This window comes from Dermacentor andersoni, chromosome 1, assembly GCF_023375885.2.
Source record: "Dermacentor andersoni chromosome 1, qqDerAnde1_hic_scaffold, whole genome shotgun sequence".
Lineage (NCBI taxonomy): Eukaryota > Metazoa > Arthropoda > Arachnida > Ixodida > Ixodidae > Dermacentor > Dermacentor andersoni.
In genome coordinates, this window is record NC_092814.1 from 75,114,582 (window position 1) to 75,186,670 (window position 72,089).

Consider the following 72,089-nt stretch of genomic DNA (forward strand, 5'->3'; position numbering starts at 1 on the left):
TAAAGAGGGAGTTCCAGGAAAATTTGGAAAGGTGAAACAGCAGCAATAATTAATCTATATGGCCAGTGCATTCATTACAATATGAGCAAAGGTTAAAGATCGAGAAGCCGGACCATTAACAGTAAAAATTGAGAGATGGGATTAGCAGGGCAGATAATCCAAAGCAGTTGGAGCAGCAGTTGAGCAGAAAAAAGCCCAAAGCAGAAACTAACGTTTGTCAGAGACGACAATTATGGTAGAACATACAGAACATGTCCAATCATAGATGACGAGGCAAGACGCTACATGTTCGTAGTAATGGATCTTGCCGTTGAGTGCGGGAGTTGGCCGACGTTGAGGAGGATTTTGAGTTGAAAAGAGGAGGTTTATTTACATTATTTACAGTAAAAACATGAATTAACAGTCATAAAGTCATTGATGGCCGGCAGCAAATCGGACGCTGTGGCCTGCGGCAAGAAGCCCGAAAGAGATGAATGGATGAATGAATGCTTCTTTCTGCTCCCTGTCTCTAGCTTTTAACCCCTTCGGTGTCTCGGGGTCACGTCACTTTTGGCCAATCGTGGAGCCCGCTCAGGTGTCGTCATTTTCGGCCAATTGTAGGTGCCCGTGTAAGTGCAGTCACATTCGGCTCAGGGGGTCGCTCCAAGTGCTCCACTGTTCGAGGGATGACTTGCCACCGGTATTGCCTCCAGGTCTGCAACTGCCGTCACAATCGGCAGATGGTGTGGCTTTGAGGGCTTCACGGTGACTTACAGCCGGCGTTGCCTTGGTGTTGCATCCCCGTCTGAAAGCGCTCAGCTGGAGGAGACGGGTTGTTTTCGAACGAGCTTTCCAAGCTACAAAGCAGCTTTGCTTGGGACCAGGATCAACTACCTGGAACCGTGCAGGCTCCTGTTGCCCTTTCGGGAAGAGTCAAGCAGTGGGACAATAGCTCCACATGCAGCGCACGAGGTGGGAGTTGCCCACTTGTCTGACAGGTCCGGGAACGTGTTAGACACGCTTCTGCGCACCTTAATTGGGTGCGACGGCGATTCGATGTGGTCTGGTGAACTCGAAGGATGCCAGGAAAAGGGTCCGTGTCTAGCAATAGGTACCCACACAAGACAAGCTTGACAATTCTTGGAAATCTCCATTGTTTCTCCTCTGAAAGTATTACTCCTCAAAATTACTATATATAAAGATTTTTCCAATGCCTCCTGTCTCCAACTTTTGACAGACAATTTCAGTTACTATTGTTTTTGAGACCAGCTAGTTAAAACTACCGACTTCTTGGCAAATCCCTGCTGTGGGTGTAGTAACAAGCACTACATTTACACGAACACGACAATGCCATGGCGAGTCGGCTTCGAGCTGAAATGCAATTATTGGGTTCATGTAAATGCTATCTATCCAGGTCAACAAAGTGTTGGGGCAGCTTGCATCGGCCTGGCTCGCTCGGCCCAGTTGTAGAAATGCATGTGAACATGTTCGCATTAACCTGGGTCGTCCTGTCTTGACCCACTGGAGTTCAAGTTCACGTAAATGAAGCCAAGGAAATCAGCCATTTGGTCAGAAGATTCCAGCAGGTGCCACATTTTCTGAGCCCATCATCAGGAAACCTGTTTGAAAAGTGGAGGTGTGCATTCAGGGTGAATAAAAGGGCAACTGCAACAAAATTTTGGACCGCATGAGAAAGCCTATTTTAGGATACTGCAGATATAGATGAGTTTCCATGCAAAAGTTTGGTGAGCGGCAGCTCTAGTGGGCCATAGTAGCACTGCAAATCTGAGCTGTTCTGGCACTATCCTGCAGCTGCGCTATCTACTGCATGCAGCTGTCGCACACAGCAACAGTGGTGCCACTTTTATGGCATGCATGGAAAATTATCCACATGGGTCGCACTTTATTCCTTTCAAAGTCGTAGGTATTGATGAATATCAGCATAAGTCATCGTCTGTTGTTAACTGCAGTGCAGCTATCATGTTGTGGCATGTGCTGTGAAACTTGTACTTGCAGCCGTATACCTGCAAAACAAATTTTTTTGTTCACAAGGGTTTCCCCATGTTCTATAACAGTTCCCTTAGCTAGTGTCCAGTGAAACTTGTGCCACATTGTGCTCTGAATCAAGAAAAAGAGAAAAATAAGAACATGGTAAGAATAGAACTACTGCCAGAAATCAGTATTCAACTATGCAGCTGTAGAAAAGATTTCTGGCTCCTTAACAAGGGCCCCGTATTTGAATGCGAAAATATTTGTGCAAATCGCCATTATCTATATTTAGTATAACTAATGCCATCAGCATGGTATAGTGCGTGACGCCCAATTTATTCTGGGCACAAACTTGCACACATAGAAAACCAAATGTTACAACACAATTCCTCTAATCCTTTCGGTAGACCTGGTCTTAGACATAGTCTGTGACGGTGTTGCCCCACTTTCATATTCATACAATTTGGCTGCTAGCAGTGAAAGCAAGCACCACCACAAATATGGTCTTTAGATTGCCTGTACACAGCCTTCTGCACTTCTTTTGCGTGTACAGCGCTCAGCGACTGAAATGCAATACTCAGAAAGTATGGTGACAAGTGATTTGTTCCGCCACTGGTGATCACTGAGGGGGTCGAATGCAGTTATGATACATCAAAAAGATTATCGCTTTCACGTGACACAAAAATCGCAAATCGCAGCGTCACCAGCGCCAACCAGTGGTGCAAAAAAGTGTCAGCCGCCATGTTGTCCAAGTATCACGTTTCAATCGCTGAGCACTGTACACACATACATTTCATTTAGGCTGCCGAGAGCACATACCAATACATATTCAGAAACTTAAGCCACATATGCACATGCAGTGCATAAGAGCAGTGCAATGAAATTAAATATGGAAATCGGCAGTAGGGGAATAACGCTTTTCGAGCTAAGGGGCATCGTAGTCTTCTTATAGTACAACACCCAAAATTTACAGCAGTTAACCTAAAAAATTGAACTTCAATTTCAAGCTGAATTGCACCTTTGGACCACAAAAACAGTAGTGGCGTGCTAAAAGTAATTTTTTAGACTGAACTGAATATGAATCGAATACCAAATATTTTTTACATAATAAACCGTTGTTTTCACAATGTGTAAAAACAATATTCATATCTTAGGATTCACAACATTAGCAAACTTCTGTCATAACACTGCATGTTATGAAGCATTGTTTATTAAAGGGCCCCCCACCAGGTTTGGCCATTTTAAACTTACAAGCTATGTAGCTTGGTGCTACAATTCAGGTGGATGACACTTCTTCCTTTTCACGTACTTTACTCCACCTTGCAGGCTTCTGCAGAACTGATTTGCCATATTCAATGCCTTGAGTTGTCAATTAATTTGCCCTTGCTCTGCTATCTGCTAGCCTCCTGGTTAGCTCACATGGCAGAATGACCGCCCCAGAAAGGCACTGGTACCAGGTTTGAATCCCGGACCACGATGAATTTTTCTTTAACTGTGAAGCTTCCTTTCTGAGAAACCTGCATGGGTTTCCTATTTTTTATTATTTCAACATGCTGCCAACCCTGTGACAGGGTTATTACAGGAGTGGGTTACAGGGAGAAACAGCAATAATAGTAATTGTCAGGGTAGATATGCTACACAAGTACAAAAAAGAAGGAAAAATATACGTACAACAGTAAGTATGAATACGAGTATTGACAAACATGCCAATAGAAAAAACAAGTAATCATATGGAGAATACAAATAAATGACATCAGGTTGATGAGTACGTATTAAGTGAGTTATGCAACATCTCAAGGAAATCATCAATTCTTTGCTGTTCGACTACAAGTCGGTCAAGAGTATTCCATTCCCGAATGCATCTTGGGAGAAAAGAATAATAGAATGTATTGTTGTTGCATGTATGTTCTTGGAGTGTGAGATCATGTGTATGACGTAGTTGCCTTGTTTGTTTAGTTTCGACGTATCTTATGTGATCCAATTTAAAATAGTTGTGCAGTAGCATACATAAGAACTTCAGGCGGTGAATTTTAGCTCGACTTTGGAGTGAGGGCAAACCTGCACGGCGTAGCAATTCTGTCGGGGAATCAAGACGTCGATAGCGGTTAAAAATAAATCTAATCGCTTTGCGCTGCACGTTTTCAAGCATGCTGATACCGCTACTTGTGAAGGGGAACCAGATTATATTGGCGTATTCTAGAATTGGTCGGACAAGTGTGGTGTACGCTAAAAGCTTAATGTCACGGTCAGCGTGCCGCAACATCCGCTTAAGGAAAAACAATTTTTTTATTGCTTTCACGGTTATAGCTTCCGTGTGAACTGCCCAACTGAGATCAGAAGTTATTAGTACACCAAGATATTTGTAGTGGCTTATATTTCGGAGCGTGACGTTATTCAAACCATAAGGAAATGCTAAGCTTGTTTTCTTTTTTGTTATTGACATTGCAACTGTTTTGTCTGAATTAATCACCATTTGCCAGTTAGAGCACCAACTTACTACTTCATTCAGGGCAATGTTCAGCTCAATTTGGTCACTGTAGCTTTTGACCTCTCTATACAGTACGCAGTCGTCTGCGAATAGCCTAATATTTGCGTTAATGTTGACTGCCAAGTCATTTATAAACAAAAATAATATCTGTGCCAATGCGGATCCCTGGGGCACACCAGATGTGACATTTAATGCGCCAGAAACGTGCTCATTGCATTGCACAAATTGTTGACGGCCGGACAAATAGCTTGATATCCATCGAGTCATTGGCCCATCCCCAAGTTTGCGGACCAGCTGGATAACTATCTTTTCATGAGAAACCCGATCAAACGCCTTCGAGAAATCCATAAGAATTATGTCAATTTGGGAGTGTTCATTAATGCCTTGGGCCAAGTCGTGCATTACCGTATCTCAACGAGTTGCGTTACGGTCGATAGGCCTCTTCGAAATCCGTGCTGGTTGGGGTGTAGCAGATCATTGTCTTCGACAAACTTTGTGATGAATTTGAGGACAATATGCTCGAGTATTTTACAGCTGGTACACGTCAAGGAAATGGGCCTGTAGTTTGATGGGATCGTCTTGTCACCGGATTTATGCACTGGGATTATTCATGCGACTTTCCATTCAGAAGGAATCTGTGAATCCTGGATAGATTTTGTGAATATTAAGCGTAGATACTTGCTAACTGGTTCTGCATACCGTTTGAGAAAAGCATTCAGTATCCCGCCTGGGCCACAGCTCTTTTTTTCATCAAGGTTTAATAGCAGACACAGTATACCACTGTCGGTTATTTCTGGGGTTTCTAGTAATTTATTTTTGGTAGATGGGATAATCGGGGAATGTTGCACTAGTCCATTATTGATTGTAAAAATCGACTGAAAGTAGCGATTGAATTGATCCGCCTTATCTTTTGTTTCTATTGAAGGAGAAGCCTTTTTATCGCTTTGTTTACCACTTACATAACGACAAAATTTTGCTGGTGACGTTTTCATGAACGTGGACCGAGTAGTACCATAGTAGTGCATTTTGGAAACGCATATTTTGCTTTTAAATGCTTTAGATAACGCGAAAATCTGAGTAGTGAAATTAGCGGCTAACCCAGACCTCCTATATTTCCTCAGCCTACTAATTTTACATTTAACGTGAATTATTTCGCTCTAGTGGGACAAAATTTTCAATACAATGCATGACGTGTGCTTTGAATTGCAACCATATATGATCTATCGATGAATTTTTATCCAAGCAAAGATCTGAAAAGTTGAGAAATTCGTGAGTGAGATATGTGATTATTGCATCGTTGTCTGCTCTGGTGAATGCACCCAAACCTATGTAGGTTTAGGTTACAATTTAAGTGGATGACAATTTTTCCCTTTGATGTACTTTCCACCACCTTTCCGGCTTCCACAGAACTGGTTTGCTTTAAGCATACAAGTGCAGTGCGCACTTCACATGCTGACAATCGTGTCTGCAAAGTATTAAGTGCAGTGAGCCCACAAAAATGGCCGACATTTCAAACCAAATGCCATGTGTTCTGCCTCTCGAGCAAGTGCGGCTCCCAGCCAGAAGAAGTTGAGGTAACATGCACAAACACTGCAATGTTAAACGCAGTCCTAGCAACCTCACTCACCATGACCGATTACTTTGGTAAATCGTCCAATGCGGAACACACAGTACTGTCACCGGTAATGCGCCATCCAGCGAAAAAGGAAGAAAAAAGAAAAAGCGGGACTCCTCACGTCAACTCGACGTGGTCCATCGCTTGCAGATGCTACTCAAAGTAGGAGAGAGTGCCTCTGTTGGGCAGCTGCACTCGCCTCCTGGCGGTATGAGGGCATTCAATTTCTTCTATCTCCTCCAATAATAGACCGCCTAGAAAAATTATATCGGTGAAACAATCAGTTTTAGCACTTCCAGTGCATAACTAACATTTGCAATGGTACCTGGTGAGGGGCCCTATAAAAGGCCAAATGGAGCTTTCGGAAGAAATACAGAGTTTATTCGCGCACCCGGAATTTTCTGGAGAGTGAACGATAGCGATTTAGAAAGGATAAGTGTGGCTCCTTGAGCAATGTATAGCATGTTCCACTGCATAACTTCTTGTGTTTTATGTCTACTATGTCTGCCGGGATGGCCAAATTAATTCTAAGGCCGAATTGAATAAGGCGTTATTCAACTAACTATTCATAATTTCGCAATATTTACACATCCCTAAAGAACAGCGTTACAAGTTGGCAAAAAATTATTTCAAAATTTGGAGAAAAGTGCCTTACATTTATGCAAAAGCTATGGCATAAGACTATAACGCGAACTGCAATGGAGACTTTAGATCATTGGCTCCCTGACGTCTATAATGCATACTGATATCTGGGTATGTAGCCATTTTTATGCTTCACTCCCAATGTAATGTGGTTGCCACGGCCAGGTGTTGAAACTACAACAGCAAGAAGACTTAACTGGAAAGCCAGAGCAGTGGGCAAGCCAACTGCCATGACCTTCTGTATTTGCAAACATAAAATTACCGTTTGCAATCACAGACTATGCCGACAAGAGAGTAAACAGGAGATAGTACACAGAAATGGGGCCACAGATAGGACAGCATATAATGCTCACAAAATGACAAGTTAAGGAGTTGTAGGTTAAGCCTGCAGACTTACCCCCGTATTCTTAAACGATCCTTAACTTTGTCAACCTCCACTCCACAGAGTCGAGCACAGTGCCACCCGTCTCAAGAATTGCTGTGAAGTGTCAATGAAGTGCAGCGACCACTTTTATCAAGTGGAGGCATTGTCATCTACTTTCTTGAGTTGAGGTGGAGTGTTTGTAGAGTTCTAGGACATTCTAGAATATGGGGGTTAGAATGGAATGTACACTGCTCTTGCCAGTCTTACTGGGGAAGTGCCGTACTTCAGCTTAACATGGTTAGTTATGGTGGTTATAATGGTAAGAATACCTCCTAAAACCTGTAGAACTAGCCCCCCCCCCCGAGCTATTTGCAGTAAGAGTACTGCATAAAAGTAATTCAAACTATTACAAATCTAAACCGTATGCATAGCAAACTAAAGCACAGGCAAGAAGCCATCTGGTGCCTCAGCTGCCCTCAGCTGTTACAATGAATGCATGTAATATGTGAATGATATAGATCTTGCCAACTAAACTTAATCATTTGAATTACTTCATTCTAAACTATAGCATTTGCAGAGCTCAATTTTTGCACTGAAAAAATATGCCAACTAACAGTTCTTTCTGGAACATGGATGTAGAAACTGCCGGTTTATTGCATCCAGATATAATAATTTTATTTTCCATCTCTAAACATTGTTGGAGGAGACAGTGAAAAAATATGGTTAACACTTGACAAAGTTCCTACCCCATGTATAGCAGGCAGTGGCAAGAGACTTGAATGTGAATTGAAGGTGGATCACATCCTGCCCCTCTGTGTGCAGCCTACAGAACGCTTTAGATTCCTGTCTGTGCACCCAGGCTATGAGAAAACAGCTTTTTTTTTATGGCAGTTTCTAGTCTGGTAAACATATGGGCACACGACCATTTAGCATTTTCATTGCATCGAGTGCATTTCCTTGCTTGGCCCCAAGTAATATATTTTTCTATGCAAAGCTCGACAATGAATGATGTCAGAAAACAGATGTTAGCATGTGGACATTTTTGCTCACAGCTTTTTTATTACTCAATAAAAAAATTCGGCATGAAAACATTGTTTTTTTGTTCCCAACATCACAGGCACCAGGATCCCATTCTTGGTTCGCAACAACCAGGTATATTGTAGATAGTAAAAATAATGCCCTCCCTTTTAACAAGTAAAACAAGAAAAAAAAAAAACAGGAATGCAAAAAAAAAAAAACAAAGGAATCCCCACACTCGCTTGCCCAATAAATTGACACCAGTATAGTGGGTGCCCATTTCTCCAAATACTATGAAAAAACTGTTTGTTTACAAAAATGACTGTGCCCTTGAAAGGCATGTGAACTGCACCATCTCTTTAGTCTTAAAGGAATGTCCTCCCGAGGATCCATATAGATAGATCACATTCTGGTAGGCACAACATCCGAAAAGGTCCTAAGCAGAAGGGTTCTTCTTCATCAAGACAATGTCAGAATCCACCATTTCCTTGACTAGCTCCTGCAACATATATAAATAATATAGCAATGATTTGTAAGCATATTAATTGCATTGCTCCTTTTCACACTGGACTCTGCAATTTCACAGCTATGCAGCACATTCACACAAATGAGTTAATTTGGTCAACTGCTGAAAGCAATCCAATAACCACTTTAGTCACGGCATACACATTTGTGGATGCGACTTGTTTTTGCCATTTCTGTGCAGTGGTTACAAGGAATAGACAATGAACGTTAAGCTTTAAGCAAACTGAACATTCTGCTTTTCTAAAGTGCACCCATTTCACTTCCGAGTGAAATTTTATTGCTTTAGACTACCACTTTGGTGAAAGCACTACAGTGTTTGACGAAGGCACTACGGTGTGACAGGACATTTGAAGTAGGGCGTTTAGGTAGTAATTGTGAAAGATTTTTTTTCCCTTGTTGCAATGCTTGCACCTAGTAATTAACCTGTGCATGTAATTAGCGTGGGTGATTCAATATTTTTAATGAAGACATGTTGCACGACTGACTGTAGAATAAATGAATACTTAATTACTATGTAATTATTTAGGGTCACTAAAATGCACAGAGTCATTCTCATCCCACCTTGACTTGCTTTCTATGGTGTCTCCAGCACCTTGGCATAAAATTATGTAAATTTCACACATTGATTGACTGTCAAATGTAATTCATGGCTGAAGGGGATAACGTATGCTTTACCAAGAAGAGTGGTATGCTTACCACTCTTGTGGTTTATTACACAAAGCAGAGATAGCCACATGTGGAGCACCTACTCTGCAGTAGAAATTCTAGAAAGTAAAGTTTACTCAAATGTTCTTGTAATGTTCAAGCATAAAAGCTTTAAGCCATGTAAAATAATAGAAGCTGAAGCAGAGAAAGAAAGAATGAAGCATAAATGCTTGTATTTCCAGAGCAATCAAAGGCTGTTTTCTTAGAATAAGCCGCAGATCGGAAACACCCAAGTATGGACATGCATTTACTCATTTATTAGTCCAACATAATTAGTTGCAAACTTTTGAAGTTGTCCTTAGATAAATACTTCAAACCAACACAGATGCTGCATTTGCAAAGTAGGGAAGGGAAAGTGACAAATTAAACAAAACAGAAAAAATTTACCTCTCAATGTATTTTTTCTTTCTGGCAGTACTCAAGTTTGTCGGGAATCAAAGTGAATGAAGAAGTTGGACAGTTTAAAGTGGAGAAAAAAGAAGCAGCATTGTCTATGCTGTAAATTTACATTAAAAGCAACAAAAACAACAACAACAACAACAATCCATTATGCTTAACACCAACCATGTTAAAACAAATGTACTCAGAGCTGGAATTCACTCACATTACAAAACACCAACACTTGACTTGCTCATTGAATAAAGCAAATTTCTTGTTCCATGTGACAATGTGGTCGCACATCAGTGTTACGCTTGCACATCAGCAGTTTATAAAGAATCGAGCTAGCAGAGCTTTTAGCGGAAGTGTAAATTCTGAAGGCCAATAGATATGTATATTGAAATATTATTTGGTTGGAACTTTAATTTGAGCAAATAAAGTTGGTGGGAATATAAATTTAAATACACTGGCATATATGTAGCAGTGGTCCGAGATTCAAGAGCGAGATGAAATGGCTAATGGTCTGTACAAGAGCAGTAACCTATGCCTTCCCTGTATATTTCTGTACAATTTTTTCGTAAATGTAGTACAGGCACTGACGTCAAACCGTAATGCATGAGCAAAATGGAGAGGATATATTTTTTTCTTTCTCTTTTGCCAGTACACTTGTCAGCAACAACTCCAGTGGAAAATCTGACACTGTCAAGTCTGTCTCTAGCAAAGAATGTCTGTGCAGCTGGTATCTTCACAACCACAAAAACTGGACCATGCTTCGTTTAGGATCAAGTGATAACGGGCCGAAATGGCTGAGTCCATTACGAGCAAGGTTCGCTACCACCAGGCATGGCTTGGGCGGGCCAGCGCATGGCACTTTCGGGCTCGGGCCTAGCCTGGGCCAGAAAAAAAGGACCGTGCAGTGCTGTGCTATTCACAATTGAAAACTCGCACTAGTGCATCAATAATGCTAGGTTATGCATTAAGTTTTCTGTGCTCAAAGGGGCCCGGAAACACTTTTCTAAGTAATCATAAATGGCCTCACTATTAAATTACGTCGTCCCAGAAATCTCACGTCGCAAAAGTTTTTCAAATCCTTCAAATATAAGTGGAGCTATTGCACAGTACCCGGCTTTCTGTCTCTTTGTCTCTGCCACCGCGCTGGAAGCTACAGAGCAGAGAAGCCAAGAGGGCAACGCCCCAGCTATGGGTCGAGTGTCCCAGTGGCAAAAGGGCTTGTCGCGGCACCTCATGGCAGCTGCGGTACACTACGCTACACAGCATGCAGCTGCCATCTCCAAGGCCACCCGCAGCAGACGCAGCCACACGCAGTGCAAAGATGAAATGATTTTCTGTCTTTTTGAGATCGCAGACATGTTTTATTCTAGTTAACAAAAAATTAGCGTTTATGTATTACTGAGAATGTTCTCACGATCACAAAATGAGCCAGTAAAGTTGGTCGGCCAACTGCTTTCGTTAAGCTTTCTATGACAATGCGGATGCAAGAGCAAGCGTCTGTTCACAATTTTGACAAGAGATTGTAAATTCCTGCTGCATGCAGAGGTATTTGGCTCACATGTTCACAGGAGGCTCATTAACAGATTGGCAACTTTTTTTTACTATGTTCAAAAAAAGTGTTTCAGGGTCCCTTTAAATCAGAATTTTTAGGTATTAAACACAGTATAGCGAAAATGATGTGTTGGGCATTACAGGGTTAAGTTGATGGTAGACAAACTGTTATAACTAGGCGTGTGCCAATACCGAATAGTAGATTTCAAATCGAATATCGAATATAAAAAAAATTTAACATAAACACTTATACTTACATATTTTGTGCAAAGAACCACGGTGCTGCAAAGGCTCAAAAGCCAACTCACATTACGAACCAAGAATGCAGCTACCATATTTATTAGAATCTAGGCTGATAGTTTTTTTCAAATAATCATATGCCGAACTCCAGGGTCAGCTTAGATTCGAGGATTAAAAAAAAAAACGCGCCAGGTTGAAATTTAAAACGAAAAATATGGTGCATAGCTAGCGTAATCTAGAAAAGTCAGTATCACAGCTGCTATTAGCCATCCCAGTAGCCAATTGAATTACACAAGCGACGTCGCTATTGACCTGTGTCGTATCGGCGTGCGGCGCGGCATTATCATAATGACGCCAAACAGGCGATGCCACTGTAGTGACGCTTTCAAACGAAAAGTTGTCCTAGTTGCAGAGCCATCGTCAAACGTTCAAGCCGGGCGGGACTTCAGCATCGATGAGAAAAACGTCCGTCATTGGAGGGGGGCAATGGGAGACGCTTTGTACATGTGCCGCAACGAGTGCATGACAGGGATAAGGAAAATAAGCGCGCAAGAACAGAGAGGAGCTGTTCACTGAGATCGTGCCGCACTGTCTGTGCATGCATGGGGGTGTGGGCACGAGCTTGTGCGCCTCCGCAAGCGTGCATGTGGTCTGGGCAAGCAGCGATAACGTAGAGTGAGCTTGGCATGTTCATATTAAATAAATGCCGTTTTCATTTTGTGAACGCTGTCTTCATTTTTTTTTTTCGCCCTACATCCGAGGTAAGTTTTTTTATTTTTTTCTGGCTTGAGACATTCGGGGGTCTGCTTAGAATCAGGACTGGCCTCATCATCAGCCTATTTTATGTCCAATGCAGGATGAAGGCCTCTCCCTGTGATCTCCAATTACCCGTCTTGCGCCAACCAATTCCAACTAGCATCCGCAAATTTCCTAATTTCATCGCACCACCTAGTCTTCTGCCTTCCTCTACTGCGCTTCCCTTCTCTTGGTATCCATTCTGTTGCCCTAATGGTCGACGGTTATCTAACCTGCGCATTACATGACCTGCCCAGGGCCATTTTTTTCTCTTAATGTGAATTGGAACATCGGCTACACCCGTTTGCTCTCTGATCCAAACCGCTCTCATTCCGTCTCTGAAGGTTATGCCTAGCATTCTTCGTCACATCCCTCTTTGTGCGGTCCTTAACTTGTTCTCAAGCTTCTTTGTCAGTCTCTAAGTCTATGCCCCACATGTCAGCACCAGTAAAATGCAGTGATTATAAACCTTCCTTTTCAATGATAATGACAAGCTTCCAGTCAGGAGCCGACAATGTCTGCCATATACGATACAACCCATTTTTATTCTTCTATGAATTTCCTTCTCATGATCAGGGTTCCCTGTGATTAATTGACCTAGGTAAACATACTCCTTCACAGACTAAAGAGGCTGACTGGCGATCCTGAAGACTTGTTCCTTTGCCCGGTTATTCCTCATTATCTTTGTCTTCTGCATATTAATCTTCAACCCCACTTTTACACTCTCCCTGCTAAGGTCCTCAATCATTTGTTGTAACTCGTCTGCAGGGTTGCTGAATAGAACAATGTCATCGGCAAACCGAAGGTTGCTGAGGTATTCGCCGTCGATCCTTCCTCCTAAGCCTTCCCAGTTTAATAGCTTGAATATTTCTTCCAGGCACGCAGTGAATAGCATTGGAGAGATTGCGTTTCCTTGTCTGACCCTTTTCTTTATAGCTATATTCCTACTTTTCTTGTGGAGAATTAAGGTGGCTGTGGAATCTCTGTAGATATTTTCTGGTATATCTACGTAAGCAGTCTGTACTCGATTATGTAATGCCTCTATGACTGCTGGTATCTCTACTGAATCAAACGCCTTTTTCTAATCTATGACAGCCATTTAGAGAGGCTGATTGTACTCTGCAGATTTCTCGATTACCTGATTGATGACATGTATATGATCCATTGTTGAGTATCCCTTCCTGAAACCTGCCTGTTCCCTTGGTTGACTAAAGTCCAGGGTTGACTAAAGTCCAGTGTTGCCGTTATTCTATTGGAGATAGTCTTGGTGAACATTTTATATAATACAGGGAGTAAGCTAATGGGCTCATAATTTTTCAATTCTTTAACGTCTCCCTTTTTGTGGATTAGTATAATGTTCGCTTTCTTCGAGTTTTCTGGGACCCTTGCAGTCGATAGACACTTCGTATAGAGAGTCGCCAGTTTTCTAAGCATGATGTCTCCTCCATCTTTGATTAAATCGACTGTTATTCAATCTTCTCCTGCTGCTTTTCCCCGTTTCATGTCTTGCAAGGCCCTTCTAACCTCATTGCTAGTTATAGGAGGAGTTTTTGTACCCTGTTCATTACTGTTTCGAGTAGACTTATCCCGAGTCCTCTGGGTACTGTACAGGTCAGTATAGAATTCTTACGCTGCTTTTACTATACCTTTGAGACTGCTGATATTACCTTACTTATCTTTCAGTGCATACATCTTGGAGAGATTGCGTCTCATTGTCTGACCCTTTTCTTTATAGGTATCTTCCTACTTTTCTTGTGGAGAATTAAGGTGGCTGTGGAATCTCTGTAGATATTTTCCGGTATATTTACGTAAGCAGTCTGTATTCGATTATGTAATGCCTCTATGACTGCTGGTATCTCTGGCATCATGTTTTATGTCAAGTTTCCTTCTCAATGATTTAAGGCGTCCATTTCTTACGGCTGCTTCAGTCCTCCTATTACAATTTTGAATATCACTTATTTTCGCTTGTTGATCAGTTTTGACAGCTCAGCGAATTCTATCTTATCTCTTGAGTTGGGCACTTTCATTCTTTGTCGTTTCTGTATTACGTCTTTTGTTACTTGGGAGAGCTTGCCTACTGGTTGCCTTGGTGCCTTGCCTCCCACTTCAATTGCTGCCTCTGAAGCCAGCCTAGTTACGGTTTCATTCATTACCTCTATGTCATCTTCATCTCTCTGTTCTAAGGCTGCATGTTTGTTTTTAAGCACCAGTCTGAATTCGTCTGCTTTTACCCTTACAGCCTCTAGGTTGACCTGTTTTTTCTTGACCAATTTTACTCTTTCTCTCTTCAAATTGAGGTGAATCCTGGCTCTCACTAACCTATGATCACTGCACTTTACCCTACCTATCCATTCTACATCCTGCACTATGCTGGGATCGGCAGAAAGTATGAAATCAATTTTGCTTGTTTCACCATAAGGGCTTTTCCAGGTCCACTTTCTGTTGCTACGCTTCTTGAAAAAGGTGTTCACTATTCTTATCTTATTCCTTTCTGCGAATTCTACCAGCATCTCTCCTCTAGCGTTCCTAGAATCGACACCGTAGTTGCCAATTGATTGTTCACCAGCCTGCTTTTTTTCCCACTTTTGCACTGAAGTCGCCCATTACTACAGTATACTGAGTTTGCACTTTTCTCATCGCTAATTCAATATCTTCATAAAACTGATCTACTTCTCATCATCGTGACTGGATGTAGGAGTGTAGGCTTGTACTACCTTTAATCTATACCTCTTATCAAGTTTGATTACGACTGCTGCTACCCTCTCATTAATGCTGTAGAATACATCAATGTTGTCCGCTATGTCCTTGAGATTAGGAATCCCACCCCGTATTGCTTATCTGGGAGACCTCTATAGCAGAGGACATGGCTGTTATTCAGCAATGTATAAGCCTATTATTGTATAAGGTTTATTATTGTCGTTGCAAGCAGTGATGAAGCGGCCAAAATAAAAACGCGTGAACTCTACGCGAGTGGAGATAACTGCTCAGTTTCGTTAGGGTATACTAGAAAGAGGGAGTGGTTCTACGGCAGCCTATCCGCTGAGGATTTTTCAATTGAAAAATTAGTGGCGCCACTGTTGCCTTCACCTGAATGAGCGGCTCCGCACGCCGGTCAGACGCTTATCGCGTTGTAGACCCTACCGCAGCTGAATGGAGCTTTGACAGGAGTTTCACTCTGCTGCATCTAGTTTCAATACTCAATGATGGAAACAGGGATTTTCTTCCCTGCCGACCTGCAGTCAATAAAATGGAGAAAGAGCGACGGAAACACTGCTAACGACACGACAACGATGGTGCGTCGAGCAGACGACAGCCACTCAGCCCGTGAGCTCGCCTCAGCCAACGGACGCTGCCGAAACAGGCGGAGCTTCAGGAGAAGGCGACGGCAGCACCACCGCAATTTCAGCGTTTTTTGCAATGCCCTCAGCGCTTGCCAAACCGTTCACTGGATCCACTCCCCCATTCCAGTAGCCTCTAGTTTCGTGCCGCGGGAACATCTGGGATATCCCGCACTTGCCTGGAAGTGAGTGCCCTACACGGCAGATGGCTCTATCGCGTTCCGGTAGCGCAGAAGGCAAGCAGTGTGCACGAAGCGAATCTCAGCGGCAGGAGCATTCCATTCGCTGTAGACGCCGGATTTCCCTAGTGTGAACGTGGCATAACTTTGAGGCTGCTGTCGTCGCTGCTAGGCCACTGCAGCATCAAACGAAAATAACACTCTTGTCGTGCGAAGTGAATAAATACTGCATGTTTTTTTCCCCTTTCATCGCACTCTCTCCGAGTTCCGTTTTTTACAGGTAAGTGGTCAATCTCATGCTATTTCGGTCAAACAGTACTACCGCTTAGTACGTACTTTTTCCGAGCTCCGGCCAACTACGGTCTCACGAGGCTTCACTGTATCTGAAAAACTGAATACCAGATATTCGATTCGCAAATTGAATTACTCGAACGCTCACTATTAGATTCGAAATCGGATATTCGTGTATTCACACACCCTTAGCTGTAACACATTCAGGCTGGTGACCGACTTATCTTTTGTAGATAGCACCGAAAGCGCAAACACATGGAAGAAACTAGAACAGTCACAAGCGCTTCACGGCAGAACAAACCTGAAATGGGATTCTCCTTTCCCAACCAAGTTTTTCCTTGGCTTTGCTAGCATCTCCAAGCAAGAAGTCCTAGAAAACAACAAAAACATTTCAAGTTGCAACAGTAGAATGATAGGTAGTTCAGCATGAAAAGAGGAAGCAGCCTGCAAACAATGACTGGTTTACCAAACTTCCAGCAATGTTAGCATTTGATAGTCACTCTGATAGTCACTGTGATGTTTAAAATATTAAATCAGAACTCGCATACTTGCAAGAAGAACAGCCTTAGCATTAATCATTCATCTAACATTACTGAACTCTAAAATGCCTTTTGGTTCCAACCACATATGGATTACGTAATAGAGAAGTATCTTCATTCTACGGGTAATTTTAATAACTAAGGTGAAGTAAAAAATGCATTTCCATGTAGCCACAAACATGTAACACTTTCTTCATTCAAATCGATTATAGTAAGAAGGATGCTGGAGCACATAATGTGGTATGACAACTGAACAATGTGTCTCGGAGCCAGTTTATTCAATCTGTTGAGCATTGAAGCTTTATGCAGACTTGGTTTCTTACATATGCACAATTACCACTGTTATTGTGCCCTTTTGCACTCTACTACACTGTTTGTGGTCAGCATAACTTCAAATGCAAAGAATTCCGTAACTACTTTAACGTATTCCATATTCAGATTCACCTGCACTTGTAACCACAGCTTAATTCAAACTGCAACATGTACACTTGGGACTACTTAACCCTTTGAGGGTCAATTATGTAAATATACGGCGCCGCGAACAAGTCCGAAAATGGTCAATGCCGTATATTTACAGCGCCGTCTGTACGTTTAAAAAGCGCACCCACTTCCTAACTTTTTCTTTTATGTCATGTGCTGCCACTATGTGGGAATACAGGAATTTTTTCCACGCGCCTCTCTCTCTCTCTCTCTCGGTTTTCATTGCATGGTTTGTTTTAGTGCTAGTTCGCTCCCGCACGTCTATATAGTACCGCCCGCGCATTGGCGCGTGCGCGGGCCGGTGGCGGTTCGGGTTTTGTTTTCACAGGTGGTTTCGGCTTCTTGCGCTTGCAAAACTGATGCCTATCTCGTTACTAATCGCTCAAAGGGCGCACGCCTCTTTCTCACTCGATCAGTGTTCACAGAGGTGTGCACAGGAAGGATGCCACCATGCATGCGTTTTCGCTGCTTGTCTTTTTTTTTTTTTGACACTCGCGAAAACTAATTGCCTCTGGTTGGCGATAAGATGAGGATTAGCGGAAGTTCGTTACACGTTTTGCTTTTTTGACGGGCAGAAAACCACACAGTTTTCTTGATTGCGCGCACCTACGCAGTTCGGTTATGCTATGGATGTACATATTACATATTAGTGTAAGAGCAGGAAGATTTGAGTCTTGCGAAATATTCTCATGTGCGCATTTTCAAGGCCTTGAACTATGTGTATAAAAATGCATCAAATTTTTAAATCTTATAAGGTTATTTCCTTTTTTATTGTTGTTATTCATGAATGAAGAGTACATATATACCAACGAAAATATCTTTTTTCTCACTTTACGGTCACCCTAGAAAAATTGCGGTGAATGTTTTTCGAAATAAGTCCCTAAGAAGAATTGAAATCTGCAATAAAAAAAATCGACCCTGGGCGGTCGCATATGTCGAAAAAAAATCAACCCTCAAAGGGTTGAAACCGACCACAACACCAACGCCGCCGAGGGAACATACTCTTCCGATAGAGGACCTAGAATCGGGAATAAAGTACAAGATAAACAAGGCCCGAACCGAAGACAAGGCCGAACTCAGAAATGAGTTCCGAGCCGAACTGGCTCAGGCCGTCGACACCATAAGCAAATCTGTGGCAGCCACCGTCCAAGCAGCCGTACAAACGCTCCGCCAGGAGATCACCCAGATGGGCAACGAGCTCAGCCAACGCATCTCCATCCTAGAAAGGGAAAGAGAGCAGGCAAGGAAAAAGCCAAAATACCCCATCAGAGAAGCCCAGATGAACGAGACTCTGGGAAACCAAGATGGCGAATTAGATAGCAAAGAAGAAAGAAGCGACCAAAACCCTCAAAATTTGGCAGTGGAATTGCAGAGGAATAAATCGGAAACGGCAAAATTTACTTCACCTATGCACCCTACACCAACCTGACGTCATCGCGTTACAGGAAACAGAAACAAATAATATTACGATGCGCGGCTACAAAATGCACATTGCCCAAGGAAGGACCCGGACCGCCGTCCTCATCAAGAAGCACTACACGACGCAGCAGCACCAAATCAACCACATAATCGAACACACTCTGATTGAGCTGGTTCCTACCAAGAAAACCCTGCACAGCCTCTACAGCCTGAATGTATACAGTCCTCCGCGCGATACACTAAAGAACTTGGACAAGTTCCTGAGAGAAGTGAAGAAAGTCACCAACAGTCAAAAACTTCTCGTGGTGGGTGACTTTAACGCTCCACATGTGGCTTGGGGCTACCGATCAACCAACAAGAAGGGTATGGACGTGCACAACGCGGCACAACACCACCAGCTGACGTTGTGGACCGATCCTCTAATACCAACTAGAATCGGCAACAGTGTCTCCAGAGACACCACCCCAGACCTGACCTTCTCCACTGGCTTAAGGCAAGTCGAGTGGTCGAGACTGGACGAGACTTTGGGCAGCGACCATCATATCATCCAGACCGAAATCATGCACCACAAAACTCCTGGTGAGATTAGGTCAGGCCAAAATTACGGACTGGCCTGCTTTTCGGAAAGATGAACACCCCAGAAGCCTAGAGGACATCGAGGAGTGGACCAAGAACGTGATGGACTTGGTTACCAAGTACACAAAAACCATCTGCGGACAATCCTGAAGTCGACCCACACCTACTTCACCTCTGGGAGGCCAGACAAGGACTTTTGAAGAGATGGAAGAAGCAGAAGAGAAACCGCAAACTCAAGATCCGCATTGCCTCAGTCTCGCAGCAGGCGGAGGAGTATGCTGAAAAACTCTGACGTCAGAACTGGAATCAAGTGTGCAACCAGTTACAGGGAACCCTCAGCAACCGAAAGACCTGGGCCATTCTAAAGACCCTTCTGGCGAAGACGGAATCAAAAACTGCCACGGGGCAACACATACAAAGACTTATACACAACTTCCAGGGAACCGAAGAAGAAGCGCTCGAAGCAATCACCGGGAAATACATCGGAGACGAGCAACAACGGAAGACGCAGCCAGTCATTCACCTGGAGTACGAGGGGGAACCCAATCCGGATTTAGACCAACCTTTCACCAAGTCGGAGATCGTGGCAGCCTTAAGAAATCTCACAAGAAACACGATGCCCGGCAGGGATAAAATTAACAACAAGACCCTCCGTAACCTGGACGACGGGGCGACGGAGAGTTTACTAAAGTATGTCAATGAAAGCTGGGAGACCGGCAGTATACCGGCTTACTGGAAGCATGCGGACGTAACGATGATCCCGAAACCCGGCAAGCCCATCAATCTACAGAACCTGCGTCCGATCTCTCCCACGTCATGCGCGGGAAACCTCTTCGAGCACATGGTCCACAATCGTCTCTCGCCCTACCTGGAAGAAGGTGGGCACCTGCCGAACACTATGTTCGGTTTCCGGCCTAACCTTTCCACCCAGGACATTCTACTTCAGCTTAAAGAAGAAGTCATCGACGGCCTCAGCACATTCCACAAGAGTGCCATCCTGGCACTCGACGTGAAGGGAGCCTGCGACAACGTCTCACATGAAGCAGTGCTAAACAGCCTACAACATACCAACTGCGGACGGCAGACATACAACTACGTCCGGGACTTCCTGACGGGTAGAACGGCGACCATAGGCCTGGGGAATCTCAGGACCGAGAGGTTCCAAATACCGCAGAAAGGAACCCCCCAGGGGTCGGTGATCTCCCCGTTGCTGTTCAATATAGCGATGAGGGGATTGCCGAACCTCTTGGAGAACATCAGGGGTATCCGTCACGCAATGTATGCAGACGACCTGACCATGTGGACGTGCACGGGATCGGCGGGCGAACAACAAGACACCCTGCAGGAAGCTATCAACAGGACCGAGCAGTATCTACACCGCTGCGGTCTTTCATGCGCGCCGGAAAAGTCGGAGCTCCTGATCCTCAAAAAGAGGACAAGAGGGCGGCCTCCGCAGGAGACACCTGACCCAACGTTGACACTAAATGGAGTCAACATACCCAAGGTGGACACACTCCGTATTCTGGGCCTCACTCTTCAGAAGGACGGTGCCGGTCTCGCCGCCATTAAAAAACTGCAAGCGACAGTTACCCAAGTCGCGCACTTGGTGCGAAGAGTGACAAACAAAAAGCACGGCCTGAAAGAGCAGGACACAATCAGATTAATACAAGCCCTGATAATCAGCAGAGTCACCTATGGCACCCCGTACCTGGGTCTCAAGAACAGCGAGAGAGACAAATTGAACACCCTAATACGAAAGACCTATAAGCTGGCACTGGGGCTTTCACCGTCGACGGAGAAGCTACTCAGCCTGGGCATCCACAATAGTTGGGAGGAACTAGTAGAGGCCCACAAGACGAGCCAGATAGAGCGACTCAAGCTCACCAGCACGGGTAGGGACACGTTAATAAGACTGGGCTACCCAGTCGAATGAGTCCACAAAACAGCGGGTTCCTCTACCCCTGAGGGAGAAGATCATGGTGGCCAACATCCCGAGAAACATGCACCCTGAATACCACAGAGAAAGGACGCAAGCGAGAGTGAAAGCTCTACGTAAGGCCTACGAAGGACCAAAACAAGGAGAAGTCCGATACACCGACGCGGCAAAGTACAAGAACAGAGCGGCCCACGCTATCAGCGTGATCAACGGCCAAGGACAAGAGGTAGCAGCGGCCTCGGTAAGCACTCCAGACATCGACTGCGCGGAAGAAACGGCGATAGCCCTGGCGGCCACTACGGGACAACGAGAGGAAGATCTAATCACAATTATCACCGACTCACAAACAGCATGTAGAAATTATCAAAAGGGCCGCATTTCCAAACAAGCCCTCAGCATCCTCGAAGTGTACATTGTCTGGGCCCCGGGACACGAGTCCCTGGCGGGTAATGTAGCGGCTAATGCCGCTGCCCGAGATCACATTCTCCGGGCTATCCCACCAGGTTCACGAGCACCGGTAGACCAACAAGATAGCGTCCCGAAAAGATACGCCGATATCCTGAGCCACTACAGACTGGGTAGAAGGATCTATCCACCCCCGCATCCCCAGCTGACAAGAGAAGAGGCGGTCATCTTCCGAAGACTACAGACCGGCACATTCCCGCACGGCACCCTGCTACACGCCATGTATCCTACGAGCTATACTCACAAATGCGCCTTCTGCTCCACGCCCAATACCCTCTACCACATGGTATGGGAATGTCAAAAAAACCCATCGACACCGCCCATCACCGGACCAACCGTCGAGCAGTGGGAGGCACAGCTGACAAGCTCGACCCCTGAAGACCAGCATCGCCTGGTGAGCAGGGCCAAGCTATCAGCTCAGGCCCACGGCATCCTGGACTAGGGACGCCGCCCACCTCGGACGATTTTACCGTCGGCTCATTTCAACTAATAAAGTTTATTCCTCCTCCTCCTCCAAGGGTTAATGCTTATTAACTGGCTACAGAGCAATTGCATGTTGAAATCACAAGTAATTATGCATAACAGGCATTATGATCACTTTTTTCCTGTATTCATTAGTTCATGCTGGTCCATTAAACCTTCACTTTGTAGTGAGTACTGTGTGTTCTCTTTCTCTGGAGTGGTTCTTTGGCTACAAAAGTATTAACAATAAAGAAAAATACCAAGAATACATCTCACCATTTCAAGTCAAGTTGCATAGCACAGCGCCAGTGCCTGCGCATCTGACATCACAAGTTACTTCAAGAGCATAAATGCACAGTGTTGATAAATATTTTAAAAAATACCCTTTCATTTTATCACATGTTCTTTCTAAGCAATCGTGCTGCACACATACTATGGACTTATTTAGGTGATGTCGACTGCATTATTGTGCTGCACTTTGCAGCTTGGAAGAAACCTAGCCAACTTACCACTTCTGCAGGGCGAAAATACTTTGGGTTGACCTTTATTCGAACAGCGCCACTTTCTTTCTCTTTTCCAACTTCATCAAGGCCTGAGCCTTCCCACCTATGAAAGGAAGCCATTAAAAATTATTTTTATCACACTGCGTGACTAAAGAACAGGAAGACGAAGACCCAAGAGGACCACATCAATAGCTAATTGGTTTCTTTGGGCTACTTGGTGGAACATTGCAAGTAGGTACAATGTGAGCAGACAGAGCAAGGAATGAGACAGGATGCTACGCTAACAACTTATCACTTCTGCAGTTGCTAGTCGGCACACCATTTGTTCAGTCTGGCAACTTGGTCTGTCACCATCTGCTTGCACGGTACTATCACATTCAATATGAGCTGTAACGTGTGAGCTTTGGCCAGAGCGATGCTCTAGAGAGAAAAGTGGAGAAGGTTTTAATATTCCAGCAATGTGCATACTCCCATGATTTTCATCTCCTTTCTTCATGGCCTTAATGCGCTGGCCCGCCGAGCAGCGTATACGTCCTGAGCTTTCAGCGCAGCATGCTTTGCCATGGTGCACCACTGCCATAGCTTCACAACTATTTATTTCATTTTTTTTTATGATAGAGCGATAGCTGCTCGGTGGGCCAGTGTATCATTGCTCTGCGTGGAAAGCAGATGATGGAAAGTATGAGGGTATGTGCAGATGGCTGGAATGGCGAAAGCCTCCCTACTTTATTTCGAGAGCGTCGATCCAGCCACGGCACGCGCATTGCAGCTCAAATTGAGCATTGTAATACATACGTACATCCAACGGCCAAACAAGAATTAATAACAAACTGCAAACAAAATTATTAAGGTCATACAGATAACCTGAAAGAATCCACTGGACTACACTTCGCATCCCCCTGCATTATTATTATCCCCCTGTGTAATTATTGTCTGGGGTCCATTTCCCAACAGACTGGGATGAATAAAACATTAATTAAATTCATTTCTACAACCAAAGTTTCCACAGTTGAAAGCTGCTGCCAGACTCATAAAAATCGACTACAGCTTGTTTACGACACAGAATAGTAACTAATAGAATAAAGTTATGTTGAAAGTGCACCTCTTATGCAAGTAGTGCCAAGTACTAAAACACTGACGTGATTGAGAGCTGTGATGTGAGGGAATTTTGCCTCGCAGACGGACAGCACATGCCGACTGCCTCAGTGAGGTGGTTTGCCTGGCTTACTCCTTTGCTCTTTGTACCCTCAGCCCTGAGAAAACAATTTGAATTTATTAAAGCACGACATAATTGTACGGGCGTTAATCGTGTTGGCAAAAATCTGGCTCGATCGACAGCTGTCATCAGAGCCATACGTCACTGAACGGTGCGTCGTTGTGAACTGTTTGTTGCTCGCGTGGTGACATGCCTTTATTGACAATGTTCATGTAAAATTAAGGAGCATCCTGCAAATACGTTTGTTTTGCACTTCCCGACAACAATACAAAGTTTTCTGAGCGTACATGCATGCAGGGATAGCAGATCTGAGCAGAGCCTGTGTGCCACTCGTTCTCACGCCCATCCCGTGTATACCAAATCATAGTACGCGGCAAGTCAGACAGTTAATGTGGCTTACGAAAAATGGTCCCCAAAATCGTACCATGTGTAGCAGTATGGTAAATACAGCGACATGATGGGTCATTGGTGCGGGGTGCAGTAGTCCCCGGTGTAGCAAACAGATGGCACCACAGAAGCCATATCATTTGTTTCCCCGCACGGGACACCGACAACAGTCTGTCAACTTCACTTGCAACAACGGTTGTAATAATTGGACACCAAGGAAAAGCAGGCAAATTTGCCTGCTTCATTTTATTGTTTTCTCCACAATAGCTTAATATAACGGTAGCCAATTCACGTTTTTGTCTTCATCACTGCCTGCAGTACTGTACATTTCCGACTTGCTGCTCTGCAGGGGTTCAACTGAAAATGCTTCGCTGCATCCACTATGGCAGCGATCCCGACTTCCATAAAATCGTTGGTTTCAGTTGACCACAATTCTGACCCCGACAACATGGTTTAACAAGCTTGCCACTAGAACACAAATTGTGCAGCTGGCAATTAAAAAATCACGCTTTTCAATGTCACCAGTTCTTGAGCTCGCAAGATCACGCGTCCAGTCAGTTGCAACTGCTGTGGTGCGGCGCTCATTTCTTAAGGTTTTGGGACACGCATTTTGAAGTGACATTAAAACTGACCATAATTAACATTCATTATAAGTCACACGGGAGAATTTAGGGTTTCATTCCATGATTATCAGGCACAAATCTACTCATTACAACAAAAAAGCCAAAAACAAAAATTTTGATCTCAGTGGTCCTTTAAGACAAGCGCCACTTTAGAGATATGTGACCTTAAAATGTGCTATGAGATACACCTTTCATAGCTTCCCAAAAGTGTACCTCGTACAGTTCATCTTAAATTTTCTTTCTTCCTTAAACTGGAAACACCCATAATATCTTTGAACTATATTCACTGAGAGCGCCGTCTGACCTCTCCACTGGTTTGTGTATATACAAAGCATTACTGAGGACATTAACTGGACTGATGAGGCACATTTTAGCAGATTTTTAAGGCAGATATCTCGAATATGGTGCTAGTCTTATAATTTCTACTAAAGCAAGCATAACTGAACTACTTCTTAGCGTCCATTTTGCAATTGCAACACTGCCCTAAAATGATTAATTAGGATAATTAGCTCAATTTGGGTAATTTGCAAAATTATCCCAGATATCTTTTTTGCTACTTATGTCCACCTATCCACATAGCCTCTCTCTGTGCATGCAAGTAAAATAGAGGAGGAGGGTCTTTAATTATATTCTGGGGTATTACGTGCCAAAACCACTATCTGATTATGAGGCACACCATAGTGAGGGACTCCAGATTAATTTTGACCAGCTGGGGTTCTTTAACATGCATATATATATATATATATATATATACTACGAGTGTTTTTGCATGTCGTCCTCATTGAAACGCAGTCACCACAGCTGGGACTGAACCTGTGAACTTTAGCACAGCAGCGCATAGCCATGGCTAATAACCTACTGTGGCCGGTCAAAATCTTGAATGCACTTTTCAGCAGAGTGATGTGAACAAAATTGACAGTAAATACACATGCCTAGAACTTTTTTGCACCGTCCAGACCAACTGCTTTACCTATAGTCTGTTCCTTTATGCTGTAGTTGTTCAAGGTATGCTGCGAGTGATACCCACGGAAATCAATATTCCACAGGACAGCTCCAGATCACACAAAACAACTATCATTAGCCAATTAAGGCTGCAAGTCACTTACACAATAGTTCGGCCAATGTGCTTGAAGGCCACCTCAACGAACTCTCGGACACTGTGGTATTCACCGGTGGCAATCACAAAATCACTCGGCTCCTTTTCTTGAAGCATTAGCCACATAGCCTAAAACAGGAAAAATAAAGTATACCACCACATATAAACCACATAAAGGCACATTTAAGCACCATTTGCCTCTGAAACAAACACACAAATGCACAACTATTAAGTAATCACATTGATTCTCGGCTCCCTCTAACAGTTAGTGGGTCTGGAACTCTGCACATATTTTGGAGCATGTGCTTATAACAAGGAAGACATTTTCTGTCTGTGATGACTGTTGGTGCAGTCCACCATGATTAACTGCACATGTGAGCTTTGACCAACAGTTTTCTGTTAATATGCACATTATAAGAACTAAATATGCATTAAACAATGCAGCAGTGTGGTGACATGAAAAAAGTATGGAAGGCCACGTGATCATTAAAACTCACTCACGCTTGTAACTTCCTATAATTCATTCATGTAGATGTTAAAATTAAAAACGAAAAGAAAAGCTAAGAAGTCCACTTTTACTATAACCAATGGTGGATAACCATTTATGTATACTCCCATAAAGTCAATCACGAAGTACACCAACCAAGCAACTGTGTTCACACAGCACATGAACTAGCATTCCCACTTGCTGTTTTGTGCACAGAAACAACATTTCCATAGGATGCTGTTTTTTCTGCACCATGCTACATTGCACTATATATATGTGCATTATTTACGTCCAACCGTAACAGCAACAAGCCCATTGCTTCTGGCAGCAATTAAAGCATTCAGTTTCACTCAGAAGGCAGGCCGATGGCCCCAAGACTGCAATGCTTTTTCTTTTATGCACTGCCATGACCTCCGAAATCGCACTGACCGGTGAACCTTTGCTCTGGCCATTTCAATAGGTGCTCTCCCCAGAGAGAGAGCCTGGTTTTCATGGTTCCTTTGCACGCAGCGATGTGGGTCCTGTGAGGCGACTGTGGAACACCGTATTAAGTGGCTGGGACTGTGAGCAATTTACACATACACTTGTAGTGATGCCCCCTTTTCATGTGCCCGCAAGGAATGATCGTGGCGTGAGCATGCTATCAATAGTGACAGGAGTTTAGCAGGCTACTAATGACCAACATTGGCTAAACTGTGATGAACAAAGCAGCATAAAAAGAAAAAGCCTTCAAAGTTGCTGAGGCTCAAGGTATTTCATTTGTAGAAGCAGTAAACCCTCAATGTTGCAATAGAGCAATTCTTTCATGTCTATAATAAACACTCGTTGCATCTCTCAAATTCACCTTGTGTGGCTATGTCACTAACCTACTTCAAAAGCCTGTGAGCCGCTGAAAGCTGCATATGCTTCTCAGAACATTGGAACATTCTCGCTTTACGCACACAAAGGCGTGCATACACACACACACACACACACATGCATGGACACAGAATGTGTCCCAGCTAACATGGACCGTACCTTCAGATGGGTCATTTTGCACAAACGAAACTAAGTGCACATTGTTCACAGTCGAGTTAAGAACCCACGAGCAATTTTTGTTGATATTCGATGATTTGCAATTACATAACTTGTTAGCTACTGTTCTAATTGACAAGACATCATTTAAGAAGTTGTAGACAGTTATAAAAAAATATCAAAGAGGGATGTTTTCAGCAAGAAGCAATTAGAGCCTGCTTAATTTTTCCACTGAAAATAAACCCACAAACATGAACATGAACAAACAAACATGAAGGTAAAGGTGCCCCAGATAAGTTGCTGACAGGCCTTACGTGCTACCTAGAATGACTATTTTTAAGATTTTATTTCACCTGCCACACTTTTGATGATTGTATTTTGCATCGTACAGAAAACAGCTTTGATTTAAAATTCAAAAGTATGCAAGAAAATATGTTCAGCTCATTTGTACTAATGCTCCTATTCAAGCGGTGAAGAGCACTCAATTCCCTTACACAGAGGAGAAAAAAATCAAGAAATGCTGGAAGCCTCACCTCAACATAATCCTTTGCATGGCCCCAATCCCGCTTCGAGTCTAGGTTGCCAAGCTCAAAGCATTCCAATTGGCCCAAATGTATCTTTGCAACGGATCTACTAATTTTTCTTGTTACAAATGTCTCACCTAAAACGTAAGGTGCACACAACCCCATGTCACCACAGTTAAACATTTATGGTCTAGGCAGAAAGCTCACCTCTCCTGGGACTCTCATGATTGAAGAGTATGCCATTTACGGCAAACATGTTGTAGGCTTCCCTGTAGTTAACAACAATCCAGTACCCATACAGTTTTGCAACACCTTAAAAAAAAAAGGAAAAAAGATTTACAGAAAAAACTGCCTGCACTATGGGCGGTTAGCTCTCCATACAGAAGCTGTACAAAGTAGCTTAGAACACTAATGCTTGATTTACCATTTATGGTACTTTTGAGATAAGCCAAACACAGCTAAATTGTTAAGTGAGCAGCTAACAACAAGAGCAAAACCAGGAGATTTGGCTGACTTACCATATGGTGACCTAGGATAAAACGGTGTTGTCTCTTTTTGTGGTATCTCTTGCACTTTTCCATATAATTCGCTCGTTGAAGCCTGATAGAACTTCACTTTGTGCTCTAGACCACATACCCTGATTGCTTCCAAGATGCGCAGGGTGCCAATTGCATCCACGTTAGCTGTGTACTCACTCAAGTCAAAAGAGACCTAGAAGAAATGCCATGTAACACACTTTTCCTAAATGGAAAGAGCTTGCAGTTCTCAGGTACATAAACAGCATGAGATGAGGTACTCACTTTTACATGACTCTGGGCACCTAAGTTGTATATTTCAGTGGGATTTGTCTGCCTAATAAGCTTCACTAAACACAAGCTGTCCGTTAGGTCACCATAGTGGAGTTGCATAGCTAAACAAAGACAAAAGTGAAGACAAAATAAATTCTCAATGACATTTAGGCAGCTTAAGGAATGGGGTCGTGTAAACAGGGGATGCAGTCTACCAGGCATACAAAAGAATGCACAGAGTAGAACCGAAGCAGTTTGAGTTTTTACGTAAACTGAGCCACCTGGATACACTATTTCTAAATCTTCCTATTAATTCCACAGCACAGGTGGATCTGACAGTTTGCAACTTTTTAACCTCATGAAGTCTCAGTCTGTTTTTTTATAGTTAGGGTGTGCGAGTATCCAAAATTTTGAGCAAGAATCGAATAGTCCTAGCTATTCAATTCGATTCGAGGATTATCTATTCAAGATTTTTGAATATTTCTTATTGTTCAAATATAAGCGATAACACTTCTTCGAACCTCAAGGGAGAGAAAGTAATGGAAGTGAGGATTGTCCTGTCTGAGTCACAAAAAAAGTTGCGATTGTTGTGCAGAGGAACCAATTTCGAAGTGAACGCACAGGCAGATAATGTCTGCTGAATAATTTCCAGTCATTAAATAAGAATGTCCTGCCCTTAAGAAATTTGTTGTCTCAATTTACGCAAAGCAATTTAGCACTTGGCCAGTGTCGCTATTTTTGTATCTCTTAAAGAAATGAGTGGTGCTGTAGTATAACACCTCTCTCCTTCGGTGAATACAACAACCTATGGGCACCTTATGATGCTTGTTTCATTGCAGTCATTGTCATGATGCAGCAGATAACTGAAAGGAAATGTTTCTCATTACAAGCTGAGTGGACGTCCAGTCTTGAACATGCATGCATAAAATAATGTACACAAGCCTCATTTCTTTTTTTTTTTTAACCACATGAATTCTGTACAAATGTTATATAATTGACTGCTCAGAAATTACAAAATATTCTATGTTTAGAGATAATTTTTCTCGAATATTTGTATTCCATTCGATTACGAAATTTAACTAATCAAACACTCCTACTTTTCAAAGAACTGTGTCACCAACTTATATGGTGTACTCTAATGTAACATACAGGGCTCAGTGATTAAAACACAATTCTCGGTCAGCTCTTTTTTCTCCACCAGTGATCACTGGGTGATCGCCGAGGAGGCAAAATGCAGTTATCATGCATCAAAAAGATTCTCGCTTTCATGTCAATTAAATATGCAACAACTCAGTGTCACCAGCACCCACCAGTGGCGCAAGAAAGTACTGGCTGCCATGTTGTCCGAGTATCGTGTTTCAATCACTGAGCATTGTACATAGGAGGATAGTACCTAGCACTACTACAACAGTGCACATGGTCCTGCAGGGTCACGCCACACTAAAGTGATAAGGTTTCCCAGGCCATGAAGTTTGTAGAAATGGAGGCTCAATGCTATGAATTGATGAAGTGTACGAATTCCTTTGTTTCATAGACTTGTTTTGGGGCTTCATGTCATTTCATCTACATGACATGCTGTCGGTACAGATTTAGTGTCCTGAAGAGGGAAGTTGGCAGACCGAAAAACATACTGAAAGAGCTCTGTTTACCTGTATATGCACAAGTGCCTGTTAATTTCCGCTGTGGCAAAATAGCTGTGCTCCCACTCAGCCTTCACCCTGATAGCGAAGTCAATGAGCAGCTTGCTGGAGTGAATGTCCTAAACCCCCATCTTTGGTTGCCAAAGCTTTTTTGATACCAGTAACCTGACAGAAGTTCTCAATATATTGTTAGTGACTTAGCAGGATAACATTACCTGTTTATCAGCAGAATTTTCCATACTACTATGTTTTACAATAACTTTAGCTGAATGGCTACGATGCTGGAACTAAGCTGTTTTACAGCCTTGTGCTGTGCTGAGCCAGGACAGCAGACAAAACACAGTCATCACAAAAACAGCACGAGCATTTCCACTAAAGCAGAATGTTTCTCGCCTAAACAGGGATGTCTGGTTCACATATTGTAATTTCACTACCATTGGCACTTGGCCAATTTTTTACTAGTCCAGTTGGTTTTTTCTGTAATTGCTATCGCTATCAGATTCAACTCTTGGACTGACACACACTTGACACACACACTGACACACACACTTTCCAGTCTTCAGTGGATTAAAGTTTCAAAAACTACCCTCACCAGGTCTGGCCATTTTGAGCTGACAAGCGCAGAGCACACATTGCGCGATAACAATCGTGTCGGCAAAGTATTACATTGCTATGCACCACGGAAAGATCTGAAATTTCAATCCAAACGCCATTTCCCTCTTCACTCGCGGCTGCCGCGCTCCAAGCCGGACAGTGACGTAATCGTGCTCCTGTGCCTACGTAATCATGTCCGCAGCGAGACGTCGCTCGTGGTGACACGTGACTTCGAGAATTATTCAAGACAACATCTGTTATCTGTGCGATCTGTTGCTTGAATTGATGAATTGAAGTTTAGAGAAATAATAAAACACAAATGGAATGCCTGCATGTTTTTTTTGTTTTACTTTGCGCCGAAGCAAGAGAGATGTACTTCCGCGTGGTCGGTTTGTTCCCATGGTCGTGCGGTCACGTGCGCAGGTACCGAAACTATGCTATGTTCTACTGTGTTCCAGCGCGTGATCACGTTCTGCGATCCGCTTGTTCTGCCTCAGTATTCTTGTAGCACTGAATTATACCGCTAGTCATGTTTCCTTGCCCACAGCGGGCAAAATCGTGTGCCGCGCGAACGAGACAACAGCTCGCGCATGGCGCGGTCAGCGAAAATGCATAGCGCAGGAAAATAAAGAAAAGCGAGGAGAAAAAAAAATGAAGCCGGGGCCTGTAACGAATGCGTCACACGATCCTCGAGGTCTGGTATGGGAAAACGCAGGGAAGGAATTTCGCTTGTGAAGGCGAGACGGGGCAAGTGGAGAGAGTGTCTTGCTATGCAGTGGAGCTCGCCTTCTGAAATCATGGGTTTACGGCACTGAAATATTTCTATCTTTGCTATTAATGAGTCAATTTGAAAAATTGTTGCAGCAGAACACTCCCTAGAGGGCAGGTAACAACTTCAAGCATATAACCAAAATTTGGTATGGGGCCTGGTAAGGAGCCCTTTAAGATTTGATGGGTCAGTGGAAAGATACGCCAATTCACAACCAATTGGTTTGCTTCAACTGATTCATGCTATCACTTAGGCAGAGCTTTCAGGAGACATCCGATTGCCTTGAACTCTAAATTGGCAAGTGTATGCCATCTTTTTTTTTTCTGTTGCTTTTTTTCATGTAATCTGCATGTTTTCTCAATTTTCTTAACATTCAACAATGTGACGGAACACCCACAATTGCTACTTTTTGCATCAGCTGGCATCGCCGTTTCTTTATTTTCAAGAATTCAGAAGACATACCCTTTTCTCTAACCACAGTTACATACAAAGCCGCCCCTACAAATTCTGGGAAAAGTGCAGTGGCAGCAATATCTTGTTGAGCCCTCAATCTGATTACTGCTTCACCAAGCCATTTACATAATGGTCACGTGTTAACTTGCCATAGTGAGTACACTAGGTGCAAATAATTTATTTGTAGCACAAATACTGCATAAGCAAGGTGTGCATATCAGGGCACATGGAAGGAACTGTCCAGAATGATGCACCACTTTGCCATCTCTTAAGCCTTTGATCAATAAATGCATGGATGCTTATGCACACCTTAACTAAGTAGGCAGAACAAAAGTATTATAGTAGATTACTGACAGTAAACAAACACAAATATTGGTAATGGGCACGAAAAAATCAAATGCATGCTAGCTGCATACTTACGGACAGGATAGGCTAGGACAAGATAATAAACATCACAGTATAACAAATGTAAATTACATGGTTAAACAGAGCTGGAAATGGCCAAGGGACTCAGGGTTTATAAAGGAGTAACCCTAGGCATGTTGTAGCTTGCTCAACGTTGGGGTTATATATTACAGAGGGCCACTTAAAGGAAAGTCTGAAGTGGCCTGAAGTGCCAACCAGAACAGCAGTAGCTGGGCCTATGTTGCCAATGGTAACAAATTGAGGATGATAATAATGGTGTGATTACAGCACAGCACTGACTGTCCAATGACAACAATGATGGCATGATAATGACATGATAAAAATGACAATGGCAATGATCTCACAGTGCAGCCAATAAGGGTGCACAACAGCTCACATCACAGACAAGGGATTAAATCCTGCGCAGGGACTATAGCATGCTTTCTACTATGTCTGCCATGGAAACTTGATAATCATAATGATGCACATGATGGACACCACAAAAGTTGGATGAGGTAACGCTGACAACCACCACAGCGTTAGGGGACAGATATGGTATGTGAAGTGGAAGGAAGGCTTTCAAAAGGACAGGGTGGAAAGTGTTTTATGGATTAATGCAACCCAGTACATATTTGCTTTTCCTCTGCCTGAGTGGTCACCAAATAGGCAGCAGGTCTGGAAGTGTGATTGTAGTCCCTACAGTCAGTTTGAGTGATTCAGACTGAAGGAGTAGCACAGACACAAACCTTTGTTTTTTACATCTAGGCCTGCCCTTTTTTTCAAATTTGTTAGAGCTTGCAACAAACTTCCTGCCTTGCTCTTTCTTCCAATTCTTTTGGCCATGGTGATTTTTCCTCCGGTTTGAAGACCTTTTTTCCAATCCTTGCATCAAAAACATACATTTAATTGCAAATTTTGAGGCACTATAGCCACTGATAAACTCACTAATAATGAACATATAACTGCACATTGATGAGACAAGAATCACTTTGAAGTCCCTATGAATCAGAACCAACTAGCCCATCAAAAATAAATTCCTTATGTGTTGCTTGTGAAAGCTAAAAATGAGAGATACAGTCATGTGGTCTTGCAGAGGTGCGCACATAGAATGTGCTTCCATTCCGTGATACCAAAGGGGACACCAAAGCTAGAACCGGGACTGGTCCCGGTTCTAGCTTTGGTGCTTTCCATTGCCGCTTTGGTGTCCTGGAGGCGCCGCCAATAATGTGAAATAATGACACGTTCTTACATTTAGTAAATAACACGATTGAATAAATATAATTACGTCCAGCTGCCAACTTGTGACGCTAAGTTCAGCACTACCGCGCCCTGCGACTTCTGCTGGCACGCCCAGGGACAAACGCATACAACATGCGCTAAGAAACCCCTCTGTAGTGCCTAGGCAGAGTCATATATTCAAGGAGGAAGTCCCCACATTTCCTCTCTCATACCCGCTCCTACTCGTGCCTGTGCACACACGTCCGCCATCTCCGCAAGTGCCACGCCCCACTGTACCTACTAGCAATTGTATATATGCTCCCAGGAAGGTATAAAAGCAGTGCATCTTGCTGGTGAAAAGACCATCGTCTTTCATTCTTGAGCAGATTTGGGAGCCAATAGATCTTTTTTAAGTAACAATGTAAATAAATGTCTTGTTTTTGTTCTACGTCACCTCGTCACTGCCTAGGCCCTCTACACTGATCTACTTGGTCAAGCTTCACCCTACTAGGCAAATGTTACTCCTGAGAGCGAGAAGCCCCATGCAATATGAAATGCCACCTACAGTTTTCCTTCAGAAGGCACAACTTATCTCAGAAGGCCTTATCTTCACAAGGCTTATCTTTCTATATTCTCGCAACATTAGGAGCTGCGAGTACAAATGTAGTACTAGCACTTCCAAGCTTTGGAAGCAAAGCACGAATCCTGCTGGCCATGGCTGGTGCGGCCCTATTAGACAACTACCTTTGTAGAACAATGGCAACAGGCTGAGGCGCTACAACAGTTTATTAGTATTATACTACAAGAGCTTGAAAAAGATTTAGCATATTTTTCTGTATCCTAGCATATGAAGTCAAGAAGAGCATGGGCTACAATAATATTAGTGGCCTGGATTCCATAACGTATGATGACTTACAAGGAGGCATTATAGCATGGTGTGTGTAAGTGACTAGACATGTAATTTATTTAAGAATACTGCCACTCTCGCATGAGAAAAGGGTTGCAACAAAGTATGCATAAAGAACATATCGCAATGAAATCACAGAACATAAGATACTGGCATATACAATAGTGCATTATTGCAAAATCAAACGTTGAAAAGCCCAATTGCAGTAAAAGAAATTATTACCCACAGCCCCTCATCGGCATTACAGTGGGGGCGAAGGGGGTACAACACACAAAATTTGCAAGTACAGTATTATTAATTAAAATATTGTTACAATTATTAATTAAAATTAAAAATACCAACCATAGTTAAGCACAATTTAGAAGTACAGAATGAAGGATAAGACACATCCTATTACAAATGCTCAACAATATTTAATATATGATTAAATAGCAGTTTCAAATATTCCAGTAATGATGAGCTCTCTTTGTGCAAGAATAGCTTTCTTGACCACTGTTATAGATGAGTTTAGTAAATTAGCCTTTAGCAGTTCAGCAGTAGTCGAGTTAGTGCTGCTCTTTTCGTGACAGACAGTACGACTATCTGAAACAAAATGGCATGTCTATTCGCAGTGCATCAGGAAATGCTTATGTGTAGGCCGTAATTTTTCAGTGGAAACATCTTTTAGGGACAATATTTGCATGGTTGTGAGACAAATTGAACTCTATAGATCTTAATTTGCCTTTGTTTAGAAGACTGGGAAGGTCAGCCATGTTTAGTAAATCAGTAGGTGCATTTGTACAAAAACTGTTTTCCTTTTGTGTGATGTCATGTTTTGAGTATGGGAACCACAAACTATTAAAGGGACACTCAAATGATTTTGATGATTTTGCACAAACACACTGAGTTGCTCGGTAGGTCTTTCTAATCATTAAGCGACGTATTTAAGTGTTCGACGTGAGGTGTGTAATTTAGTGCGAGGTTTTAAAATTGTGCATCGCTACCGATCGCAGTGACACTGCTTTTCTGGGTTTTCACGGGACCCCTCACAACTGATGTGAGGACACGTTTAGCACTGACAGAACACTCGCAACTCAAGTTGCTTGGATAGCTCTCGCAAAGGGGGGGGGGGGGGGGCTCGACAACCAGGCAGCTAGCAGGTAGGTTAGAGAGGCTTCGTGCCCTGGCTCCAAGACAACCGGAAGTGGGCAACATGACGTCACGTGATGCAGAGCCAGTAAAGGCTGAGCTTAGCCTTGATCACTCGACAAATAAGTTGAGGCAAAAAAGCATGGCTAAGGAGGAGGGTAATATCTCATCATCCCTAGCTATCTTAATATGAGATGCTTCACTTAAATTGTGGAGCTAATGTTTTACTGTAGCTGTACCCTACACGTCTACAAAGTTTGTCTAAACCATTTCAAGGACCCTTTAGCACTGATCTATAGCTTTACAAAGTACATGTATGAAGTAGTACTGCCTTGAGAGAGTGACTACATGCAGAAAAATGCATGGCGTGCTACTCTCACCAAAGGCTGCCAAAATTTAACACTGCTACCATGTGATTTATCAAACAGTACCTACATCCCTGCTGATGGGTCTTGGGGTCTTTGTACAGATGCTCGATCCGACCCGTGTTGAAAGAGCTGGATCTACGAATTATTCCATGAACTTCATAGCCTTTGCCAAGAAGAAACTCCGCAAGGTATGATCCATCCTTCCAGAAAACAAAAAAGTGCAGTTAGATTTATGGCAGTATAAAATGACAAACCTATTAAAATTATGTTTTTGTAGTAATCTAAGAACCACAGGGCTCAAAATAAAATGTTTCAGGACAGAGTATCAACAAGGTTACGATGTGTGCCAAGATAAAGCAATATTTTTATATCCTGAAACTGAGTGGTGTGGTGCACACATGCGCATACAAATAATGCAGCACAGCTCCCTATTTCATGCTTGCACAGGCAAGCCACGAGAAATTTCAGCTTTCTCAACTACCCCTGTAGCACCCGAATTTTAGCTCCTGATGGCACATATCCACGATCTTTTAAAAGAATATGTTCGGTTATGAACTAAACATTCTCCACACGTGGCTTCCAATATGTTCTGGAAGTTTCTCCAACATGACACAAGAGTTGAAACATGAAGCTCTTACATTAGCTGCATGTACTGCAGCTCGTGTATGAGGGCGAATCAGAAAGTCTTTGCCTTTATTATTTCTTTTTTAACCAAATTATGGCTGTAAATAAGAAGTCAACATATCCATTCCCAGTGGCGGACCTTTTTTTTTTGTACCGGCCCGGCCTTATCTGCCAGTAGCTGCACGGTACGACGCTGCTGTCAGTTGTTGAAAATGGTGGTTGTGCTTCACACTTCCATGGCATACGAGCAATGAAGCGTGACAATCAGAACCGCCGAAAAGCTCCAGTCATTTCACAAGGAGAGTCTGGACCAACCACCGTACAGTCCGGGCCTCGTCCCTAGTGATTTCCATGTTTTTGGTCTGCTGAAGAAGTTCCTGGCAGGACAGTGATTCACGTGCAACGATGAAGCCAAGACAGCAGTCTGATGGTTCCACAGTCAGTCGGACAAATTCTACCACAGGGGCATCTCAAGTTTAGTGCTGCGATGAGAAAAATGCCTGAACCAGTGTGGGGACTATGTGGAAACGTAGTGTAAGGTACACAGAATACTATGTAGATTTGTAATGACCTGTATGTACCTTATTCTGGCTCATGTAAAAGAGGGGCAAAGACTTCCTGATTCGCCCTCGTATATTCAGTGAGACAGTCATACCATTCTTTTGTCTGAACCATTATATTTCTTTACATATGACCATACATCTGACAAAGTCTTTAACCCCACCACAAAAAGTATCCTGGGAAGCTCTCTTATATGACAAGGTGAGCATCAATTCACTATGCTGTATCATTCAGCATGTACATCACTGAAGTGTATATACAATCTCTGGAAAAGTACAGTTATAATGAATAACTGATGTTGCTTTTTTAAGCAGCACCAGCAACCAGGTGGAAACTGATGAAAAGCCTGTTGCCATTTAACCTAAGATCGCTGGTAAAAGACCCCATTGCCCTAACTTTCAATACCAAAAGCAGTGGCTTTATGAGGTCATCCCTGGAGCCAACCCTCAAATTCAAGAAATGATTCTGCAGTTAGCAATACCACCAGAGAAGTGGGAAGAATATTTCTGTACAGTGAAAGTTGATTCACATTGACTTGAGTTTGCAAATGATAAATTAAGACTGCAAACAAGGCACATTAACATTAATCATGCAACACTGGGCCAACCTTTAGCCTGAAACAAAAATGAATGAAAGACAGCTCCTAATTCCCCCTGCACGACATACATGCTTGGAAATAAACTGTGCCATTGGCAGATGTTTTGAAAGATGGCATTATAAACATGTTAATAGTTTCAAAGCTGAAATAAAGGTCATAATTTTACTTAACAAGCTGCAAGCAGGTCACCCTGCATTCCACAACCTGCTACAAGGGGGTACACACTAGCAGCACAATGGAAGCTGTGAATAGGACTACAAAATGGTGTATGTGATGTCATACAAATACATTTTAAACTGAATTTTCATTCGAGTAATCGAGAACTCACGCTGTGCAAATAATGTTTATATCAATGGAAGTGCAAAAAGATAAGCTTGCAGGGTAATCAATACCTACCAGGTAAGTGCATTATGATGGTCAAATTAAAAAATTACATCCAAGGAACTGCCCAAAGTAAAGCATTAAGGCAATGTTCCAACAACAAAATTTCTGACAGGTGCGGCCAAGACCAGTCATTGTAAGTGAAGAAAAGGCTTCTTAGATCAGGTGGATATGTTGCTGCTTCGGCCTTACAGACATATAGGCCAGCATAACATAAGGGTTCTTTTTGTTCAATTCTATTTCGCTCTTATCATATGACCTTCATGAATGGTCGATCCTGGTGATAAGGTAGGTGGAGTGCCGATTTGACCACTGACAAAGTGCAAAAGGTAAAGAATTGGAATATAATCATTACATCATCCCTACCATACAGTAGAAATAAAATTTTAAAGAACAAAAGTAATGCTAAAAGTTTGATGTTGGAATTATTTCAATCAATAAAAAGAAAGAAAGTACTTTACTTTTGTGCATCAATGTGTTGCTTTCTAACAGTTCAACATTCCAGTTTGAAAGTTTAAAGACTGAAGACAGACACTGCCATAATAAAATGAGGAGTGGTCTTTGTTGGTTCATCTCTGTGCTGGGGAAAATTATTTTCCCTGTTATCTGTAAAGACATCTTACACTTGCACAGCAACAATTTCATTTGCCAGAAAAAGGCCATTTGTAATCGCACATTTGTTAGTTTGCTTGCATAATTGATCATGAAAGCAATACCAACATGGATAGCTGCACTATGACTTCCACTTTTGTATTCAGCAGCAGTAATATATGAATTCGGACGCAGTCCAACTATTTGCTTCTAAGTGTTCACGAATAAACACACATTATAGTTGTCTGTTTTTCGTAGTTCCGTATAAAACTTAGGTTTCTCGTATAACCAGAAAAAGAAAAGCAGAAGGAATGTGTGTTGCGTAAGAGGAAGATAAGAAGTTGGTTTACGTTCCAAAGGTGCTGCTGCAAACAATTTTCCTGCCAATGGCAACTCATAAATGCGTAGATTGAAAAAAAAAAAAAGAAGAACAGGGACGGTGACCATCTTGTGCGCTGCATTCTATCTATTCGACATTACCGCGTTAAACATACACAACTCACGCGGCAGGAGTTCGCGTACGTTTGCCACGTATTCACATGAAATGCGCTATAAAAAAATGGTGTCAGAACACAGCACAAATCAAACGCGGCACTAAGCCCAATTAAATGATGACTGTTCACTTACTTGCCCAGTAATTCCCGAAATTAACGCAACCTTTCTCTTGGAACCATCCTCCCCCGATGCCATGTCAGCTATGAAGCTTAGTTGAACACATGCAAGTAGAGATATTTAAAAAAATGCGTCAGAATAATGTCACTCAGCAGACGGCACACCAAGATTCAGTGGGATAAACTGTTGCCTTCATTACCCAACACGTCTTACTGCAGTTACTGGTGATGCTGGCACCGGACTACCGGCTTTGCTATCGGCGTTAAGCTTGTACGCGTGTTTCGGCTGCTGTAGAGTACGCGAACACCTATATAAACTACCGCCTACCGCCACAGAATACCAGCGAGTAACCTTCTCTTTCAGCCAAAGACAAGAAGCCAAATCAGCCAAATGTCAAGTGTCAAGCACGGTAGCACAGTGGTGTCAAGAAGCGTCAAATCCATGGCTAATAGAAAGCGTCATCACCAAATATAAGCGCCAAGCAATAACAATAATGTAAAACTCCTAATTCATCACATATTTTTTGAGATATTTTTTTTTACTGTTAATGTAAAGAAAAGGTAAATTTGCGTACGTCGTGGTTGGATATGATGCGCGCTTTTCCGGATTGAGCGCTCCGGTCGGCTCCGGTGTCCGGCACCCTTTTCCGGTGTACTGGCTCGTGGGTCATTCAGTGCTGAAGCTGGGTCTGGTGCTTTAAAAAAAGATGATCTGCGTTAAAGGACGCGCGAGTACTCTTGCTAATTATGTAAAGGCTTCATCTAAAGCCGTAGCGTCACAAGTCCAGCCAATAAGTCCGGTTGTTGAGGTGAAAAAAGAAGTGAAGGTGCCGCCGTCGCCTGTTAAGCTCTCGCACTATGCCCTTGCGAAGTCTTTGCCAAGGAAGGAACTGCTTGCTTGCTCGGGAAGCTTTACAGGTTGGTTAGCAGAAGCTTTAATTCACAGAATAATTAAGGTTTACCTTAAATATTTTGCTTAAAGGAAATTGTATTCGCTTCCAGTGATTCATTCGTGATCTCCATGTTCATGACCTTGATATGGAGTTTCGATCTCCTTGTCCTGTATGGCTTGCGGTTTTTATTTTATTGATACAGCCCCAGCTCAGGTACGAATGGCCCACACGGACATCAAGGTGCCAGATTTTTCTGCCTACCGGAGGAAATCAAAGTTGGATCCTACCAAGACCTCGCGGGATGCCGAGGTATCCGGCAAAGTGCAGACCTACCTTATTCTCGGCGGTAAGTCTGAAGCCAGTTTCGTACACTGCAGCGTTACATGCAGCAATCCAAAGCAGGAACATCATTGAAGTTTACCTGTCCGTGTATTCACTTCTAATGTACAGTGCGTTGCTGTTTGCTCTTTACTATATGCTTTGTTAAAAAAAAAAAAAAACAGCTGCGAGCGTGTCTCGCATATAATCGAGATCAGTATGGATAGTGCAAAAAGAAAAAAAAAAACGAAAGAAAGAGAGAGAGAATCGCTAAATCATAAAGCAACATATTCGTTATTTACTACCTACCTTCCTTTAGTAGAGCATTTAGATCGAGAGTAATGCACCTTAAACCACTGGAGGGTGTAAGCTGAGTCAAACCATGGATATTTTGATATTTATTTACCTAATAGCAAATACAGCAATGAATTGGGTAATAAAATGTTAACCTTTTGCCATTTTGTCGACACCACTTGCGTCAGTTTGCCTGTGTCACGCAGTTTGTTGCCAGCACTTGTGCATGCATTGTTAGTGTGTGTTGTCGTAAACTGGAGAAAGAAAACAAGAGGAATGCTTAATTTTTTCTAATGCTTCACATAGTTCTGGTTACTGTTCACAAAAATGTAACTGCTTCTGATATCATTTTTGTGAATAGATACGAACTTTAAGCACACTTGGAAATCACTAGAGGGCTGAGAGTGCTAGCTAATTGGGGGCAATGCTGAACCAAAATGTGCCGTTATGCTAAGCAGACCAAATATCATGTTGGGAGGAGTTCAGTGGCATGCTACTAACTCATTATTAGTGGATAGGATTAAAGCGCCTATGTGACATTGCAGCAGTGTCTTAGTGGCTGTTTGGCTCTACGGCTGAGCCTGAGGATGTGGGTTTGATTCCTTGCTGCAGTGGCTGCATTCTGATGGAAGCAGAATGCAGAAACATCCAGGTGCTTAAATTTAGGTGCCCATTAAGTAGCTCCAATTGGTCAGGTATAATACAGAGACCACTGCCCCTTACTATGGCATCTCTAATAGCCCGTGTGTTGTTTGGGGACGTACAGTGTGATAATAAACAAATTTAGCAGTGTTTTCAGTCCTCTCTGCTTTGACCAATGTACCTTAACAATTTGCACACAGCTGCTCAGCGGGAATGCTAGTGTGTGTGTGTGCACAATGCTCACACTGGCAGTGGAACATAGAACACTGCCAACCAGTGGCATAGCCAGAAATTTCGTTCGTGGGGTCTCCTCCTCATATCCTCCTCCTCAGATCGGTCTCCTCCTCATAGAATTAGTCCAGGGATCAAATACATGAATAATAACTGCATTGTCATTGCCAAAGGTGCTGCAAACGAATATTTGAATGCTACGCACTGTCAAGACAAGTCAGTCAGTCGTCAGTCAAGAACTTTATTGAAGTCCTGAGGAGTTTCAAGCCGTTGGAGATCCCATGCGGGGAACTCCTCCGGCCGAAACCGTAGGCGAAGCCCAAGTCGGGACGGGAACGTGGTGACGCATCCGCCAGTTCTTGGGCTTGAACATAGTATGTCCCGAACATACGTAGTATGTCCATATATAGTACATACATACATACATACACACATACATACATACATACATACACACAGACATACATCTATCTTTTTTTTACAAAGTGTTTCTTCTACCGAAATCTGTGCTTGATTGTTGCCTTCAGTCATTTTTATTACAATATCATGTGTGAATTGTATCCCCCCCTATGTAATGCCTCTCAGGGCCTTTAGGGTATTGAAAATAAATACATAGTATGTATGTATGTGTGTATGTATGTCCCGAACTTGGGACATACGAGTGTAAACGAATACACTCGTATGTCCCAAAAATTGTGCCCGAAATAACTTTTTTTTTGTCTATTTAATAAGTAAAGAAAATATCACACGAGCTTTAGAACTATATCAGTTCGAAACCAGCAAAAGCCGTGCATGCTGCTGATATGAAAAATGTAAAGGCCGTGAAATGAACAAGTTGAGGACAAATATTTTAATGAAACTTTGTCATTCAATAACCTTGTTTACATTATTGTACATTTGCAATGGCGAGGAAAAAACCTCAATGACACTGTCCTTTGTTCCAAATATTGCGCAGGAGCAGCTGTCACTGGTCGTGTATTGTGAGTAATTGCTCCCAAATTATTGTTGCAACAGAGAGCACATACAAAAAGCAGGAGTTCTGCAAAATATACGAGGGCGAGCCAAATGAAAGTGAGCCAATGCGAGTATATGACAAACAGGGTACTTTATTTAAAATTCTCCATGAGCATTTATACATTTGTCCCGCTGACTAACGAGTCGCGTGATTCCCATCTCATAAACATCCTTGGGTTGCTGCTTCAAAAAGTCTGTAACTGAGTCTTCGACGTCATCGTCCGACACGAGTCTGGTTCCCTTGAGCTGTTTTTTCAACTGCCCCAAAATATGGAAGTTGCAAGGCGACAGGTCTGGGCTGTATGGCGGATTTTGCAGCATTTCTCACTTGAAATTTGCCAGTTCTGGGTTAACCGCATCAATGACGTGGGAACGGGCATTGTCGTTGAGCAAGATGACCCCATTCATCCATTTTTCACGTCGTTTGTTCTTGATTGCGACACGCAGCTGACCCGGCATTTCACAATATCGGAAACAATTGATAGTCTCTCCAGGTTTAGCAAATTCGATCATTAATGGCCCGTGACGATCGAAAAGAAAGTCAACACCTTTCCGGCGGAAATGACGGCCTTTGCTTTCTTTGGGGGGTGGTGAAGTCGAATGTTTCCGCTGTAAGCATTGCCGTCGTGTTTCAGGCTCATAATAGTGGCACCATGATTCGTCCCTGGTGACAACTGCAGACAAGAAGTCGTCACCCTCATTGTGATACTGGATCAGATGAGTCAAGGCAGCGGCGAACCTCTCCGTCTTCTGGCGGTGGTTCAAAATCTTGGGCATCCATTGCGCACACTAGAGCCGTTAACCAAGATGTTCATGAATTATGGTGTGAACCGAACTGTGACTGATGTTCACACGCTCTCTTAGTTCATCGATGCATATCCTCCGTTCTTGTCTATTCAGCTCATAAACCTTTGCAATTGTGACAATTGTGTTGGGGGTGATTGCACGATGGCTTTGGCCCGGTCTTGGACCGTCTTTGCAACTTTCACGTCCTTCTTTGAACCATCTGCTCCGACGCTTCACAATGGCCAATGAAATCCAATGATCAACGTACACAGCAGCCATACGGCGAATAATTTCCTTTTGGGAAACACCTTCAGCTGTCAAAAACCTCACGACACCATGCTGTTAAACTTTTGGAGCGTCCATTATGTCATGCAACCATGTTCAACCCAGTGTATAAGAGCAGCAAAGAACATTTATCCTCACACCTGCGTGTCACTTTTGTAAAAGAGAGATTCCTGTGTGCTACGAGCATGCCTCGCAGATAATGAACCGAACCATTATTGCTGGGGGTGGGTTGGGTCACTTTCGTTTGACTTGCCCTTGTACATTAGATATGTAAGATACAACGGAATATACAAATGCGAAGAAACAGCTTGATAAAGGGCAGAACAGTGCCACTGGAAACAAAGTTCTATGCACGTATACACAAAACTTTGCAACAAGATATTTAAATACACGTATAAGTCTCCAGTAAATTCACATATCTAAGGTAAAGTTACTGCATATTATGCGTCAAACAAGGCAGATAAACATGTTGGGCAATCACAGATCACAGAATCCTAAGGTCAGAATCCTGACGTAAAACTTTAGAAAAGTTGATGCAGCTTTGATGTCAAATGTTTAAACAACATTGAGCCTGCAAAGTTCCGGAATGACAATCTAAAGTACAACTTTAGAAATGTCAAGGCACCTTTCGCATCAGAAGTTTATGAGAACTTTATACTAATAAAGTTTCGGGATTGAAATCCATGCACTTGCTAGATTCCGTGGCCTCTGTGAGATGCCGCGACGAGACCGCTTGCCATCAAACTGCCCTTGAAACTTTATGCTCGGATGGGGCTCCTTGTGTTGTGTGACTCCCGTTGCATGGGCGTTGCCGTGAAATCCAGCCCGAATTCGCAATGTTTGCGCTGAAATGTCTTTTCGAGCGTGAAAAAGACATTCTATACAAAATCCAGAACGATTTCCGCCACCGGGGGTCGTTTTGGTCGGCAGTGCATGACAGCAGAAAAAAAATTTGGTGGGAGGGGGGGGGGGCTGACGCCTCATAAGCCCCCCCCCCCCCCCCCCCCCCGCCCTCTGACTATGCCCCTGCTGCCAACACTCTGCTACAAAGGCAATTCAGCATAATGTGAGAGTGCATCGCAGGCATCTCTGAGAGACGCGCTTTTTAAAAAGCAAAATGAACGCCGTTCTCTGCAGCTACCTAAGCATGTGAAATGTGAGTGGAGTATAAGAGACAATTTGCCATAAGTGTCTAATTTCGTTTGAACGAGAAGAAAGAGGGTTAACCGAGGAGCCCGATTTTTTATTAGTCATATCATAAGAAGCCAATAAACATTGGCACCAAGGACAACATATGGGAAATTACTTGTGCTTAATAAATGAAATAACGAAACGATAAATTAATGGAAATGAAAGTGGATGAAAAAGACTACTTGCCGCAGGTGGGGAACGATCCCCACAACCTTCGCATTTCGCGTGCGATGCTCTACCAATTAGGCTACCGCGGCGCCGTCTCCCCATCCACTTTCTTGGGTATTTATGTTTTCCTAGTAGAACCCCGTGAGTGTTAGCCAGCCCCACCACTCACAAACGTTGGTGGCAGACGTGGAACATCCTTTCTGCCGCAGGCGTCACGAGAACGTGATCTTTCTTGGGTGAAGGCAAACGGTCAATAAACCTACACATGCTACCTGAAGACATCAATGTTGCCATAGTTGTTTTTCCATCCACTTTCGTTTCCATTAATTTATCGTTTCTTTATTTCATTTATTAAGCACAAGTAATTTCCCCTATGTTGTCCTTGGTGTCAATTTCATTTGAGGAACTTGTAATTAGGGAAGTTCCAGCTTCTGTCCTTGTATTAGTACAATCTGAAAAGCTTTGTTTTAGGAAACTCTTTTTGGCATTTTGTTATGTAGCAGGCACCTCTTAGGTGAATGCAAGGAACTGAAAAAGTACAAGGCAAAAGGCAGCTTTATTCCAGTGCTGCACTGAGTCTCCACTGTCTCTTGTTTTCTTGTATTCTCTTCAGTTCAAGTCTGCACCTTCCAAGCACACTTTGCCCTACCTTTGCTACCGAAATGACCTTGCTTGTGTACATCTTTGCTTGTGTATAGTTCAGTTAAAGTCTTTAAGTCATGAGCTATGAGTAGGTTTGTAGACATCTTGTCTTTTGTTCAAGTAGTGAAGTGCTAGTATGGTGACCTCTGACAGTCAGAATTCAGTGACACAGCAAATAAGTTTGTTGAACTTGTAAACTGCAGTTCATAAATAAAATAGCAAGACCTTTTTTGAACTTAGAAGGTATTACTGTTGCTTTAGTGCCCTCGAAGTTAGCATTTTCAAGCTTCTGTGAGCATTAGAACTTCTTTGTTTGGTGGGGTAGGGGGGAGGGTGTAATTAAGCTGGAGGTATTCGATGGTCATATTGAGTAACTTAAATGCTTTAAGTGGTAACAGTTTGTTGGCATGATAGTTATCTTACTGCAATTGTAAGAGAGTTCTGAAAGAAAGGATTAATATTAATTGTCACCACTATAAAGAAGTCTGAGAGAGAAGTTGGAGCTGGCAGAACTGCACAACCCAGTGTCCTTGTCATCTTAGGTACCACAGTAGGAGATATATGTATATAAAGTTCTTTAAGAAGGCTTCCTCATACATTTAAGTTGCCCTACACAAGATAGCTGACTTGACACCTACAGCCCTTTGGCCGTCAATGTTGCATGGAAAGTGCAGTTTCCTCAGACTTTTCAGCACAAGCTTGTGCACTTGTGCTGTTTCTATTTCTATAGTCCATCTCAGTAGTTACTCACATAAGTGTGGAGGTCGGGAATGTTGCTGGCCAATACCGAAGGTGAATTTCCTGTCATCGGCTTGCTCCCTTGATGCCAAATGATTGCAGTTAATTCATCTAGCAGAAGCGGTGAAGAACGCGCCGCAGTGTGCTTAGGTCAAAGTCGTTTAGCTCTTTCACACTCCCTTTGCCCTTGCTTTTTACTAATTTTTTTTTTTTTACTGCGTTCGTTTCAGGGCCCCTCTAACTTGTACAAGATTTGAAAAATAATCCCGTTGGATATTTGCCCGGCATGGTAGCTTAGTTGCTATGGCATTGCACAGCTGAGCTTGAGGTCATGAGTTCGATCCCGGTCGCGGCAGCCGCATTTTGATGGGGGTGAAATGCAAAAACACCCATCTACTTAAATGTAGGTGCACTTCAAACAACCTCAGGTTGCCAAATTAATCCGGAGTCCTCTACTATGGCATGTAATGCCCCATAATTTAATTTTAAAGTGGGAATTCTTATGCAATGGCTATTCAATGATAGCTATACTATACTTGATGAACTCGTAAGCACAATGCACTTCCTTGATGAAAAAGAAGTTGCTTCGAGGAGCTCTGTCTGGGAATATCTAGCAATCAGTGTGCACTGTGATGGAAAACAAGAGGCTTTGGCATCTGCAATGAGCATATTTTTTATTCATTAGCATTGTGTATCTTTGTTGAAATACATGTTACAATAGGCACCGTTACATTAGGTGTAAATGCAGACGAGCATTTGAAATAACTTGAAAGCTGTTAGACAAATAAGGTGGAATTAGGAACCCGTTAGTGTTTAAAAGAATACATTAGATGTCCATTCACAACCTTTGAGTCTGGTTGGTGTTATTTGATGCCACGTCCATCTTGTTGCCAGAAATTTTTTGAAATTTAAGCTTTTTTGTTTATTTGTTTTTTTGATTGAATGAAAAGAATAAGGGAAATCGAGGGGCTCGGTTTTTGTTAGTTACAACTATGAAGCCAGGAAAAGAACAAGGGAAATTAGCTGTTCTTTCTCATTTATGTGTAGATATAATAAGTAAAAGAAATAAAGGGGACAAAGGGGGGACAACTTCTTGTAGCTTGTTTGCAATAATAATGTCAAGAGAAAAATTCTGCGCTCTATGAAAGAATCGATTGCTGGAAGGTGTTTATACTATGTAAAGATTATGGATAGATTGGTACAGCTACGAAGAACAAAATGGTAATTCTTGTAGCGTTGGTGACCTGCTGAAATCACAGGATTTGCTGCTACAGCATGGTTATATTGTGCCAAATCTCTAATTTGTCAACGTTAAGATTTTGGGCTCCATTACACTTCCTATTTGCAAGAATTAAGCATGACAAGTTTAATTTGTGTGTAGTAGTGAGGCCACATTGTGGTGTGTCTAACTTATCAACTGGGTGTACACTCTTGGAAAAAAGCATGTGGAACACAGGCTCCCTGAGAAAACTTAATTTCTTTGTAATTCAGGTGCACAAACTGAAATGGATGATTGTGCTGCAAAGTTCGAAATGCCCAATTTGGACTACAGTCCTCAATTTCGAGTCGCATTCATAGGTGGAAAAGAAATCTGCTTTACTGCGGAATCCCTGGTCCATATACTTTCACTGTCATAAATTTTGGCAAACAGAACTTTATTTTACTGGGGGCTGAACAGTAGCCGAAAATTCTAATGTTAAATTGAATATTGCGTATATTGTAATTTTGTTTCATATGAACAGAAACAAGCAGCTTACAAATTGCCTGCTTGTTGACAACATATAAGTGTATCAACTAACAGCAATGAACAGCCTAGCTTATGAGCAAAATTTGGTAAATAGCAGTGTGCTGAATATTTTTCTTACTTTTGGCTTAGTTTAAAACATTTTGTGGTGTATGTTGTTGTGTATATGTTGACTCATGTGTGTCGTGTGCCTACACAATGCATACTGCATGAGAGTTAAAAAACAGTTGTGCTTAAAGGGGCTGACAACCATTTTTTATGGTACCCATTTTCTTTAGTGCAAGGAAAAGCTTACTGGTCTGAGTGTCCAATCATACAGTGGTAACATGCAAAATGCCGTGGAACATTTTTTAGCAGAATTTTCCGATCTGCTTTGAGAATGTAGTCATGCTGAAGAAACATGCTGGAAACAGTGTTAGGTGAGTGTGATGGCGATTATAAGCCAGCACTGGTGGGAAGCAGACAAGTGCAGCTCTAGCTGTACGAAGGTAATATCGTGTTTATCAAGCCAATGTTCCTGCGGTTCATGCCTTATGAAGTGTTGAATTATATTTACAATAAGTGGTGTACGAATCTATGTCTCAGTGACGGCTCCCACCAAGTAACAAACTGATCTCAAAGGCTGTGCTTTTGCTGGCTGGATGCACCAGGCTTTTCTTTTTAGCCAAGCGCAGTGGTAGGATGTGCCTGTAAATATTATTGCAGTGCCGGCACCTATTCACTGCACAATTCGTCATTGGCAGTTGATATCTTGTAGTGACCTCAGAACTCGTTAAAGAATCCCAGGTGATCCAAATTTCCAGAGTCCTCCACTACAGCGTGCCTCATAAGGTCATGGTTTTGGCACATAAAACCCCAGAATTTAATTTTTTAGAGACCTCAGAACTCTGGGTACTAACTCGCAAACTCATGTGCGCCATGATGCATTGAACGTCTCTGCCCGCTCCGCTGCTCCATTCATTACCACGAAGGCAGTGTTGCTCATTAATGCGCACTTCTTTTTTACTTCGTAATATGCATAAAATAAAGTGCAAAAGCTTAATAATATGCGAACTGCAATTTCAACCAATAATTATGCTGTGCTTAATAACAGCCGACTTACATACATTAATCTCTTATACTACATCCGAAGTACCACGGCTTCACCACCAGGCTGCGCCATCTACTGATTTTTGAGACTTTCTTTGCCAATTTAAAATTATCATTCCTACTTAAATCATGAACAGTGTGCTGGATTCTATCGCTATAAATCATGGTCGTTTCATTACCATCAACATCTCGCAACACATTCTGGCCAGTTGTGAGTCCCTTTAAGAAATGATGCACAGCTTTAAAATGAAACCACCACAAAGCAAACATAAGTGATGCAATGCGTCTGTGCTTGCTAAGGCTTGAAAAATTTACATAACTAAGTGGGCATTGTATCTGTTGTTTATGTTGATGGTCATATATCCAAATGCTGGGAATTGAAGTGCTGAATAGAATTACTTGGTTGACTGTTAGTTGATATGAATTCAGATTTTCAGTGTTCATGAGAGTTTCAAAAATATTTTACAAATGTGAGACATTTTGAGGAAAATAACAATGCTTGTGAATGTGCAGGAGCAAAGCATGTGTACAATTTGCAATCACACTTATGTGCAGTTGGAGCTGTGGGGGCCACGTATGCTGCCAAGTCCATCGTAACGAAATTTGTGTCGGCTCTGGCTGCCTCGGCTGATGTATTAGCCATGGCCAAAATCGAGGTGAAGCTGAGTGATATTCCGGAAGGCAAAAATGCTACCTTCAAGTGGCGGGGAAAGCCACTGTTTGTACGTCATCGGACAAGTGAGGAGGTCAGCAGGGAAACTTCTGTTGACTTGAGCTCTCTGCGAGATCCACAGGACGACAAGGAACGTACACAGAACCCAGAATGGCTGATTGTATTGGGTATGTATCTTCTTTGAAAATTTCTCATAGTACTTCAGAGACATTGCAACACCTGAAAGTTGCAACCTTGGAGTGCAAGGCAGCCAAGGTTTTTCACTCAAGGTAATATTTGGTTGCATATTATGAAATGATTGTATTTGGCTTCAACAAGCTTGCTGATTTGCACTTTTTTTTAGTGATCCTGATAACTACTGAAAGACTTCTTAGCACAGGAAACATTATCTTCTATGGTTAATATTAATAATTTTTCTTAATACATGTAGTTGTGTCTTTGGTTGTCTGCATCTAATCATTGCAAAAGAGGGCATGCCAATGAGGCACAGGCAAGAAAAAGAGCAGCGTGAAATTTGCCTTATATTGTCATGGCCTGTCAAGGTTGTTCTTTTTTAATCAGTGCTTATGTACTTATTTGGCATAGTCAGGCCTAGTCTTTACATTGAAAGAAAGGTTTCAATTGCAGAAGAGATCTAAGTCATGGTCTGTAAGTATAGGGTTTAGTGCATATTATTAATGCACTTGACAACTGTGTCATTTGCACAAGAATTTTGACTTTTGCAGTAAAATTGTGCGAACGAAATGTTGCTTTGATGCTTGGAGCAGTGTATAGGGGGTATGCACTACGCTTGATCTGCGAGGTGGCAACAGCATCACCAAGTTAGCTGCGCCATATTGCCGGTCACATCATTTATGCAGCATCAGAGAAATACCGAAAATTTATCTTGTGTGAACTGCTGATACCTGTACTGGTAGCTCGTTAAAGCCACTTTTGGCATTAATAAGTAGTTGCTATATTGGCACACACCCACAGCGGTGTTTTGTGCACTGTGCCATGGGGGCTTGTTTGTTTAGCATAAAGTCTTTGTACGGTGTATCTGCATGTCCATAAAGACAATATGTGCTGTAGGTGTGCGTGAACAGATTTGCAGCATTATGGTGATCTGTGCTGTGTTTGGCTGCAACAGTCACATGAGAAAGAAGCCTGGTGGTCAGCATATTACCCAGGCTGGGTTCTCGATACCTAAGGTGATCAAGCATTAGTACCAGAAGAAGGCAGAGCTAACATCACAAAGAAGGACAATGGGGTTTCAGCTACATTAACCACCATGGCAGACTGCACGGGGACGCAATACAAAGCCTGTGGAAAGCATTTCATTTCTGGTGAATCATTTCATTTCTGGTGAATCAACATTAGCATTTCTTTGCACGATGTAATTGGACACAACACACAGTGGGCTCTGTAATGCGGGTGGTTAGGTATGTATACAGTGGTGGGAGGTTAAAAATTAATACCTCATACTTATTTCTATTGAAAGCAAGGTGTTTCTCCCGAAAGCAGGGTGTGCTTCTCGTAAGCACTGTTAAACACATGCACAGTGCCCTACGCTTTATGAAATGCATAAGAACACCCATTTGAAGGCCCTACATTCATTAATTTGCAAGCTTTGAGTTGCTCACATGACGCAAAGCTTGTAGTGTTCACCAGACTTGTGTACATGTTCAAGAAAAAAAAGTAACGAATTACAATTACCACTATAAAAACGTAATTGAGCAATTATTTTAGTATTTTGGCAAATTTTTTGCCTTTGCCAATTACTTGCCTTGTTACGTACCGCTCCTTTCTGTAGTGCCTTCGGGCCTTGAAACTATGTATAATAAATAAATAAATAAATTACTGAAGTGTAATCATTACACATACATTACTTTGCTCTCAATCTTTAACATTACACAAATGCAGTAAATAGAACGAGCTGGCCTAGATCTTTTATTGCGTCTTCTGCAGCCCGTCACATGTCCTTGTTCTTCGCTAGCTATTACTTTTAAAATTCTGTAGGATGTGAGACACCAGCACTGAGAGAGAAAACTCACTCGGTGTGCATGTTGGAGGGAAGAGTGGTGTTGTAATTTGTGAACACTTTGTGCACAAGATTCTGGTTACCAACTGATAGAATGCTCGTGTCTGGTTCCTATATCAAGTGCAGCGCTTCATTGCTGCTGGGGCTCAGAGAAAGTGCACCTGGCAGGGTAATGAAAAGCTTTAAATGTTGTTCTTATGCGATTTCCTTTGCATAGCGTTCAAAGTGTCCATCGATATCCAGCCGAAACAGCACTTATTCAAATCATCGGCCAACATCTGGTGTAGTATTAAAATGAGGAAACAAATATCTGGTGTAGTATTCGAATGAGGAAACAAATACTGGCGGTTGGGTTTGCTCATCTGAATATGCGCACATGCGAGGCTGCTGCAGGGCACAACCATGGGTATTTTACTCTAGTTCCCACCAAATTCAAATGCTCGAATCTGTGTCACCTCTTACAAAGTAAAAAAAAAAAGTATGGGGTTTTACGTGCCAAAACCACGATCTCGTTATGAGGCATGCCGTAGTGGGGGACTTCGGAAATTTGGACCACCTAGGTTTTGTTAACATGCACCTAAATCTACGTACACAGGTGTTTTTGCATTTTGCAGTTACAGAGTAAAGAAAGTAATTGACCAATTTTGAAACTGAAAAATTGTAGTTGATTACAAGTCATTCATTACATGTAATTTGTGACGTACATGTCTAGTGTCCACAATGAAGTCCTTAAAGTCAGTGAGGTCCACATCATGCTGCTTTGTGTTCAAGTGGGTCAGCGCAGGTGCACTTCTTTTTCATAGCGTAATATTTCTGGTCGATTCAACCCACGTGTATATGTGCTTGAGCTCATCGTTAGCAAATGTTGTACGAATTGAGAGTGAAAACTAACAGAGACATCAACTAACTGTGTTTTGGCAGCAGCTTACATACAAATGCGTGAAATCATGATCGGCAATATGGCGACAACTGTGGATTTGCTCCTTAAGAATGACATCAAATGCCTACCTGCTATATGTGACATAATATTCCATAGAAGCCTACATGTCCTTTAATGGCTGCTTATGGGTGATGCCTGAGTGCCATAAACATCTCGCTGGGCCAACTGCTTGAGAAAAATTATGCTGCATATTTTATGATGGCTGAAATGTTGTGCACATTACTTTTTGGCAGGAAATATCAACATTTTTATTTCAGGCTTGATACGCCAAGTCGGCGTGTTATGCCCCCTCTAGCTAGAGTTCATGCCCATGCGAAATGACTTCCGCACACCGGAGTGCTGTGTGTACTGGGGCCTGAGACATGCCTCAGAAAGCAAAGAAATCTTTACATTGAAACAGTGCTTGTTGGCTTGGGAAAATTCCATCAGTGCAACATACTCGTTAAGACACATCACATGCATGTCAGCTTCGAAACAGCATGAAATCACTGTTCGGCACTTGACAGAGCATATAACAAGGCACAGAGTTGCAACAAATGCTACAAAAGGAAGCACCTTGTTTAGCTGATCTTGCTAATGCTACATAGCATTGTTGAGCACAAGAGTTGTTGGCAAAAGAAAGTAAATGAGAATATTTACTACAACATGGCACCACACTGGAAGACAAATGACTCTAACCATTCAATATTTATAGCCCTCATTCTAATAGAAACCACTTCACTGATGAGCCTCCATGTGTTTTTCATGTATTCAGAGTGTTGGGTTCACACAAATGTTGAACTGGGTACGTATATCACGTGTATGTGTCCATAGGACCAACGCACATCTGTTAATCCTTTGTTAAGGAAGCAGCAAGTTTATTGAAATAATTGACCAAAACCATGGTCCCATTTCCACTAACTTAGCACACATGCCACCTGTAGCACACATCCCCCCCCCCCCTTCCTTTCCCCATGCTTGCGCAGGAAGACTGCACTCAAGGCATACATTGCACTTGGACTTTACACTGAGCATGACACTGCTCTTATATGAAATTTGGCACTCTTATACGAAAGTACTTGTATATATGCAAACTATATACAGGGCATCTCACTTAACCTGAGCCAAACGTTAAAAATATACAAATGCTACATAGCTAGGCAGGAAGAAGGTAATGTTGTTTTCTGCCACTTGGAGATACTCAGATTACTTTTTGCATTCTGCCTAATGAGTCTTAATAAATCAACTTCTCAATTATTACAGTTAGATAAAAAATGTCAATGAGAAAATTGTAGAGCAACATGGGAAACTCCTGACACAGCTTTCTGTTGCTCAATACGTGCTACATAAAAATGTTTTTCCAAGCATGAAAGGAGCCCGCTAATACACGCAAAGTACCTCAAGCGTCCAGTCACGCGACAATTTTGAGTGTATTCACACACTTCTTTCGCACTCTGAAAAACACCTTTATGTAGCACGTATTTAGCAAAAGAAAGCTGAATTGGGAGCTTTTCATGTTGCTCTACAATTTTCTCGTTGACACTTTTAATCGAATTATAATAATTTAGAAGTTGATTAGTTAAGATGAAGTATCTAATTAGGCAGAATGCAAAAAGTAATCTATCTCCAATCGACAGCAAACAACATTACCTTGTTTCTATCCAGCTACATAGCATTAGCATATTTTTGAAGCTTGAGTCAAGTTACATAAAAGAAGTATAGTACTATTCTTCTTTACTGTATTTACAAGTCGCTCTTGAAAGTTTTGTGGAAGCAAATTGTGGCTGCTATTTGAGCATTAATCACGGCTGGGATTACGGTAAACTTTTCTGCTCTGTTTATATTCCAAATGCACCATTAGCCCTCGGTGAAAGGTCAAAATGGCTCACAGCCCATATGGGCATGGCCCAAGCCATTTTGACCTAAGATATAGGGCTAATGGCATATTTGGAATAGTTTCATGTTATCCTGGCCCTTATTTCAGCTTTTTAAATCAAGTAAATGTGTCTAACAGTGTATCGAATTACTTTTAATGTAGAAGAGCAATCAAATGTTGCCTTGGCAGGCAACAGGAAGCACGTCACTTTGATTATACAGTGGTATCTTGTAAAAGCATTCCTATCTGGTGTTAATGGTTGCCCTTCTCCTCCTCTTTTTATTTATGATGCACTGGAGGGTATGACTCTCCACAGGTGCCAGGCAGTGCTTGCAGTATTCCATCCAGTAACACGATGTCATGCTGCGCTTTCTTCTTTCTGGTTGCATTCCAAATCTTGGCATAGACAGCCACTATCTTTGACAGACATCTGTCATCCTAAGCCCTGATTGAATCCTGTTGTAGGCTTCAATAAGACAGCATCAAAGTCATCAGCAATGCATGTGTAGCTGCAGGGTGGGGCGAAGTTGAGTGGGCACCATTAAAACAACCTAAGCATGAGTGCTGCTTAGGCGAGAGACACTGTCTAGGGAAAATGCAGGTTTTGGAAAGTGATGTGTGCAAGTTGTCAGACTGTATAAATCTGTGTAGTATTCATAATGACACAGGCTAAGTATCACCACTACCTTAATATAGAGTGTACGTAGTATAAATAATTGACTTAATATTTATTAATGCGATAAGCTTTCTTAGGATACTTAACGCACCTTCTGGTGTCTATCTGCCTTTCCCAGTCATGTCTCTGTTTTCTCACCTACTTGGGTCACTGGGGTAGTTCACAGTCTAATTGGTAGAGCATTGGGCTGCTGTCCTGAGGAAACTGAGTTCGAACCCAACTATTGGACCAACTTTGGTCACTGGGTATGTGCAACTGGTAAAGTGCGTTTTTCAGTGAACCTCTCTGATGCCGACTTGTGTCACCGGGTGTGTGCCGCTCTTCAGTGAACCTCTTTGACACAAACTTGGGTCACAGGATATGTGACCCAAGTTGCAAAAATCTTTGTTTACATGGGTGTAAGAAATTAGATGCCAGGGCAATGTCCAGGCGTGTTCGTGTTCTAGTATGCTTAATGATGCAGAGAAGTTGTCATCTTGTGTGTCAAGCAAGTTAGCTTGGCTTGTTGGAACAAATTGGAATACACTGTCTTTCAACATAATTACAGGCATGTGGCTCACTGCATTTGCTCACTTTATACTGGTCTGCTCTCTCTGGTTTGTCCTTGCACCTGCTTCCACTTTTTCTATTCCGCTGCTCACGATCTTCAAGATCGTGGCCAATATAATTTCGTGATTTTTGGCACATGTGAAGCTACGAAGGGAGGGTAAGGATTTGAGATGGCCGTAAAAGAGACAGGTAACCTTTGTTGATATTGTTGTAATTAGAGGAGCAGTATAATATTTCACTTGAATGTTCATTATTGCAGTCTTAAGTATGGTGGTTTTATTTGCCTTATGCTAACATTTTAGGGCCTCGTTGAAGGCTTCAGTTGAGTGCTTTAAGTGTTGTGTAGCGTTATAGTCATCTTAGTAGTGGTAATGTTCAATTTTACATACTATCGGCATGAAATGTAACGTGAACAGTGGAACATGTTTTTGAAGCATAACTGAAGTCGCAGTATGCGCTGTCAGGCAGTCATCGCCAAAGACAGGTGCACACGTCCACTTTGCTTGTTAGAGTGTGAGGATGCCTGCCCTACTGCCATAATTTTCTGTGATTTTCGTTTTCTTGCCTTTAAATAAAAGAAAACAGAAGCTCAACTCCTGCAGTAGGGCAAGCATTTTCACCCTGCAGGCAAATTGAATGCTTATGTGCCCGTCTCAGGTGACGACTGGCCAATGGCAAGCACTGTATGTATGGTTATCCGTCGGGCACGCTCTTCGCTCTTCACATTTCATTCGAAGGGATAGTACATTAAATATCCTTTGTTGTACTGTGTTTACAGATAGCATAGATAGCGTGTAATAAATGGAACACTGAACCACCCCTTTGTGCTGCAGCTGGTAGCATTGAAAGGAACTAGAGGGTTTGTGAACTTAACTTGTACTGAATGCAAGGTAAGCCTTCTGGTATGGCCTCTGGATCATTAGCCTTTCATTTCATGTTGCACATGGATATGTGCCTGTAAAAAAGTGACACATTGGTGGTTGTTCTCTATGAGTCTGTGTTCGTTCCATTTTCACTTTTCATGTAGAACCTTGTTTCTGATGGTTATGCATAATCTTGTGCATACTTCTGCAGGTGTCTGCACTCATCTAGGCTGTGTACCTATTGCTAACGCGGGAGACTTTGGTGGCTACTACTGCCCATGTCATGGCTCACACTACGATGCATCTGGCCGCATCCGCAAAGGGCCAGCACCTCTAAACCTTGAGGTGCCTCCATATGAGTTTACCAGTGACTCAACAGTGCTTGTCGGCTAACAGATTTAGATGTAGACTAAAACTCCCGGCACAGCTGGTCTGCACTGCATGCAGCTGTGTTCTGGAACTGTAGGCACCTGCCAGTAAAGCTACATTGTTCAAGTTTTGTCTGAGTGCTTGTTCTTGCATTGGACTTCACAGGTTTTGTTGCATCTAAATGTTTTACTGGCTGTGCTAGCCGTTGAAACTTCAATTGACTGTGGCTTAGTTTAGCCATTTGTTTATGGGACAAAAATATGGTGTCACAATAGTCAGTGTTACAACAAGGGCTGGCTTTATCTGTAAGTATAATGTTGCTTATTGTTTGTCTGTACTTCAAATCTGTTGTACTAAGCACAATTTCTTTTTGAGAAACCTGTACTGATAGCACTTAATCAACCCAATTTGGCCTCCGTTAAGGTATTGCACCAATCATGGTAGCACATGAAGTTAAGCAACTAGTGCATAGCTCATGGCCAAGCCTGTTCTGGAAACTTGTACTATATGCCTACATGGAGTTTTATCCTTATGCCTAAAGACACTAAAAATGGATGATGCATACTTATACAAAACTGAACAAGATATTGTATGCATAAGAAAAAGCCATAAAATAAAAGAAGCAACGCACGTTAACAACATAGCACATCACAGAGAATACATTCTGACGATCCAAATCACTCATCAGGGGAAAGGAGGACAGAATCATGCAGCAGTGCATTCTAATCTGTGATTGTATTGGGGCAAAATGAATACTTATAAACATTCGTGTGAGTAGAAATAGGTTCAATAAAGTGTTGATGCCTCTGACGAGATTTTTCAAATGATTGTTTAGTCATGTATTCTTAGGGATCAGTGCCTAGCTTCGAGAAATATAAGCGGCTAAGAAACATAATTCTAGCAATTCTGCGTTCTTTTACACATTCCAGCTTTGCTTCTTGCTACATAGCAGATAGAGAGTCCTTCCGTTTATAGTGGCTATATATAAAACAAGCCGCTAATCTTAGAATTTTTTCTATTTTTTCTATATCTACTGTTGTGTGAGGGTTCTACACAATACAAGTACTCAAGAGAAGGTCTTACTTATGGCTTTGTAAGCAGTGTTTCTTAGTTCGTTTGGTGATTTTTTAAATTTGTGTTTTAGGAAGCCTAATTTTTTACAAGCTGAAAAGAATATGTTATCTATTTGCGCAGTCCATTTAAGTGTGGATGTAATCTTAATCCCTTAATACTTATACATTTGAACACACTTATCACAATATTCAAGTACGATGAAAATTACATTGTTATAACCGGGTTGCATGAAAAAAAAAATTCATAAAGGGGGATGGTGTAGCTGTTCTGAGAAAACTATAATGGCGGAGAGGCCAGTTTCCCTCCCCACCACTTTTCTCCATCCGGCTTCTGACTGTGGGGACTCGTTTAATTAACTGTTTAACTCTCCTTCCATGCATGCTCCGATCGCGTGTTGTTAACAAGCCGTGGCTGTCAAGAATGGCACTGCTGTAACAACTGCAAACAGGGGTCACGAGTGGCAAGTGACATACGAGCTCCGCTGAGGCACCTCTTTGGTGACCCTAAAAGCCACCTTTTAAAGAATGCGGGAATATTGCTGCGACAGTATCTCGGCTTGAGAAATCCAGAAGAAAGGCTGGGACAAGATTGCCACAAGCATCTCGCCACGTACTTCCCACTGGCTTGCACGAGAAAACCCCATGTCTGTCAGCCTTGCCCGTGCCAACATCCTTCTCCAATTCATACAGATGCTCCAAGTAGTGCAGTGGAAGGTCCCTCGTGAAAACAAGCCCCTGAGGGACTGAATCGATCTACAGGGCCTCCCGCATGAACATTGCTGAGGCAGCCTGCCCTACCGTGGCAGTGCTGCTGCTGTCACTCTCACTATCCGATGCAAGCACATTTGCAACAATCGTCTGATCAGTTAGAAGCACTTCATTTCCGAATCTATAGCAGTGCATTTTCTTTTCACCGGCAACATTGTGTGTTGTCGATGATCAGCGGGCAGATCAGCCATCTTTCATTTCGGCAGTGAGTCAAACGAGGCTGAGAAACTACGTGTCCAGAAACGATTTTTGATGCAACAAACAAAGACGAGCACGAGCGACTTAGTCCGTTAGCAGAATTGCGCAGAATGAGGGCCCAGCAAGCAATCTGAGAGCAGCCGCAATGCCGGCAGCATTGTCAGCGCAGTTGACACATTCCATTCATGTTTTGGAGGGTGGTGTAGCGCATAGCTATAGGCGCAGCCCATTCGTGTTCGGAGGGGTGGAAGGGCGAAGAAGTGCGCGGTGGCAGTTGGGGTGGCGGGCAATAGTGCAGCGGCTCGCATTTCACTTTTTTCTTTTCAAGGATTTTGCATACCATTACCCTTCGGCACGGACACCCAGCAGCCAGACTTCATCGTAATAGAGACTTTTAGCGTGTCCGGTATTCCGGCAAGCGCAGGCGGTTTGCCGGTTTAGTGGGGGCGTAAACGTGAGCGGCCAGATTGGTGGCACCAGCTGGTGGCGCAAAGCTCAACCACACAAACACAAAGCTAATTACTATATTCTGCTTAGCTGCTGGTGTAAATTTTCGACAGTGGCGTAATCGTGTTCACAATTATGCCGCTGCCAAAAATTTGCACCAGTAGCGAAGCAGGATATAGTGGGTAACTGCAGTTTTAGCTCTGTGTTTGTCTGGTTGAACTCAGCGCTACCAGGCGGCTGCACTGCTCTGGCCGCTCACGCTTCATCATCATCATCATCAGCCTAGTTACGCCCACTGCAGGGCAAAGGCCTCTCCCATACTTCTCCAACTACCCCGGTCATGTACTAATTGTGGCCATGTTGTCCCTGCAAACGTCTTAATGCCATCTGCCCACCTAACTTTCTGCCGCCCCCTACTATGCTTCCCTTCCCTTGGAATCCAGTCCGTAACCCTTAATGACCATCGGTTATCTTCCCTCCTCATTACATGTCCGGCCCATGCCCATTTCTTTTTCTTGATTTCAACTAAGATGTCATTTACCCGCGTTTGTTCCCTCACTCAATCTGCTCTTTTCTTATCCCTTAACGTTACACCTATCATTCTTCTTTCCATAGCTCGCTGCGTCGTCCTCAATTTCAGCAGAACCCTTTTCGTAAGCCTCCAGGTTTCTGCCCCGTAGGTGAGTACTGGTAAGACACAGCTGTTATACACTTTCCTCTTGAGGGATAGTGGCAACCTGCTGTTCATGATTTGAGAATGCCTGCCAAACGCACCCCAGCCCATTCTTATTCTTCTGGTTATTTCAGTCTCATGATCCGGATCCGTGGTCACTACCTGCCCTAAGTAGATGTATTCCCTTACCACTTCCAGTGCCTCGCTACCTATCGTAAACTGCTGTTCTCTCCCGAGACTGTTAAACATTACTTTAGTTTTCTGTAGATTAATTTTCAGACCCACCCTTCTGCTTTGCCTCTCCAGGTCAGTGAGCATGCATTGCAATTGGTCTCCTGAGTTACTAAGCAAGGCAATATCATCAGCGAATCGCAAGTTGCTAAGGTATTCTCCATCAACTTTTATCCCCAATTCTTCCCACTCCAGGTCTCTGAATACCTCCTGTAAACATGCTGTGAATAGCATTGGAGATATCGTATCTCCCTGTCTGACGCCTTTCTTTATTGGGATTTTGTTGCTTTCTTTGTGGAGGATTACGGTGGCTGTGGAACCGCTATAGATATCTTCCAGTATCGTTACATATGGCTCATCTACACCCTGATTCCATAGTGCCTTCATGACTGCTGAGGTTTCGACTGAATCAAATGCTTTTTAGTAATCAATGAAGGCTATATATAAGGGTTGGTTATATTCCGCACATTTCTCTATCACCTGGTTGATAGTGTGAATATGGTCTATTGTTGAGTAGCCTTTACGGAATCCTGCCTGGTCCTTTGGTTGACAGAAATCTAAGGTATTCCTGATTCTATTTGCGATTACCTTAGTAAATACTTTGTAGGCAATGGACAGTAAGCTGATCGGTCTATAATTTTTCAAGTCTTTGGCGTCCCCTTTCTTATGGATTAGGATTATGTTAGCGTTCTTCCAAGATTCCGGTACGTTCGAGGTCATGAGGCATTGTGTATATAGGGCGGCCAATCTTTCTAGGACAGTGTTCCCACCATCCTTCAACAAATCTGCTGTTGCCTGATCCTCCCCAGCTGCCTTCCCCCTTTGCATAGCTCCCAAGGCGTTCTTTACCTCTTCCGGTGTTACTTGTGGGATTTCAAGTTCCTCTAGCCTATTCTCTCTCACCTTATCGTCGTGGGTGTTACTGGTACTGTATAAATCTCTATAGAACTCTTCAGCCACTTGAACTATCTCATCCATATTAGTAACGATATTGCCGGCTCTGTCTCTTAACGCACACATCTGATTCTTGCCTATTCCTAGTTTCTTCTTCACTGCTTTTAGGCTTCCTCCGTTCCTGAGAGCCTGTTCAATTCTATCCATATTATACTTCCTTATGTCAGCTGTGTTACGCTTGTTAACTTCGAAAGTTCTGCCAGTTCTATTCTAGCTGTAGGGTTAGAGGCTTTCATACATTGGCGTTTCTTGATCAGATCTTTCGTCTCCTGTGATAGCTTACTGGTATCCTGTCTAACGGAGTTACCACCGACTTCTATTGAACACTCCTTAATGATACCCACAAGATTGTCGTTTATTGCTTCAACACTATGGTCCTCTTCCTGGGTTAAAGCCGAATACCTGTTCTGTAGCTTGATCCGGAATTCCTCTAGTTTCCCTCTTACCGCTAACTCATTGATTGGCTTCTTATGTACCAGTTTCTTCCGTTCCCTCCTCAAGTCAAGGCTAATTCGAGTTCTTACCATCCTATGGTCACTGCAGCACACCTTGCCGAGCACGTCTACATCTTGTATGATGCCAGGGTTCGCGCAGAGTATGAAGTCTATTTCATTTCTAGTCTCACCATTCGGGCTCCTCCACGTCCACTTTCGGCCAACCCGCTTGCGGAAAAAGGTATTCATTATCCGCATATTATTCTGTTCTGCAAACTCTACTAATAACTCTCCTCTGCTATTCCTAGAGCCTATGCCATATTCCCCCACTGACTTGTCTCCGGCCTGCTTCTTGCCTACCCTGGCACTGAAATCGTCCATCAGTATACTGTATTTTGTTTTGACTTTACCCATCGCCGATTCCACGTCTTCATAGAAGCTTTCGACTTCCTGGTCATCATGACTAGATGTAGGGGCATAGACCTGTACAACCTTCATTTTGTACCTCTTATTAAGTTTCACAACAAGACATGCCACCCTCTCGTTAATGCTATAGAATTCCTGTATGTTATCAGCTATGTTCTTATTAATCAGGAATCCGACTCCTAGTTCTCGTCTCTCTGCTAAGCCCCGGTAGCACAGGACGTGCCCGCTTTTTAGCACTGTATATGCTTCTTTTGGCCTCCTAACTTCACTGAGCCCTATTATATCCCATTTACTGCCCTCTAATTCCTCCAATAGCACTGCTAGACTCGCCTCACTAGATAAGGTTCTAGCGTTAAAGGTTGCCAGGTTCATATTCCAATGGCGGCCTGTCCGGAGCCAGGGATTCTTAGCACCCTCTGCAGCGTCGCAGGTCTGACCGCCGCCGTGGTCAGTTGCTTCGCAGCTGCTGGGGACTGAGGGCCGGGGTTTGATTGTTGTGTTCATATAGGAGGTTGTGGCCAAGTACAGCACCAGGGTGGCCAATCCTGCTCTGGTGAGAGAGTGCGTTACCGGTTCTGGTCACCGGGATCAGGCCGCACTCCAGGCCTGTTTGTGCAATTTTCTCAACACACGTTTTTTTTGTATTTTCCGGTGGAGAATTGTGCGGCACCGGGATTTGAATCACGGTCCTCTTGCATGGGAGGCGGATACTCTACCGACCCCGCAGGAGTTAAATTAAAAATTAAATTATGGGGTTTTACGTGACAAAACCACTTTCTGATTATGAGGCACGCTGTAGTGGAAGACTCCGGAAATTTCGACCACCTGGGGTTCTTTAACGTGCACCTAAATCTAAGTACATGGGTGTTTTCGCATTTCGCCCCCATCGAAATGCGGCCGCCGTGGCCGGGATCCGATCCCGCGACCTCGTGCTCAGCAGTCTAACACCATAGCCACTGAGTAACCACGGCGGGTCCCGCAGGAGTTGTACGCCTCATTTAACTTACAGTGGTGCCCTATTTGATCAGTCAAGGTGGACCAATCTGAGCTCGGTTATACCGCACGGATGGCACTCGGCTAGAGAACCTGGTATTTATGACCTGCACATGTGTGGCCATACATTATTGAAGATATATATCTTTCTTTTTTTTATTTTAGAAGGGTCCCCCGTACAGTGATAAAATAAAGGAAAAGACATTAAAAATAAAGTAAAAAAGAAAGAAAAAGGGAAAAAAAAAGGAACATAACAGGTGATTTGAACTCATGACCGTTGGATGTTGCCCGGAAAGATAGCTCAGTCGGTTGGTTCGTCAGGCCCCAGGTTACTTTCAAGCGCCATAGCTCCTGCTCCGAGCCTCATACTTACATGGAAAGGGACTAATATTGTCCGCGATAGTCGGTTTTTGCTGATTCCGAGTGGTTGGAAGGCATACTTTCTTGGAAAAGTGGCCGCCCGAGGAGAAGAGCGAACTCGAGCGGCTTTAGAGACAAGGAAAACTGCCTTAAAATATTCAGACTTGAGGGAAAGCTTCGTTATCAAACGATAGCACGGCAATCAGCACTCGAATACGACGAGAGAAATTATTGAGACGTGGAAAATTCCCTTGAAATAAATATGGTTTGCGAGACCAATGCTTGTAAGTATTGAACCTCTTAAAAGATGAGGGGGGAATATGCGCTCACCGAGAGGGCATCGTACGCACGAGACCACCGCCAGGCACCTTACTGAGACGTGGAGGGCTCTGCGGCCGGAAACAAAGCCTCCCTTCTCCGTCGGCCAAGAGGGGAAAACGCGCTTTCCGATCGCTCAAGGTTGCGCGGACATAGTATAACTCTAGCGTCTAGGAACAGCTTAACCAGGTGCGGGGGCGGCACGCATAGCGTGGGAAGCTAGCCGCCAGAAGAGCTATCTCAAGGACTGCTGCTGACGCGGGCGAAATACCTTCGTGTAATTATAATAACCCTAATAGGACTACTTTCGAAAGAAAAAAAGGAAACGGCCCAGAGGGCTATACTACGAGAGCTATGACTGATAATTATCTATATATATATATATATATATATATATATATATATTCATCTCATCTAGGGGATCGCATGCGCGCGCTGTTGCTTTGTCTCTGAGTGTAGTAGTTAAGAGAGCCAGTTAAAGGGCGGAGAAGAAGGAAGGAAAGGAAAGCAAAATTGCAGCGCCGTGGTTTTTAAAGCGCACCCGCAAATCCGGCAATCCGCCCAAACTGCTCCCGTTTGCCGGAATAGCGGACAGGCTAAAAGTCTCTAATAACCAATAATGTGGCATGGGGATATTGTAGTAAGTGGGTTATTTCCCCCTAGAAAACATACAAAAATTGATGGTGCAGCACCTTTTCATTGTTATAACCAATATGTTAAAATCGGTATCATTATAAGTGGGTTTGACTGTATTCCTCTACTTGTTTGGTGATGCTACCGTTTATGTTATACGAAAACACCAGTTTGCTTCTTTTATTAGTAGGGTGCACCTGTACTCTTTTTTTCAAAATTGATAATCATATCCCACTTAGAACTTCATTCTTCCAGCAACTTTAGATTCACGTTAAACTCAAGTTGGCCACAAACAGAATTTATGGTATAAAAGTGACAGTCATCGGCAAACAATTTAACTGAAACAGTTGATTTGACAGAGTCTGCCATATCATTAATATAGATGTTAAACAAGTGCGTATTAGAGATCCTTGGGGTACTCCCGAGTAAACATCTAAATTTCCAGAGCACGATCCATCTATATCTACGCATTGTTTTCTATTAGTCGAATAAGATATGACCCAGTTGATCATTTCGGAAGGTATACCAATTGTTCTCACCTTTGAAATTAGTAGTTTATTGTGAGACACCCTGTCAAAAGCTTTGGAGAAGTCCAAAAATATGTCCACCTGACAATTTAATGCAAAACGTTGGCAAATTCATTAATGCTTTCTGTTAACTGCATGTTATCAGAAAAGTCTCGCCAGATCCCATGCTGTGCATTGTGTATGATATTGTGTTTATCCAGAAAGCTATTGAAATATTTCACCAGAACATGCTAACATAAGCGAGCTTTGCAGCAAAATCACACACACAATAAAGGAGACAACACGGGCACTTACTTCAACTGTTTAATGAGCATAAAAGCAACCTAGATATATAGCCCTCCCAGACCCCAAGTGCATGTGCACGCTAGCACATGCACTGACAGTGTCACTGACACAATGACACTGTGTCAGTGACATGTCTGTTTTTCTGTACGAGGCCGAGCAGAAATTTCTTTCACACTTACTCGGATAACGCGTTTTTTTACCCGAATCAACTTGATGCCTTGCACGCATGCACTTGCACTCGGGGTTTGGGAGGGCTATATACATATGTAGGATGCTTTTATGCTTATTAAACAGTTGAAGCAAGAGCCCGTGTTGTCTCCTTTCTTGTGTGTGGGGTTTTGGCGCAAAACTCGTTTATTATGTAGGGTAACCAACTAGCCTATTCACTCTTCTAAAATGTTCTGACACCTTGCAAGAAATACACATAAGGGAAATTGGTCGTAATTACTAATTTGTACCAGGCTACCCTTGTTAAAAACTGGAACAGTACGAGCCAGGGGCAAATCTGTCTGTACGTTGCCAGTTTTTAAGGACTTGTTAAATATTATGAGAAGAAACCTACCTATCAGCTGTGCGTATCTCTTAAGAAAATAGCTGGTATTTTATCTGGACCTGTTGACTTCTTTGCACCTAACCGTAAGAGTAGTTCAACTACACCCTCCAAGGATATGGACAGATCGCCTAATCCGTCTGTTGTGGGAGTGAAATCACAGTCGTCGTACGGCTTTGGAAACATGCTTTGAAAGTGATAATTAAACATTTGCACTATTTGCCTGCTGTCTCTAATGAAAGTATTGCTCACCTGCTCGATTCGTCGATAGCCCTTGTCCCCCCAAAACTGCCAGAATTTTCGTGGGATTTCTTATGCAAAACTCCCAAGTGTTTCAGTGAAATAATGTTCTCGTGACTTGCATTTTATACTCAAGGGTAGTTCTTAGTTCTTTAAGCACCTTGTCGTCAGCACACTATAATTTCCTGTGACGCTCTAGCCTACATTTTATCTGGAGCATCTCTTTGGTGATCCAAGGGCTTTCTCGGCCAACCTTTTCCAGTGTGTGTGGAATAAGGTTTTCTATACAGTGGTCACACCACAATGCGATCAGCGTGCCTTCCCGTGGCTAATCGGCCCCATCTCCACACATGCTTCCGTGTTTTCCACATGCGCTGCTTTTGTTGTTCCCTCTGTTCGCGTAGTGTTAATCGTTTCGATCGGTCCGGTTGACATGGTCGATGCTTGTACCGATAAATATAGCGTACTGTGGGAACGCTGCGTGCATTAAACGCTGCGTGCATTAATGCACTGACCATGGTCGGGTCATTCACTAAAGGTACTGATATTGGAAAAATCGAATATCAGATATTCGATTCGCGAGTCAAATGAAAAACTCCAGGAGGTCAAAAGTGACCTGGAGCCCTCCTCTAGTTCTCTCATAGTTTCCACTAGTTCAGTAGTCTCTCATAGCCTGAGAGTTGCTTTCGGACGTTAAACACCATGAATCAATCAAACTGACGACAATTATCAGAGGACTTCATTTTGCGTTTGCTGAGATGTGATACACCGACAGTTAGGCCGTAATACGATAGGACTTCACTAGGACTGAACTTAAAAAAATTTCGAGTATGCTACTGCTGTGTAAACAACGAGAAGAAAGGGGGTTAACCGAGGGGCCCGATTTTTATTAATATGATAATAAATATCGGCCCCTCAGTTAACCCCCTTTCTTCTCGTTCATTACATAACGAAGGTCTCGAATCCGGCAACATTGATGCCTTCAGGTAGCATGTGTGAGTTTATTGACCGGTTGCCTTCACCCAAAAAAGACCACATTCTCGTGATGCCTGCGGCAGAAAGGACGTTCCACATCCGTCGCCTAGGTCTGTGAGTGGTGGCGCTAGCTAACACTCCCAGGGTTCTTCTAGGAAACATAAATACCCAAAAAGTGGATGAGGGAACGGCACCGTGGTAGCTCGCTCAATTGGTAGAGCATCGCATGCGAAATGCGAAGGTTGTGGGATCGTTCCCCACCTGTGGCAAGTTGTGTTTTCATCCACTTTCATTTCCATTAATTTATCGTTTCTTTATTTTATTCATTAAACAGAAGTAATTTTCCCTTTTTGCCTTTCGCCAGTGCAGAGTAGCATGTTAAAAGTGCGCTATAGCTTAGGCCGACCTCTCGGTCCTGTAAATTTAATCATCTTTCTCTCTCTCTCTGAGCAAGTAGTATCCTTTATGATGACGCAGCGTCGGCGAAGCTGTGTCTTCAACCAATGAGATCACTGTGGCAAGCCACGTGACTTCCCAGGGCAGCACTTCTCACACTGCGACGAATTGTGGCACGCAGCGTTGTCTGCTTCCATCAACACCGTGGCATGCACGGTCGTAAAATTTCAGCAAAAACGACCCTACGTCAAACCGCTTCATAATGGTTTCTCCAAAAAGTTCCAATTGGGGTTCAAGAAATTTATCAGTTTGGTTCTGGTTCGACTAAAAATATGGTTCAGCTTCGGTTTTCAGTTAAGTACCAGATCGTTTTGACACTCTGCTGCTGATGCTGCTGACTGTGAGCGCAGTGTTAGTAAGTCGTGCATAATTACTGCCTGAATCAACACGTGCAGCAAAGCCTTTGGAGAGGAGTGCTTGTCTTCTCACGTTACCTATAAACTGGTTTTTTAATCTGCATTGAAAAGCATACGCGAGTTACTACTTGTGCTTGCTTTTTCAAAAAAAAAAAAACAAGAGCGTTGCACTGCATTATCACATTATATTTATTTGTAAAGACCGCCAGAAAGACCCCTCACCAGGTTTGTGCATTGAAAACAGACAAGCGCGGTGCATAGATCACTCAGTGATAATCGTGTCTGCACAGTCCTACTTAGGTGTACACTGTGAAAACTGCTGGTAACTCAAACCACATTACGCACGCCTTTTGAGTTAAACTGAGGAATTTTGCATGAACGACACTCGAAAGCCTTTATAACGATGTGCTTGGGACCTACATAATTCTTCATTATGCAGGTCACTTTGTTGTAAAGATTGTGCACCGCAAGTTGGAAAGTTGGTGCATAAGCAAGTTCAAGTAAATAAAACCTTTATTTAATGTGAATTTGAGATACTTAAAAAAAGTAAGTTGCTAATTTCATTGCACACTCTTTGTCTGACGGAATGTGCGACTGCAGCCGACCTTATTGCACCGTGGTTCATGGCATGTACAACGGTGCAATGCAGCAGGGATGCATGGTAAGGCTGAAGATTGTTGAATGCTGCTATCAGAATCCTTGTTCATTTTACAGGCTCTTCATCACTGTTGCCTTCGTTGACGTTTGTGTGCTTTCTGCCCTAGATAGCCTTGGAGGTGTTTGCAGGTACCATTACATCATGTCATCTTCAATTTGGACGTATTCGTCAGCCGTTATGCCTACTGGTGTGTTACAACAAGTAGCGTACGAGCTGAGCGATTCCTGGAGCAGTGCAGCAGGACCAACACTTGCTGGCAACAGCACGTTCGTCAAGTACATTGCTAGCAATTGTCTTGGCGCAGCTCGGGGGTGTCTTTAGGGGGCAGTGATGGCACTGGTACGTGGAGTTCATTGTAAAGCAACAAATGAGCTGTCAGGGAAGCCTAAAGTCCTTCATTGTACAGGCAAATTCGCTGCAGTGGTCTTTGTTGTAGAAGTGATCGCAATACATATTAAAAATAAGAATTCAGCTGGGACTTAATCCTTCGTTATACAGGTCATTTTGCTGTAGATGCGTTCGACTGTATACAGTATGTGGGGGCATCTGGCTATGAAGAGTGTTTCACGTAACTTGAGCCAAACTTTAAAGATATGAAAATGCCACATAGCTGGACCGAATCAAGGTAATGTTGTTTGCCGCTGCTTGGAGGTAGATTATTTTTTACATTCCCCATAATTACATAATTAGTCCGAATTAATTAATCAACTTCTCAAATATTATAATTAGGTGAAAATTGTCAATGAGAAGATTGTAGAACAACATGAAAAACTCCCGATACAGCTTTCTGTTGCTCAATACATGCTACTTAAATGTGTTTTCCCGAGCGTGAAAGATGCCTGCGAATGCGCGACTGGCCGCTCGAGACACTGCGTGTACAGCTGAGCCCACTTATAATGACCCCACTTAAGACGAACGCTCGCTTATCATGAACAAGTCCGGTGTGACCGTCAAAATATACATCAGGGCTATGGCGCTCGGTCTCAGCTACAACGAACGCCCGTGAGCCTAGCCGATCGGCTACAGCGAACGCCTTGGTGTCGCGGACCACTTTCCACGTGGTGAGAGCTGCCGACCCTGTGCTGTGCACACTCCGAGAATCGGCTTTCCTGCGCCGTTTCGCCGAAGGCATGGAGGAGCAACGATGCAACGAGGGGATCGCCGCGAAAAAGAAAAAAAAAAAGAAAGAAAAATGCTGGCCCAGCACGCATGAGCCACGTGAACATGCAAGTCGAAGGGAAGCCTGAAAGTGACAGCTCATTCGCCACGGGACCTCACTCACCGTCGTTGACGTCAGGGCAGCGGCGAAGTTTTCCACCAATTGACAACATAGCACGTGATCACGTGCTCTCATACCCCCTCTTCTGTTCCCCCCCCCCTCATCCTTAACGCCGCACCGCCGTGCCTCACATGACTGCGCGACTGTCTTTTTCTTGCTTGTGGTTGTGCTGGTTGTGCTAGCGTTGTTTCCTACTGGTATGCTCCCGTGCCTATCTGAGATGGCGGATTCGCCAGCGTCTACTTCGACAGTGAAGCGAAAAGCTTTGGACTTGGCCACGAAACTGTTGATCTTGAAAGACCTTTCCCAAGTGCGGGCATCAAGCGACGCCGAAGCATCGGACGACGACAGCGATCCATCGGAGCCAGCACCTGTAAGTGTGACCACAGCAGTGAGCCATAATGAGGCACTTAGAAATCTTGTGTATTTTAAGGCCTTGGGTGACGAACACATCGCAGCTTTGAACAAGCTTGAAGCCGCCATCATTGAATGTGCTCTGAAGAGGCAGACAACGATCGCCGATTTTTTTCTCAATAAATTTTTGTTTTGATTGATGTCAATTTTTGTGTGTGGCCCACATATCACGAACTTCTGGATACAACAAACGAATTCCGCGTGACGCTCAGGTTCGTTATAAGCGAGCTCGACTGTATATGGGGGTGCCGTCTTGGCACTTTTTCTTGTAAACAGTTGTTCGCTTCCTCCGCCCTGAGAACGGCTGGCTCGGCTCTCAGACATTTCTTCGCAGTGAAACTGAGTAGCTTGGCATATCTACGAGGGCAGGCCTTCCTCATACCCACCAACTCTATTTACCTTGATGTCCTCCTCGCCCACTGCTTCGTTCAGGGTGGGGACATTCTTTGAAGGAGCTATTGCCACCTTGACGGGTATTTATAGCCACTGTCCGCCATTGTCTAGCCCACTTCCCTCAGAACCAGCACATGTTAAACTTGTGTGACTGCCTGGCCGTGGTTTTCATCACAGAGTATCCGGGTGTTGTGTGCAACTGTGCATGAACCACTTCAGGAATGGTTGAAGAATGTTTCACTTTCCAACAGAGCTGAATAGACCTTAGTCTATTGCGGAAGTCAAGTGCAGTAAGTGGCAACCGACAAAGGGATTGTGCGTATGCAGAGCGAGTATAGTGAGCTCAGTTTTTCCTATCGATTAATTTATTGCTGTGCACTTAGTAACCTCTCCTGGAGTCCGTCAGTTTGAAGTGTTCAGCAAGGGGCGACATTGGGCATCCAGTGCTCTGAGAAGCAGTAAATATACTGCCATGTAATGCGAGTAAAGGTTCTGTACCTGCATTATCAAACTCTACAATGACAGTATTTTTGGATGGTGTTAAAATATATTAAGACGTGAACCAAGCACGGGAAGGATTATGCCTTGGTGCTCTCAACCTCACTACATTATATTACAAGCTTCATGCATTATTTTACAGTTGTGACGTTGCCTGCAGGTTCAAATTAAGAGCAACTTTGAACAGAATGGTGCCTACAGTTGGAAGAAGTTGCATTTTCTACTGCTTCCTTTCCTGTAATTATTTACATTTTATGCTGTAGAGCCCGTTTCCCCTCTTCAGGCCAGGGGATGGGAGTGGGGAAGGCGTATTTCGGCTGCCACTGATTGGCTGGCACTGTACCAGTGAGGATACTGGCTGAGGGTGACTGCTTCCATTTCAGTGGTACCCCAGCCCAGCCACTCAGCACTTCGGCTGCATGCCGAAATGGACAGCCCACTAAGTGGGCACAGAATACCCCCCTCCTCCGGACTTGATAGCCAAGTGCAATGAATAAAA

At 43.0% G+C, this 72,089-nt stretch overlaps 2 protein-coding genes and 1 long non-coding RNA gene across 5 annotated transcripts; 1 reads left to right on the plus strand and 2 right to left on the minus strand.

The window, feature by feature from the left end:
* Positions 1-343: 343 nt before the first annotated feature.
* LOC126544542 (uncharacterized) lies at positions 344-7,428 on the minus strand. 2 transcript variants are annotated; one of them, XR_008608606.2, is made up of 3 exons: positions 7,111-7,428; positions 6,193-6,325; positions 344-2,097 (listed from the first exon to the last, which is right to left on the minus strand). It is a non-coding gene; the product is annotated as an uncharacterized lncRNA (long non-coding RNA). The 2 variants fall into 2 exon arrangements; XR_008608605.2 differs by having other exon boundaries at positions 6,193-7,428.
* Positions 7,429-8,102: 674 nt separating this feature from the next.
* On the minus strand, positions 8,103-39,890 carry Gmd (GDP-mannose 4,6 dehydratase). Of its 2 annotated transcripts, XM_050191880.3 has the most exons (11): positions 39,672-39,890; positions 39,488-39,563; positions 36,173-36,305; positions 28,636-28,745; positions 28,354-28,546; positions 28,043-28,147; positions 27,845-27,972; positions 25,821-25,939; positions 22,495-22,591; positions 16,410-16,478; positions 8,103-8,593 (listed from the first exon to the last, which is right to left on the minus strand). In XM_050191880.3, exons 2-11 carry the CDS (start codon positions 39,548-39,550, stop codon positions 8,531-8,533), a joined length of 1,080 nt encoding a protein of 359 aa, XP_050047837.1. In that variant the 5' UTR covers positions 39,551-39,563; positions 39,672-39,890; the 3' UTR covers positions 8,103-8,530. The 2 variants fall into 2 exon arrangements, with proteins under 2 accessions (XP_050047837.1, XP_072142198.1); XM_072286097.1 differs by having other exon boundaries at positions 39,488-39,890.
* A 214-nt stretch (positions 39,891-40,104) lies between these two features.
* RFeSP (Rieske iron-sulfur protein) lies at positions 40,105-57,577 on the plus strand. The gene is made up of 4 exons (XM_050191884.3): positions 40,105-40,389; positions 40,567-40,710; positions 50,062-50,346; positions 57,294-57,577. Exons 1-4 carry the CDS (start codon positions 40,179-40,181, stop codon positions 57,473-57,475), a joined length of 822 nt encoding a protein of 273 aa, XP_050047841.2. The 5' UTR covers positions 40,105-40,178; the 3' UTR covers positions 57,476-57,577.
* Positions 57,578-72,089: the final 14,512 nt, after the last annotated feature.

Bases quoted from the DNA above. Each gene is read 5' to 3' on its own strand.
- Gmd (XM_050191880.3), bottom strand. From the start codon at position 39,550: ATGGCATCGGGGGAGGATGGTTCCAAGAGAAAGGTTGCGTTAATTTCG. The intron at 25,940-27,844 runs GTGAGGCTTCCA...TTCCTGTTTTAG, and splicing joins ATGCAAAGGATTATGTTGAG to GCTATGTGGCTAATGCTTCA. The intron at 22,592-25,820 runs GTAAGTGACTTG...TTCCTTTCATAG, and splicing joins CACATTGGCCGAACTATTGT to GTGGGAAGGCTCAGGCCTTG.
- RFeSP (XM_050191884.3), top strand. From the start codon at position 40,179: ATGATCTGCGTTAAAGGACGCGCGAGTACTCTTGCTAATTATGTAAAG. The intron at 40,390-40,566 runs GTTGGTTAGCAG...TTATTGATACAG, and splicing joins TTGCTCGGGAAGCTTTACAG to CCCCAGCTCAGGTACGAATG. The intron at 50,347-57,293 runs GTATGTATCTTC...ATACTTCTGCAG, and splicing joins AGAATGGCTGATTGTATTGG to GTGTCTGCACTCATCTAGGC.